Genomic DNA, 57,643 nt, shown 5'->3' with positions numbered 1-57,643 from the left:
CATAGGTTTGTTTGTGGACAAATGGACCTTGCGTAACCGCGCTCTCCGTTTGACCTTATTGTTTTAAGCCAACTTGACCCCTTTTCGTAAGTAAGAAGAATTGCGGCAGAGCCAGCGGCCTTTTGCGAATCGTTCGACGTTAAAAGGTTTGGCTGGCAAAACGAACAAAAATGCGACACAGTTTTAATAGTTTGAAATAACCCCTTAAATTAATTTTAAAACAAGGGCAGAAAGATCTCGTTCTTGTGATAATCGTTGCCCTTAGTATCGAAGATTGGAAAAAACTGCTTGTCATAGGTAAAAATGCTTTAAAAATATTTCAATATTGAGCCACATTGCTGTATGATAAGAACTGACTTCAGCAGTAACGAATATGGCTCGTCGATTTGGACAATAGTCCAGGGAACTCCGTGATTATTAAGACCACATTTTATTTATTTAAATAATCTTTAAAATCAAAGGGAAAAACCTTTCTTGTATCTCGCTTTATATTTTTGTGTTTATATCCCCATTTTTTAAAACTAATTGTTTAATTTATGGCGTTGCGAAAAAACGTTTGTATTCCTAAACTTAAAATCAATACAAAACCAATGTGTAATTTGACTGGTACAAAGGTATTCAAATATTTATTTTAAAATTTGGAAATCAATTCGAAAGAGTGTGTGTGTGTGGGGGGAGTTAACATTATGGTTTCACAACATACAGGAACGACTTTTCCAAGCTCGTCTGACAAAATCAGGAATACCGATATCTGAAATTCCTTTGCCGTTACCTTGTTATGACACTAGGAACTCGTCCTAAAGTGTCCGCTAAACTTCCGATCGCGTGTGCTACCGATACCGTGACGGATCGAACAAGTGGGTGGAAGTTTGCATCGTTGAGAGAAACGGGTCCGGGCTTGTTTGGGGTTGCGCTGGCGGAAGCCATTTTTCTGCAAGTGGCACACGGTGGGTATAGGCCACGACCAGGGAGAAACGCCAAAACGACTCTGCCGTGTGGCGTCGGTCGAAAGTGCAAACGCATCGAAAATAAAACACCTACAAATAACTTAAACGACGACTGCAGTGAAACTCGTTTGTCGTCCGAAAATCGTGACTGGCGGCAATTACCTCCTCCCAAACAAGATGCGTCGAGACCCTGCTATCAACAAGTATAATATTTTTGGCTGACGAACGTAAAGATTGCTTTCACCTTTGCAAAATGTTAACAGTCGTATCCATCGTTATCCTGCCAATGTATCACGAATTAAGGTAAAGGTCGGGCCCTCATCGTTGCAAAATGTGAGCTAAACTGCGTCATTGAGTTTAGCCCGGCATTTCACTAAGTGGTCAGGGCACCACAAGGGGCACGCGAATAAGAATTTGTAGTCCCCAACCTAATCAAATATAGGTCCTTAAAATAAAGCAATGTTGTGACGTTTGTACGTTGGGAACCGCGAATCGTTAAAAATAGCGAGGGTCCATCATATAGGAATCTTAAATAGTTCCATGCATTTAGCCGAATAGAAAAACAAACTTTTAGCATTTCAAGAAACCTTGCCGACTCTAGGTGAGTAATGATACCGTACCTATAACGTGCACCATTTTAGAAATAAATGTCAGTGAAAAGAAAATTGTAAAACTCGGAGGTTGGAACGCCAAACACAAAATGACAGCTTAACATTAAACACTGGGCTTATACCGACAACGTTATCGTGCATTAATTATTATCACTGTTTATCTGTTCTTAAACAAATCTGGTATTGCCTGAAATAAAAAATGTGCGCGAACTTTTCAAAGCTACGGCTTTAGGCAACTTGTCCGACTACATTTATTTCAATTTTGCATTTTCATGTTGCAACTTTTTGTGTCTTTAGTGAATTGACCGACAATAACCCAACAAATAACATTGATTTTGAATTGAACAATGTGATAAGCGTTAGGTTGGCCAGTTTACATACTTTAAAATAATGAGCTGGATATATTTTAATCAAAGCCTTGGCTGTGACCCAAAACGATGGGAAGAAAATATCGCAAACCAGTTCACAGTGAATGCGTAAAAATTGGGTAAGCGTTGCACACAATCGTATAGGTTATGTGGGGTCTTTATAAACTAGTAACGTCTGGCAAAAGCCGCTCCCGACAAGCTTATGTGCATTTGTATTCCACAATATATATGACCGCCAAATATTGATGACAAACGTTTTATTGCATAAAACCCAAACACTGAGCTCTCAATATGTATCAGTGCCGCAAAATCAATATGTTTACACAATCACTCTATTTCAGAGTTTCTTAATCAAGGGTGCTTTGTTCCAAGGGGTGTGGGGATTATTAACCAGCGGAGAACTGTCATAAAGGGGTGTGGGGATGCTGAATTAGACACAGAGATGTGTAACTGTAATTTATTTCTTTGCTTAATTAAATGTAAAATTACCTCACATCTTGGTAGTGTGTTCACAAAACTAAAATTACAATGGTTCTTTGATAGATATAGAGATCAGGCCTTGCGGTTGTTCTGATCCTGGAGCCAACGTGTGATGGTGATGCGAATCAACGAGGATGGTACGTTTGATGGATGGTGCCTTGCTCTGTGGAAACCGGTCAATCACGTTGACGCAGGTGCGCTTGTATTAGCTCGAAAACGAGTTTACAAGCAAGCGACAAAACATGGCACCGGGCGCCGATTTTGGAGACCGGCTAGAAGCTTTCTTCTTTCGTTTTGCTCTTGGCTATTCGCGCTCCTCGTGCCGTTATTCCATACTTTACGTTGTATCTACGTTTTGCGCAACCTAGATATAGTGCCCTTTCCAGCATTCAATCAGCTACGAAACACGTTCTGACTAATGGTTTACGCAAAACGAGAGGGGACTGATTTCAAAGGGGTCATACAACTATTCTTATTAGAAAGAAGATAGTTTATATTGCTTAATATTATTAATGTTATCCAATGGAAGACTAAAAATAAAGATTTTTTGTTAATTATGTTTTTGTGACTTTTAACACAACGAACATTTATTTATTTTAGGGAGCTTTATTGAAGCTGTGGGTTGTACATCGAAAGACATCCTAAGTGTATGATCGTTTAAGGCTGCTCTGACATTTTGAAAGTGGTATCATTTTGGCTATATCCTAATATTAAATAGGAAACAATCGTTTAGTGTTCCAATACAATTAACTATGTTGTTCTTGTTGCTATGTTAAGAATTCGCGGATTTACTTTTCGTATAGTTATTTTAATAAGACCTAATTCTCAAAATGTACTATTTATATCTCAAAAATCTACAACAGTATATGCATATTGCCTATATACATAATTTTTAATAAATGTATGTTTTATTCACCTATTTTATCTCTAATAACTTAAAGACCTATATACTATTTATGAAAGGCGTCAAACGCATATTTTACAAACAGCCGAAGAACAAAGCCAAGGTTTTCGTTGTGCATTGTCGTTTGGAGCGGTTTCGTATAGTCTCCGTAACTGATTTACGGGGTTTCGTGAGTCATAGAAATCGAGCAAACCTTGGCGATAAAAAAACAGGCGACCATAACCAATCGGCGACAGCATTCGAGCACGAACCAAAAGCAAAAGCTCGCCACAAGAACACTAAACTAGTCGGGCCGGCCTCTGATCGCGTGTAAGGAAGACTGAAATTTATCCAGCGCTACAAGCGTCGCCTGGTCATCGTAAGTCTTGCGCATGATGTCCGACACAAACACGCCGCGCGATCTGTCGTTGTCTTGTCAGCTTTAGCGCCGATCCGATTAAATAGTTTACCGTGCGTTGCCACGCGTCGCTCTAAAATACTTGGAAGCCCTGTGCAAGGTTGTTTTTTCGCCGCCGCAGTCTCATGCTGGTCGTGGGGCGTGGCCTATAGTTACGCTTTCATTTCGGCTGTAGGCCCGGGCCGCCACAGGGCACTGCGGCTCTGCGTTCGAGATGTCGGTGAAGGTTACGGAAGTTGTTGTTCTGCCGAATCATTCCATTTTTTTTGCAACAAAAACCAATCGGCCAAAAATGTAATTAATAGGATAAATTAAGACGTTATAAAGGTGCACATTATATTGAAAATTGTAAAGGAGAAAAAAAAGTGAGAAAACCCTACGATAATTGGGTTCTTATGCATTAAGTTTTAAAACAACCGAAATATTTTAGTCATAGCTTACGAGTTAACACGGCGAAGTATAGTTAACAGAGATGTTAACTTAACTTTGTTAAACTATTTTTGCCCAATATATGAACAGATACTGCTATATTTTTTTTTATCAGACATCTCTGTCAGTATTCTCTTTGGTAAAATTAAATACAAAAATAAAAAAAACAGTTTGCATTAACGCATTTTCATTCGCTCTAAAGTTTCTTATTACTTGATAAATGACACAAAGTATAGCGAAAGCCATCGCAGACTAACCGAATCTGTCGATCAATCACGCAAGCAAGGCAGGCTAAACAACAATTATAGCCTGCACTGAGGCAGTGTTATACCCACATGTGTGTGTAGCTTTTATTGGTAAACCCAATATTCAACCATCGTTAACTTATAGAAATAACCATATTCCACGAATACATAAAACTATTTACCGCCGGACAGTTACGCATCTAAGTTAAAATTGTGTTGCTTTGTTCCTTTTCCTTTCCATTACTTGCGCGTAACACATAGTTAATGCGATATACATACAAATAAGACTTACGGGCGATTTTTCAGGTAAACACAATTATCGTTAAAAAAGGCTGTTTAAATCACCTTTTTAGCGTAGGCATTCTAGAATGACGAAGCATTGTGAATTAATTATAACGGGCCATAGATACAATCTACATTTGCACACGATATTTTCTTTGACCACGATGTCGCTGGATGGACGCGACTTCTTATCTCATTACTTTACCAAGTCTAAGAAATCTCTAGTTATCATATTTCGAGCGTTGAGTTAAAAAGTTATCTCGCAAAAATCGCTACACATGCCATTCGCAGAAGATAAACATCTATTTAAATTAAAATTAAAGACGGCCTTGGCCTATCGCAGTTGACTGCCTGGTGACGGGTCTGTGACGTCATAGTAGAGCTTAATTATTTCCCGCTTGTCTATGTTTACGGAAAGGTTGATTGACGTGACCCTTAGCTAACTCCCAGCAAGCTTTAGGCTGGCATCCAAATCCCTCATTAATGAAGGGGCGATAACTAAAGGGTCCAAGTTGCATGCGACACAGATCGACATCGATGCACTTTTTTACATTTTATTTAATTGTGGCGCTTTAAAATATTAAAATATAAATAGGCCAACTCTTAATTGTTAATTTATAGTAATTGATTTATATTACGGCAAACTACACTCATATTACTACCTATCTATCACTCATTGAATACCAGTTATTAATAGGGTATTTTTCATGTAGTTTATATTTTTTGTCATTTTTACGCTTTTACACCCCTTGGCTCAGAACTAATACACGAACAGCCGTTAATTCGAGTTAATAAATTCCATCCAACAAGATGGTTACTATGTAAATATTAAATTTTTATTTGTGTGTAACAAAATGTGTGAAAAAATGTGTACATGTTCCTGTTTTGGTCTACGACAATTGGGATTTCAATGCGATGCGGTCATCCGCCCAAGTACTAACCGATCCGCACTAGGTTGAACACGACAATCGACAAGCGATAGTGCACCGTCATGTAGAAACGTTAATGTGCTGGAGTGTAAGTGCTGCCTGTTTGTGGTTGGGTCGCAGAGCGCAATCGAAACAGGATCTTGCTTCTGCACGGCAGTTTTTTTCTAAATGTCGGCAAGTTTTAAGGGATTCGGCGGTTTGCGATCGCAGGAATATCGAGGTAAAGAGGCGGCAATCTTCCGATGCAAGCTTACCAAATGCCTGGCCCCGAGGTCAGTCAACAAAATCCAGGTGCCCTTAAACCAAACGGAAGGAGGAGGTGACGTATACGTTTCAAGCATATGTCGTGTAAACCATTGCTATTGGCAATTACATGCGGCCATAACTTGTTTTCCGACTATACAAGTATTGCTTCAAGTAAATAACACGAACGACTGATTTAAGTTTAAATTATACACAATTAGAGATAACTGTGGCTGCACATGTCTACCAAAATGAGAAGCGGAATAAACACGTTGATTTGAAGTTGACACATTAAACAGGGCAATTTTTTAAACATTTTTATTACACCTATTGCGCCCGTTTAAACCACGAGTGCAATGAAACCAATAAAACTGCGGGAATTGGTGAGTCATGGCGACCCCATAAAAGGTTTAGGCGACCCCGCATTGGGTCGCGACGCATAGGTTCGAGACCACTGGCACTGGTGTACACCATTGGGCATTGGTTCTTAACTTACGAGCAATTAGTCAAAAAGAGTAAAGTTGACAATTTTATGAAGGAACCCCTGACAACAATATTATTCAATCTTCCACTGCTGAAAAGCCAGCTGTAGTATTTAGCCCTCCGATTGTTTAAATGTTAAAGGGTAATTTCAGAGCAATAATACTTTCATTCTAGTTTTGTCCATTCACTAATTGATAACTTCACAATTTTTTACTAAAAAATCATACAGTTGATTTTAAGGAAAGCAGAAAATGAGAGGCAACCATCTTACTATCGGATCACTTGAATTGCCTTGCCGCTCACATAACTAAAAACAAAAACTACGAACAATTCCGAATAACTGTTAATTATCATTCAGATTTTTTTAATAATATTTCTAACAACCATAAGTATATTTGACTTATCTAATTTATCAAGCGGATAGTATACATAGTTACTGTGAAACGTCGCACGCGACCAAAAAGGACAAGGACCTTGGCTTTATTATTGGGGATCGTACATTTTAACACAGATGCGAAATGTGGACAAATGCCTGTGAAATAAAAATTAAGCAATACGAAGGGTTGCGTTTCGTGCCAATATATATTTTGTTAAGTGAAGTCAGCGAGGAGGATCATTGTATCATTTTTCTGATGTTTAGGATGATTTGAAATCCTGCGTCACCAGTCCGCTATCGGTGTTCATTAAAGGTCCGTTTACACTACAGCTGCACTGAGCTGCACTGGGCGTGAAATTGTTTTCACTTCAGCTGCAGTGAGCTGCGCTGGGCGTAAAAATCGCTCCAAACGTAATGTGTTTCTATAGCTGCACTGGGCTTGAGTTTAGCAAAGCGTGAAAATCGCTCCAAAGCGTATTTTTAAGCTAGCTGCAGCTGCTGCACGGGGCTTGAGTTTAGCAAAGCTTGAAACTCTCGTCACAATAGAATTTAAATGCAAATTACGCTTTGCTCAGCTCAGTGCAGCTGTAGTGTAAACGGGCCTTAAGACCCCAAAACGCCCGAACTCATTAAGTTTTTGTGTAGGCTTTTTCGTCGTGCTGTTTATACCGCTAATCCCACCTTAATCCGTACAATTTCAACAGGCGTCGTACTAAATCAGGCGATCCTCGCGGCGACAGGTAGCGCCTTTTGAACCCCGATAAAACCGAAAGATCGGGGTAAACGCAACCGGTTGCGCAATCGAGGCGAAGAATCGAAGATGAAGACGATGTGAGGATTTCAAGCGGACGCCAGTCACGATGTGCCTTCCCGGGCTGGACAGACACAGGTTCAGCGAGGAACATGCTTTCAACGCTAAAGCTCAGCGCACGTGGAGCTATAAAGCCGGTCCGGATACCAGCGCGTCGCGATGGACAGATAACGGAAAGTTGCACGCAACGCGGGACTCTTGCGCGGTTTATTCTGTTTGGGCGACAAAATTTATGAAAAGTTCGATATGATCGGAGTAGTTTGGGGCATTTTATCGCAGTGGCACTGCGCCTGTGTCCTAATTTTTTTTGCCCTGCGTATAGACCACTTTTGTTAGAGCAGCAGACCTGATTGGCAGCCGTAACTTTTTGTAGTCATCAATACCAATCCATGTTGTTCTCGTCAGGCATGTTTTTTCAAAGGAGAATAATACCGAACATTATGGAACAGGTTAACATAAATATTACATACAGTGGCAAAAGGCACATTTTAAGAAAACTAACATGATTAATTGTTGGCATAACTACTCACTCATAGCAATTTTCCAGCCTAATAACTATAGGGCAGTGATTCTCAACCTTTTTTAGTGCAAGAGCCGCATTTCAAACCTAAGGTTTGCAAGGAGCCGCATAAAAAACAAAAGTAGGCATATAATTAAAAAACATTAAGAAAGCAACTAGAAAACAACAAATATACATTACGTTAGCCTAGCCTAACTAATTAACAGTGTTTGCCATAGCTTGTCGATCAGGACTAAATATATTGTGACGTAACAAACCACAAAATTATTTTAAAGAGCCGGACGGAAGTACCCGGTAACATTAGTACTTCGTACTCGGGATCCTTGCTGATACAATTCATTAATTCTTGATTTCTCTTACTTACTTTGTTGCAATTCTTCTACTTATAACTAATTTTTCACTCGGTTAGAGAGCCGCAAAATGTTCAGTTGAGAGCCGCATGCGGCTCTGAAAGCCGCGGTTGAGAATCACTGCTATAGGGGAAGCGCAAAAAGCCTAATAATGCAAAAGCAGGCTTAAAATAAAATGTCTTAGTTGATTTTGTTATTTTCACGATTCATGTTGTCCGATAACATATGCTGATACACGATACCAACTGGTACTATCGATACTCGTCCGATACTACGGTGGCTTCGGTGCCGATCCGATACTCAATTGATAAAGGATTCTTAACGCAAAGGCAAATTTGACTGTATAAGCACAGTCATAAGGTAATTTGCTATTGTATCGTATCATCGTTATAAAATGTTAACTATCGGACATCTCTTCTCACGAGGAGCACAATTGAACACGAGGATGATTAACAAATTTCAGAGGTCAAATCAAACAATACGATCACAATCCTATCCGTTAAGATTTTCAGCACAAGAAACACAATGAATGCAAACAATGATTTAACACCAAGTCTTTGAAAACGGCTGTAAAGTGTTCCAGATCATTAAAGATTGATTTGTTGGCAAGATTCGCCCTGCCAAGCCAAATTGGCGTTCTATCAAAAACTGCAAAGTTTTGTTTTGTGTCGTGAGGTCTATGCGCTACACATATTACTTTGAGTGTAAGAGGTCAAAATAATTGGGCAATTTTTTTTTTGGACAGTCAGAAAAAAAGTTGGCATTGGCAGCCAGAAATGTAAATATATAATTGAATTGCAGTTAAATTACAATGTTTAAAGCCTCATTCCACAGAGCGCTGCAAAACTTATTTGCAGTTATACCTCTATTATACAGAAAATCGATTCCACCCACGTATTTGGCAATTTTGCACGTTTCTCCCGCAATTTTATTGCTGCGGTTTATTTGTGCAAGGGTTAGCATTTAGGGTTTACATCCAAAAGGTTAACTGTCAGGCAATTCGTTAGCAAGTGGGGCTGCGCCGAGGACACGAATCGCAATCGCCTATTTTTACTGGCTTGCAAATTGCAAAATAATGGCGGTAAAGCATCATGTGTGTGTGTACGTGTTTACAAGGGTCTGAGACGTGGGCTCAAACTGCGGGGACTCCAGATCGAAGGCTGGTCGCGTTTTAGTCTCAGCAACAAACAGCGACGCCTGTTATAGAACGAGCGCGTAATTGGTAATGTTGCCCTGTAAGGTGAACAGAATTACTGTGGCTATAGACCCTCGGTGATTTTTATGTCTATTTTTTGCTATTCGACACTATTTCAACCAATTTTTAAGCGTCCGCTCCAGTGTATCTTTATAATCGTTTTTAGCAAAAGTATGAAATTGCTAGCCTCAAAGATAGGGTAGTTGTAGTGATGGCAAAACCGCAAAATAATTAGGGCATCGAAACATTACCCTCCCATGTAAAAATATATTGATTTCACTTTGAAAGAAACCTTTTTGTCGCACTGGTTTTCCCCGGCAGCCAAAATGTCGAATATGTTAGCTGACGCGCGAATACCCAAAGCGTGACGCATAATAAGCAAATGATGACAACCTGTAAGTGTACACGTCATCACGTAAAGGTTAAGGTTTGCTTTCACGACCGGGTTATAAGTTCAACGGCATGTGGGCAAAACAATTCGCTTGCAGACAACAACGAAAAACAGGTGCGTATCGAATTTGGACAGCTCAATGGATGACAAAGCTATTGTCTATCAAACAGCACAAGTTGTTCGTGGGACTCAACTGTAATATATAGGCACTATAGCTGTCTTGTCGATGAACTTTGAAAACTTAAAAAAAATGTTTATGTTTTGATGCACTTGTCGATATATTTTTTCCTGTAGTTAGATTTCCTCGAAAGTTTACATGGGGCTATCTATCCATTATGCCTGCCAACGTTTATCGAAGATGGTTATAATCAAAGTGAGAACAAACGTGCCGATGAGGCGCAACCGCGATATGTCCTGTCAAATCGGACAACAGCAAAAAAACAGCAGTTCTCAGAAATCAGCACGCCACAACACCCTTGACAGCCGCTTGTACCCTATTTTAGTGCCGATTTTCCACTATAGGCAGATTGGCTTGGGCGGCAGCAAACAGCCACCTAACTCGTAGTACCTAAGTTAGAAAAAACGGATCTTGGCCACTTTCGAGACTATTTAAAAACGGGCTTAAACGTGACGCTGCGAAGATCGGGCGAGATCAGCGAGTTTCGCGACAGCCCGGACACGATTTCACGTCACGCCCGAAACCGCCGTGATCTTCTTCCCGGAACAATTGAGTGCTCGACCGCTGGCTTCCAAGTACGTCCAGCCTTGTTATCGCTGCGTTAAAGCAACGTTGAACGAGTTTGATCAACACCGCTTCAGCGTGTTGACACGATAAGACGTAAAATGCTTTTGCCCTTGTTACGCATCAGTTAGAGATATGTGTAACGCATCACCAAATACTGCTCTTTTTTGATGGGGTTAGAAAAATTCTCATTGGTGGAGTAACAATTGGTTTCGTGTAGAGAAACTATAAAAAATGTCGTGTAGAGAACTATAATTACTGGTGTAATGTAATTTAGTAACATTTACGTTAAGCCAGCGTTTCTCAACCGTGGCCCTCGCCCCCCAGGGGGCCACGGAGCCAGTGGTTTTTTAAGGTGTTTTGGGGGACCGAAACAGTCCCCCAAATGTCTCCAGCGGTTTCCCAAATTTTGGACTTTCAACTTTTTGGTATTTAAATGAAACACTTGCGGTCTCTTAAAACTACTTAGCGGTCACCCAAACCAAACCTTAAAAAAACCCTGCACGGAGCGATGAGTGGGGGGGCACGGGCATAACTCGTAACCTAGGTCATGGTATTACAAAAGTTCTTCCGTTTATATCGGGTAATTGGAAACGATATAATTTATTTGTTTTATGGCGGAAAATTTGGATTAACGCCGCCTATCTCTGTGGCCAAACAATCACTGTTCTGCAGCTTTAAATGCAGCAATATATGTGGCGTTACCGTTTTTCCGGCGACCGATTACTGGCCGATAACCTTCGCCTAATTATTAGGTGTCCAAAAATGCAGTTGCAGTTGTGCGAGAAACGTCAAATGCAGTTGCAGTTGTGCGAGAAACTAACGGGTAATGCCAGGTACAGATATTTCCTTAAAGGGCGTTAAGTTGCCAAACAAGCATTCTATTGTAAAGCGAGAAGCAAAACAACTGAAAACACGTTAAATACAATGCTAGGCATTTTTGTAAACAAGGGTACCACGAGAGTTAAGAGTCTATCCAAGGGGGCCACGAAGCATAAAAGGTTGAGAACCACTGCGTTAAGCAAACTCTGTAGTTTTTTGTAGTATTCAATGACCAAAACAAATGTCGACTCTTCTCCTGTATAAACGTACGTTAAATAGGTGGCATGTATCTTATCACGGTTGTCGGTTATCTATATATTAATCCGAAATCTAAGAGTGGGACTTTATTTTCTAAGACCTGGACTGCGATTTGTACAATCCTATTTAGGCCAACTGGTTTCACCAGTAGCTTATATCCGAAGGCACCCGGTATAATAAACTCTTTGAAATAAGAGTTTTATTTTTGACTATTTTTTTGTTATAACTCAAAAGAAAAAAACATCATTTTGAAGGCGCTTAAAAGCTAACACTGTAGGGTGACTCAGTGTGAGGTGTTCGCTTTTGACTATACAACATTTGATTGCACCACAGCAAGTAAAGCAGACTTAGGAATCGTTGTAGCACGTTTATCCCAATTTGAATATTCCAGTGTAACCATTGTACTACAGACAGGATCAGCAAGTCTACGACAATAATCTATTTTACTCACACATAAGCCAAGCAATCTTTGCAAACCATACAAAATCAACAGAGAGTGCGTCGATTGTTTCTACCGAGCGTTGAAAAGCTCCCGGACCGCGGTGGCGCGACGCGCGGGTGACACTAATTACGTGAAAGCTGTGCAAATCTCGTCAAAGCTGTGTGCAGTGATAATCTAGCGACCAACTTAAGAATCTCTTATTAAACCTGCCACTTCCCATATGGACCCCGCCCATGCATATACGTCACACAGCGGATTATTATCGCATTTCGAGACGGCGCCAAACGTCGAGGGCTCCAGCAGAAATTTTTGCAATGGGTGGTAAACATTCAATACCATATTTTGGCTTATCCCCCCCACTCGGTTGGCATTTTAAGCTCCAAATCTAACCTTATTTGGAAAATGCGGCCACCCAAGTGATTAAAGCCAGCGTTGATATAATATTGGGACTTTGTTTTACCCCTTCAAGGTTGTAGTTTGCCAAATCTGTCTACACAACAACCAGTGTACAGCTTCAAGGCTTGGTTCTTGAAGTTTCAAAAGCTTTAGTTCACCAGAATCGGTTTTAATAACCAAAACACACAAATATGTTGGTGAAACCAGACAGATTCCCATGCATACGGCAAACGTGACGTAAAACGAAAAACGGTACGGCGCCATTTCATCAAGGTAAAGTGTACAGAATTGAAAAGGGCTAGGTGTATACTTTCTACGCAGTATGCAGCAGGGATGAAATTAGAATATTTTCTTACCGGGACGATGTAAATTTTCGTTCAAAACCACATAAAATTTTTTAAAGATGACGTCACAGGATGGTTACGCCGTAATGCAACGTCTAAAACAAGTAATCTTAGGAAACCTTAGACGGGTTATCGTTCGATGTTTCGATGTCGTGCTGAAAAACATTTCTGTTTATCGTTACGGCGTGCCTGCGAAAAAAATATTTTACATGGACGCGGTTCCTGACCGTTCCGGCTTACTTTAACCTATGTATGCATCCATTTCAAGGGCCAATCTGCCGCACAAGCTTATATAGGTCTCTTCAGTCAAGAATCCTCAAACGAGAGGTCCTCTGCGTCTGCAAGGTAGCGCGACGAGTTTTAGAGGCCGCGAGTAGGACTGGACACTAAAAATGACTTTGATTGCATATTGTTTTCGGTTTCGATATGCCAATGTCATAATTGCTGATAATTTGAGAATAATTTGTTAGTCACTAACAAATCACGAAATGGTATAATAATTTTAAAGAGATGGCAAGACTAAAAATCGTATTAGGTCTTTTCAGGTGCCCTCGGGTGCATTTCAAAAACTCAGCAACGGGCAAAACTTTTCAAAAGTCTTGCATCAGTCTGTTGCTGAGCGGAAACAAAATTTACCTCCAAACTGAGCGACGGTCTGTCTGAGCCGTAGACGGGCTCGCCGGCCGGGTAAATACCTTGAAATCATCCGTCATCTTTTTGACAGTCGGGCGCAAAAGGCAAGACAGGATTTTAACTAAATGCCGAACACAACATTACGGAGTCAGGAGGGCAGATAAGGAAGGAATGTTTCCATGTTGCGCCGTTCCGCGCTCGCGCTTATCTCACGAAATCCAGTTTTGATGACGTCTCTGTGACGTCACATCTCGTAATTAGTCCTGTATCCGCGCGGCCGGATTCTTGCGAACGCTTGCCAAGGCTAAACGGAATGAGGTTCTTGACGATGCCTTGGCGGGTTGTTAACCAAAATCCTGATTTTATAAAGATAATTTTACTTAGGTTTCAACTACAAACTAATCCCTTTATTTACCTTTTTGCTTGTTTGACGTCATTTAAGGACGACATGGCTCGGGTGGGTCAGCATGGATTGGAGCGCAAATGTAGGTCCTCACCACGTGTAGAACAATTATTTAAAAATGCGGTGATGTGTCACGAAAAACGCTCTTTATTCACATAATAGGTTTGTGATTTTATCGTATATGTTAAACAATAAGCATTTAATTCAATAAAACATAAAAAAGTCAGTTTATTATGGACAATTATACTGTTTTGTTTATATTGTTTACACCAGACGTTCAATAAAAGTAGCAAGATTATTATACACCAAACGTAGAGTGTTATTTTAAGCGTCGACAAAGCTAATTTATAAGATTTTACAACAACGTAAATAACACATCGTATGATTAACAGTATAATAGTTTCATTCAACTTTGTTGGTTGCGTATTAGGGCATATCACTCAAGTGTATTGCATTGCATATTTTAGCACGTTTACCGAAATTTGCGTTAGGTGGCGCCATTTGCTCACCACCAACAGTTTGGATTGGTCTTCTCTGGGTTAACTCTGAAAGTAACTGTAGCCTACATTTGATTGACGCGTCATTTTTGTCTGTGACACCAAATGCGGTTGCTGATCCAAGTAGGTATTTATGACTCGCTCTATTAACATAACCGAAGAATTTTACCGCGTAAAACCACCACGCGAATACATACTATTGTCTGTTTAATTACACATCGACTCACAAGGTGTGACTTAATGAAACATTGCAAAACTGTATTTTCTGTCGAGGCACTTTGTGACACCTTCTCGATAGGCGGGTTGCATATATCGCGGATTTAACGGCATTCGGTGACGAGAGAAGGGAGCATTACGCAACATGCATACAAAAGCTAGAGCAAAAGTGCACTTTAGTTTCGAACCTTAATTTTGCAGCAGAAAAAAGGGATATGTCGTGACATTTTGGGCGCGGGAGGCGCAAATCGAAAAAAGCGAACGCTATAAAAGCAAGGGCAGCACGATTGCCAACGGCAAAGGGAAGTGCATGCCGACAAAGACGTTTACGAAGATATACCAGCTTGCGTAGAACAGCCAGTTTTAAACTCGTCTTAAACGAGCATATTCACCGTATATTGTGTTTAGATTTCAAGTAAAAATTCGTAGTTTTTGATACTATTCATCGACGCCTTCCAATTCGTTTCAACATGCAATCCTGTACATCTCTCTGCCTCGTAATCTTTGCTGCGACGATAGGTGTGTCGTACTGCGGACTCCTGGGTAAGTTTAGTTTGTAATTCGGTAGAGGTTGCAGTCAAATTAGCACCAGTTTCCTATAAAACGTACATTTTTTTGAATGTTTCAAAAACACTTAACAGGAAAATACAAGCACTTATTTGGGGTAAACGAAAAACGTTAGACAGGAAGGAAACATACGGGACATATTAGCAACTAACGTTTCAGTGGGCTTCGTAGCCACATATTTACTCTGATGATCACTCATATACCCCAGGGTGTGATAAAAAGTCTAAAGGGGGAAAAATAATCGTATTTGGCGACAACGTGCAATGGCAGGAATTTTAAAAGATTTTTCACGGTAGTTCATGGCCCCTTTTTGTAAGCTACGTAGCTTAGGGGTTTCTGCGAAGATGAATAGCTCCGTCAAACGTGCGAGTGGTTGTGAACGTCAAACGCACTAAACGTTAAAACCAAACGCGGGTAACGCTTTAACCAGGGCATCTGATAAAAAATCTCACCATTAGTCTAATTTATAAGATTTCCGAAATACCCAATATTTATCACACCGCATAAAGTCCAAACGTCTAGTTATTGTTAACCCCCATCGAAACTTCAAAAAAATCAAAGATACAGAGTCCGGTTACTAAGCTTGTCCATTAGTTGTTGGATTTCGAAATTGGATGGACAATCTTTAGGTAAACGTTAAATAAAAATCAATTCTCGTATAGTACTTATTTAATCAAAACTTATGAGAGTAATTTAACCAAACGGTGTAATCTTCTTTCAAAATCACATAGATGAAATTTACTAATTGCTTCAAGGTTTCGTAAACCTGGTTATACACAAGATGCTCGGCGGCGAGAGTCCGCAATCGGATCGCGCGGCGCTCGGGCGGCAGAATTGCCCAACGCCTAAATAGGCTCAGTGCCGCGCGCGCCAAGGCCGTGCCTGTCGCGCCAGGGATTCCCGGTATCGTGGCTCGGCACCTTGCGGCACCGGTTGCCGATTTAGCCGATCGGATTTTGTATATACACACGACCAAGATGTCGCCTTAGAGCCGTGCGAGGTGACGGATTTCTTTTGCGTTTTATGTCATCTGCTTTCAACGCATATTTTAGTTTTTAACAAACGTTGCAAGATTTTCAGTTGGGAAACACAGCTAGTATCATGTAGAAATTCTTCATTGCAGTAACTCAGTTTTTCGCATTCCAGGCAACAATAGGATCCCGTTATTTTTGAAAGCGTTTCAGGGGGCTTAGTTAAGGTTGAATTCTTGCACAAGCGGGATACATTAATATTAGTAACGATAAGAACATATGGTAACTTTAGCGAAATCTTTAATTGGTTACGTTAAGTTGCTATATCTGACGGTTCATGCTCGTTTCACAAAAAAAATCTCAAACTGTATGCCGCGGCCACTAACCAATTTCTATTACAAATAGGTGTAAGCGTGCGAGACTTGAATGCACGCTTAGAAAACGTATAGTAATATAAAAGTATTTTTTAAGTTATTGCTTCATACGGAAAATCGTCAAATTATGGTATTATTGTTCTGTAGAACGATTTGTTTTTGGTTTAAAAAAATATGTAATTTAAAGATCGTTTAACCAAAACCATTTTTTAATTGCAAGAATTCTATCACACTTTCCGCACCCTGCAACAAGCTCTCCCGAATTTCGTGTTAAAATAGTTAAACTCTTTTCATTCAGATCCCAATGTCTTTCAATCGCTTTCAAAGATGCCGATGCCCAAGGTTGGAAACCACTTCGATTCCGAGTTCGTTTTCGATACTTCAAAGTAAGTACACACAGGCGGCCGTTTCCTCGTCATTTTTATTTCTTTTCCACAAATAAAAGTTAAAAATATTGGTAAACGAGGCATTTCTATTTTCGTTACCCTATTTTATTCTCTTATTTTAAAAACAGTTTTTTTAGCACAACTTGAAATCAACTATAAAATACGCGACACAATACTAAATGTCTACCAGCGGCGTTTCTCCCAGCGTAATACATTTTGACGTAAAAAGATAGCAACTGGCAAATTAAAACCGATTGCAAACAAGATACGCTCACAAGTGTTGACGTTTTTGCGCGTTGCTTAAACGAGCTGCTTTTAATTTATGTCCAGCTTATAACAATGAAACCCCTTAACCCAGGTAGTCATCTCAAAAGGTATTTTGTGAGCTGATATTCGCAGCGATTTTGCCTTAACCCTGTGGCGTCTCGCTTTCAGAAACACACTGGTGGAGGCGCTTTCGACCAACGCCACGTTCGACGACGCCATCTCCATGAAGCGTCTCAAGCTGCAAATTCCCATCGCGCAAGTCATAATGACCGGCAACTTCTTCAGCTCGCTTACGATGTAAGGCCTATTGCAAACAACGTGCGATTTTTTTTACTTTAATATGGGTCGATGCTAAGCTTACAGAACTTGTGTTTTGTACTGACCTACGCAACTGCAGACCCATGTAAATTGGTTTGTTTAGGGGCGAGAGTGTTTTAGTCGAAAACGCTTGTACTTTACTGGAGCAGTCTAAAGACAGCATACTAAGTTAAAAAGTACTATTTAATTTGTTAAAATTCTACGGAAAAATAGTGAACTAAATTTGCAGGACTTTGCACAAAATCGTCGCTTCTTTGCGGCTCTGTGGAATTTTAATCAAACCTATTTTCACGTTTGTACTGTTTTTGTTTTAGGAAGCGAAATGGTACAGTGGTTCTATCGCAAAACAACACCGGCACTTATCTTCTGCTTATGGACAACGTTGATCTATCTTTCGAAATCGAATTCGAATGTAAGTGACAATATGGCGACTTTTTCTTTTAAACTATCCTTTGTGTTTAATTATGTGAACCTAGTGTGATCATATATTTGCTTTAACGTGAGGAAGATTTAGTTACTTATACTTGTTTATCCTGTTTCTTTTTTCACAAATTTTTTTTTAAATACCGCGTTTGCGCTTACCGAAGCGCAACTTTAGATTACTTTTCTATAGTCTGTCTTAAAACTCTTAACATAAACTGAATCAATTTAGAAACTAAGGAATCTCCCGCAGACAATAAAATGTAACAGAAGATTCTTGATTTCGTATCCGATGATCTTATAAGACTGTTTAGTTATTAAAACAGATAAAACATAAAATCATTTCTTAACTTTCATTTTTGATGGTGTTATGAGACGCAAGACGCCTTTGGACTAAACCAAATTTATCTCAATAGGTTAAGACATCTTAAGACTGCAGACGATGTCGTCTTAAGATGTCTTAACCTATTAAGATAAATTTGGTTTAGTAGAAAGGCGTCTTGCGTCTCATAACACCATCAAAAATGAAAGTTTGGGCAACTTAAACGATACCAAGACGTTGATTCGGTTTGCGGAGTCGATAACATGTAAAAATGTGGCTTTTGTATTGAAAGTAACACTCTTTCAACCTAAAAGTTTATCTAATGAACGAACTGTGTTATGTTTTTAAAATTACTTTTTTATGGCGCCACGTTTAGATGAACTTTGTGAGGTCACGTTTGACGCCATTTTGTCATGCCACCCAAATAAAAACCCCTATAGATCCGCGCACGGTATGGAATGAGTACCGATACTACCACTTCGGGTATATCGGCACTGATCCGATAATATTGGATCCTTCCCACTAAAAGGTGACCATTGGCGTGATCGGGTTTATTTTGTCCAGTCACGAACAACGGGTTGGTGCTGAAGGTGGCACACTGTGATCCAGTCATCTCCGACGTACACATGATCGTGAAAGAGAACGCCGAAGAGGAGAGGTCTAACTCACTCAACATCCGCACGATCCGCGATCTCATCGAGGGAGTGGCCAAGCAGGAGTACATGGACATGTTCTGCATCGCAATGCATGGGTACGGTCACAGTTGGCGTTTAACCTTAATGTGTATAGCTGTGGTTTGCAACTCTTTTTGCCATCACGTATCCCTTTAAAAACATTGTTAAGTTTACGGACCCAGTTTAATGAGACATTCCCCGACTAATTTTCCGAAACTTTGTGCTTTTGTTTATTGATACTAGTCAATTTTAAATGCAATATTGTGGTCGCATTAGAAAAAAACGCGTAAACATTATAGTACAAAAATACTCATTCTCTAAGTCTAAAAAAATACCGATTTCCTTAAAATTAATGAAACTCCAGTCAATTGCACTAGTAAATTCCCTGCAACAAACAAATAGAACCATTTTCTCAGTATAACAAAAATACTCATTCCCTAAGCATTAAAAATACACATTTTTTGAATTAAAACACCCTTTTTTCCTGTTTAGGAAACACTGTTCTGTATTGTATGTCGCTGGTGTTTTTAAACTATTCGACTCTCCACTAGGCCTATAGCCTGTAGATGTAGAGGATGAAACGGTCACTTGGTTTTACGACGTGACTTAGAATGAACACGTTAAAAATATGCTTAATGGGACTATGGTGTTCAAATTCAGTCTGTTATAATTTTCTGTTGTTTTAAATAGAAATGGTGTTTCATATATGATTTTGCTTATAACGCGCAATTTTGACTCGAATCGACACTTTGCTACGATTTAACTGGCTTAAAAATTACTTTGGAAACATTAATTTAATATCTTGACTCGGGTTAGTTGTAAACAAAGCATAGATACAAAAATTCATATTGCAAAAAAACAAACAGCGTAAACCCGATTTATATATATTGAAAAAAAATGTAAAAAAAATTGGCAATACGTTTGTCAAGAGCCATGTGAAACTGGGTTAATGCTCAAGGCTCAAAATTCTGTTGTCATTTCTATTAATTTACTCTTTAATTTAAAACATTCTCAGGGTTGCCGCACGTGGATTGAGCACGCGATTGGGAGGAGTGATCTTTGACAGGCTTACAAGCATCACGGGATTGGACCTTTCAAAATAAGGTATGAGTTAATTTAAAATCATTTTTAAGTAAAATACAGGGTTGTCCCGTCGACCTATACAGACCATTCTATTTGAAACCGAATCGCAGTAAAAGCATCCTTAAACAATACGCCACTTGATAATTCCCGTTTTAGTGACTTGTTCATGATACGTGTTTCTGTTCGTTTCGCCCAAGAAAGATGTATCACCAGAGGGGAAACTTCTTTAAAAAGCCTTATCATTTAGCTGGCTGGAAATCACAGACAGCTTCATATAAGCGAAAAACTTGTACATATTTTACCAAACACAATGGTACCACAATCGCATTATATTGCCTTAAAAAGCATGTCTGTCAAGGATTACGCGCACGACCGCACGTCGACATTCAAAGTTGATAAGCGTGCAAGTTGCATTATATTGCCTTAAAAAGCATGTCTGTCAAGGATTACGCGCACGTCGACATTCAAAGCTTATACGCGTGCAAGTTGTTTAACTTTCTGATTTAAACTTTGTGGTATTTGGTAAAATGAAAGGCTTTCGAAGTGACCTAAAGTAGTTCAAAGTAAGTTAATGACAGTTTCTATGAAAGTCGTATCATAAATATTTAAAACGAAACGTATTCTTAAAATTAAAACTAGATAAGATCGACAAAATAACAAAAAATACGTAAATCTTGACGGCAATATGCTAATCTTTGTCTAACAAGAAAAATAAGTTTTGAGAAACGAAAAACTTTTCAAAAAAAATAAAAACATATGCCTTTGGCGTATAAACAAATAAATTCACGGCTGTTTATGGTTCGCCTTATCTATACACAACACACAAACTTCCCTAAGGAGAAGCAGCAACCGAAAGATAGCGACTAAACATCGAATTTAGGCCGAAAGATAGCGACTAAACATGGAAAACGCATGCATGCTTGCGGTCAATGGCCGCTAATCCACTGTGCGTTAAGCTACTAGCCTTACAAGGCAACGAAAACCTACAACAATCTTCTTTTGAAGCCGCCATTTAAAGTAGCCGAGCGGTGAACAAATAATGATAAAACGTTAGTATTTATAATTAAAGGAGTTCTTATATAACATTAAATAAAAACGCAGTGGGCAATTTTTAAGATAAAACTTACTGAATATAACTGGCAAATATACTACGTAATTTGTATGACAATAAACAACACTATTGCAGAAAAATCTAGGTTCTTGGATTTTTTAGTTGTAATTGTTATATACAAAAATGTAATATTTTTTCATTTTTTTTTATTTTTTGGGGGTAATATCTTGTCCACTAAAGAACGATTTATATACATTCCCATAAATGCATACAAATATATATATGTTCAATGTGTGCATAACGAATATTTTGTCGTTTCAGAATGCCGCTACGCGACAGCAAAAAAGGACGAAAAACGCGCGTGTAAATAAAATTTTATCCCCAGCGTCGAGCAACGGTTCGGGATGACAACAACTTCGGCCGCATTCCGAGATTCCGAGCTTCATTCATGCCAAAGCCAGTGCAAATTTTGTCAGCGTTATAACTTTCACCCTTAAAATCAAACACTCGCCAATTTGCCTGTGCTTTTTTTAACGCATTTTGGTTGTGAAATTCCCACCTTCGTTGCATTTCGTAAAACGACCGACCAGTTGCCCACAAAAGCTATAGAAAACAATGATCGACGCCGATGAGAATAACGATTAAGCCAAACTCTTTAGCGTGAACCTTTAACGCTTAACTTTTTCCATGTTTAAACAACATGCTCCACAGACAAAATGTCGGGTGTTTTTACCTATTTATTTTTTTAAATAGCAATGGAAATCTATTATAGCCGAGCATACTACCATCAAGTATTGCTTTAAGTGGATAAATATATTCGTGCAACATTTATAAAAGCCTAAGTGGGCCCTTGCTATTTAATGTGTCTTAACGTTACACCAGCAAAAACGTCTTTAAATAGCATAGGGGACGCACACGATAAACGTTTTGAGGCCGGTGCAGAAAGTATACTTAAATAAGCATGTTCCACGTCACTTTCTTACATTTTGTCAACAGCGGCCTTTCAGAAAACTATAATTCTGTGCTTTCAGAAACTACAATTGTGCGACGCGTGTAAATTTTCCGAACATTGTTTTTTACGGTGAGGCCACTACATGTTTGATGACCTGAAAGAAAATCATCTCGCTTTGTTTATCACTTTTGTACGTCAGTCTCTTTATTTGTGTATAACTTTATTGCGTACGTTCGTAACAGTTACGAAGTTATGTTCATTGTATGACCGCGTGTGCTCGTTTTTTGTCTACTTCACCTCCAAAATTTGCATACTTGTTTAAATAAAAGTGTCAAAATACACAATGTGTTGATTTTAAAAACAATATATAACATCTTACTGCTGTATACCTCAACAATTCTATGTGTAAAACACTAAATGAATTAAATAGGTGGCAAATAATTCAGCTGCATGAGTCTTTTTCGGTAGTTTATTTCTCTTGACTGTACTAAATTCTCAGTATTTTGCAAAAAAATCTAGCAGACAAAAAAATCCAGGGGTGTCTAACTTAAACATACCAGTGTGCCAATTTTATCCTATAACCTCTTCCCGTATCAAAGTTTAGTAACTAATTCTTTCTAATAATCAAAGCGTTATTTTACTAATAATGAAAACATGTAGTAGCAGTGCGCATTACTGCATCTAAGTGTCCGTCGGTGAGCTGACGTTTGCTTCTTGTTTCTTCAAACCAAACTTTATAGCTATGTGAATGCTAGCCTCCACTACAATATAATGTTATAGCACATTAGAAGTTTGTTAGGTTTCGTGATTGCCGCAATTCTTTTATATTGTGAATAAACAATGGCAATTTACTGTATTAAAAAATTAAGTTGGGTACACTATGCACGGATCTGTAATGTAGCTTAATAATAAATTTCAGAGCCAAAAATCTTCAGTTGGATGATACAAGTTCGTATCGAAACGTCTTAATCAAGATGCTGTCGATCTACTCGACCTTTTTGGCTTTGAAATTTATTATCAAAAAAATTAAGTATTTTGGACAATCGGCTGAAAAACAAATTGAGTATTTTAAGGGTGATTGCGTGCCATTTTTTTATTAGGTCGCGTACCACATGTGGTACGCCGCTAGTTTGACACCCGTGGTCTAACTCTAATCCAACTAATTACCAGTCAGACAGATACCAATAGCTTGCGAAAAGTATTGTTGTCCAGCCGGTGAAACGATCGTGCGACGTGCGTGTTTGACCAAAAAATTAGAGAAAATCCGGATACTCTACTTTTTGCAAATTTCGGAAGAGGCTTATCAGACACGTATTTTCGAAATCGGATTGTGGGAGTTTAATTTAGAAGGAGAAAGAAACGTTTTTGTTGCCTTTAATATCTGGTATCACACACACAAACGCTCACAAACACATCAACATATAAACAAAGTAAAAATATAATATGATAAATAAAGTTTACAAACACAATACACCCAAAAGGGCTTGGCTAAAGGTTTGATATACTTTGCTATTGTTAGACTTAGGCTATTTTGCCCACCAAAATAGGAAACCTGGCCCGAAAATATATCATTTTTGTTTAACTATAATTTTAAATATATTGTGTTTTAAATATATAGACCTGATAAAAATGCTAAAATGTTGTCGCTGTTTTTTTTGTATGTGTGTGATTTTTATCAGGTAACAGTTTAGTTCTGTATGTGATAGAATATCAAATTACATTGGTTATATTATAACATGCATATTTATAGTATGCTTTATTCTTGCTTAGGTTGAGCAACAAAAAGCAAACCTCAATAAAAAACAAGTGGCGCCTTTGATATGTAATCTATACCAAACGTTTCAATCAAATCAGGAACACAACTACAACAACGCAAGTCCGGTTTTGCATACAAAAGCTCGGGCCCAATCACGACCTGTCCAAAAGGAAAAGGTTGGACACTGGCCGCGTCCGCCGAACATACGGGTCAGCTCACGATTTCCCGAGGAGCAACAAAAAAACACACAACAACAGCCTTAATCCGCGAGGTGCGATCATCCTGCCTATAAATAGAAGCTAGCTGCAAATAGCGACTTTCGACGAGTCTTTACTGATAATATGCGCTGTAGGAGAAGCCTTAGTGGGTTTTGGCACGGGGTTGCTAACAAAAACAGGCGATAAAATGCCACCTGTCAAAAGGTTCTTCCGTCTAATTGCCTGCCGTCGAAAAAACGACAGGGCGATTTTGGCGGCTTGCGGTTAAACTGCCATTTGAGGCTACATTATGCTTTATCGACTGGTACGCTCTGCTTCAAAGATAATTTTAAAAGCCATCTGCCCTTGTTTTTGTTTTTTTATCTCGTTCTTTCATTTCGTTTTTTTATAGAATTTTTCTAAAAGTTTGCTTGAAAAATTAGCAGATCATTTCTTTTATTTTTGTTTCGTTTTATTAAATCCTTGAGGTGACAAGAGAAGGTTTTTTAAGAGGCCGTGTAAACTTGCCGGTTGTCAAGTGAGCCCTCTTTATAATCCAACTTGTCGTTTTAAAGCGTGTGTTGACGTGATAATCATATGTCATCAAGGCAGAGATTGCATTTCTTCGGACAGTGCAAATCTTCGCCGCTAAATATAGCATTCGTTGCCCTGTCGCCACTGGGAGACTGGAAAATGTGATGACGGGTGCAACAAAACACGGCTAATTACCAGGTCTTGCGACAGCATTACAACATGGTCATGCGCGGCTTTCGAAAAACAGCATTCCAATTATTGAAAGTGACTCGAGGTAATCTACAAATAATATGCTGGTAAAAAACGAATAGTATGCTCTGTACAAGCTGCATAAATCAGAAACCTTTCTTAAACAAGGCTCCCACTATTGGGTTAATTCTAACGAGAAAACAAAGTAAAAACAAGGCAGCTATAAAGGAATCGTTTTTTACGATAGCAATGCACCTTAGTTTTTACGATCTCGGGTACACCAATTTTACGACCTTATATATCGTAAATAAAAATTTAGCGTGAGTTCTGATTATTTATATCTTAGCGCTAATGTTCTGCCGCAGTAAGACTATTTGCCTGATTCTCAAAAATACCAAGAAACGTAAATACCATTATTAATTATTGACAACAAAAACGAGCTTAAGCATTACAGTAACTTACATACATTATCGACCAAACAATAAACAACTATAATCAAAGACTTTTACATAACATTTTCCCTTATCATAGAATATATCTTCAAAACGGCAGCAATACATAGCGACAAAACGCTAACAATCTATAACATTCTCGAACAAAAACTTATATCTACTGAAATAATAACGAAACATAATCAAACAATTTTTGCCTCAATTTCACAATAATCGCGTGACCTCACATGCTATAGTGATACACAAATTCGCGAGGTAAATAGCGTGGTAACCGGCGCCTATGAAATGCACGAATGTTTAAAACCCACTGGGTTACTGAGTCTGTTAATTTAGTATTCCTTAAGTAATTACTAACGGCTAAAGATGTTGCAAGACCGCAACATTAGTCTGCTGCATTTTTGCATAATAGTATAGCACATTTGGGGAGCCCAATTAAAATAGACACTTTTGCAGGCTTTAGTGAATTCTATTGAGTGCTCAGGCCACTGTATATTTTTTGAATATTATTTCATAGTTTCACCCAAGATGTCCACTTTTTTCGATTTTTATTTTGTATACAACTTATTATATGATGAAAAGGTCAACAAAAAACACAAACATATCTAATAGATAATGTTAATTTTAAAGGGAATTTATCTTGTTTTTTCTCATTTCTAGGACAATGCCTTCATAGACTAGACTAGAGAGAGTTTCCTTACCCAGTTAAACCGAAGGCGCAAGCATGTCCGGTAATCGCCCCGAAATCGAATCACAACATTTGCAAGCAGTTGGGGAGAAAGCGCTTCTTTCAACGCATTTCGTGTTCAAATATTCACCCCAAACAACTTAACGGCTTCGAAGTGTGTCAAACGGCGCGAAAGTGATGTTTTTTTCGGTTTGCGGAACAAATTGCGTTTGACGGTCGGGCTTTAACTAAAATTTTAGGAGATTTTGCCCGAGCCGCCAACAACTGGGACAAAATGCTATAGGCTGTTCGACTTGAGGTTTAGTGTAGAAAACAAGGCCTAACGAATTTAGGAAAGATCCGGATACGACAGTACCTAATATTTGTCAGGCCCGGTGATCAGACGCGGTCAAGTAAATATAGTTGCAAAACGTCTCGAATGAATAAAGCGAATTATTGTTCTGTTATAGTCAGCTCGTGGAATAATTTCCTTTTTGACACTTTACAGAAAATGTCACCTAATTTACCGTAATGAATTGCATCCTTTTTTTCTTTTAACTGACATTTGTTGAGGTCCGCTTTCACCCGAATACTGGTGTAAAACAACGTTAAAGTTAAATCAAATGAAAGTATAGCAATAAAGCTTCATAAATTGCAATATTTAAATAACATTAATCAAGAGAATTTTCCCCTAAATTAGACAACATTATGTTAAACAAAAAACAGCTCATCTGGTAGTTGCAATTCTTAACCAACGTTTGGGCTACCTATGCAAGTGGCCTTCGTCAGGGTAAATGACACCGAAATCTCTAGACAACATTGTTGTTTAAATTTACATTATTATTATTATTTACATTTCAACGATCAGCATCTTACGTCATTTAATTAGTATCGTGCTCTACATTCGGAAATTTGTTTTAATAATCGACATTTAGAACAAATTATCGATGTTGTTTCAAACAGCAATCGTTTGGGTTTAAAACATGTAAACTAAATTAAAAAAGTCGGATGCCAACATTAACAGCTTTTGTTGCCTTGTTGCATTTTTTGTTGCAGTAAGTTCTTAATCCCTTTTGGCTTTATTACCTTCAGTTGGTCTCCCCGCTAAACCATAAGTTTCTTGTCAGTTGTCAGATTTATCCCTTAATTAGTTCTACACTTTTGTTTTATAGAGTTTGCTTTTAGATAAAGAAACGTTCCACTGAGGATAAAATACGCCATATTGGGCAATACTGCCCTGAAACACACGAGAGTCCGATACTAACGGTAATAGAGAAACAATTTTATAAATGGTTAGTTGGTAGACAGATGACGAGTTTCGCGTGTTCACAATTAAAGAACCCTGGTGTTCAACATTGCAGTGTCCCATCAGCGGCCAATATTATACCAGAGGTGGGCAAACTTTTTGGCCCACGGATTGACTCACATTAGGTGAACTGTAAGTTTGTAAGCAACCACCAGGCCAAAATATTTGTAAGCAACCCACCAGGCGCGGAATCGTATAGGCTGTGGTGGTCAAAACACACACGGTTTTGTTGTTATAGGGTGTTACCGGGTCTTAACAAGGTGATTTTTTAATTGTTTTAACAACCAAATTTCGGACTTGCTTATTTACAGAAATCGGTGTGTAAAACCGATGAATACAGGGTTCACAATACTTATCTTCGGAATGAGCATCTTAAAAATAATTTGAATAACACTCTTCAGTTAAATGAGCGACAAAAACATGCTGGAGAGCCACTTGACCACCTTGACATATACTAATCACAAAATAATGCAAAAGCTACGTTTGAAATCTTTAATTGTAACATTATTGATGTAAAATAAGTACAGCGCGTGCAGTTTGTTTTCATGTTTATTGTTGGATTACATGGAGTCATATAGAATATAGATAAAAAGCTGAGTTGAAGAAGACTTAGCTTAAAGTCGACGGCACAAATTTTTAACGCCTTTAAACACGAAAATTTCTTCTTCAAATGCAATGATTAACATAAATTGAATCGCCCGAAGCGGCTCCGAAAACCGAGCAATAAACATTGCGCAGCAAAACCTACAAAGCAACAGGCGCTCTTTTTCGTTCGGCTTAATGATGATATCGGATCGCGTGTTTGTTTATTGTGGCTCAAAACAGCTCACAAACAATCCGGTTCGACGTCTTTTTGCCTTGTAAGGTTCGAACACGGAAAACATGGCTGTCTAAAAATACGCCCGCTGAAACGTAGTCAACTGAAATTTTGAAAAACAAAAGAGTCAAACTATATTTTGCCAATTTTAACTATACTAAACGCAAAAAATTTTCGCGCGATTAGCGCGTATATTTTTCATTTTATAGTACGCTAAGCGGTGTTTTCGCCATCAAGGCGCCTTGTATATTTCACCTATTCTTGGTGTCAACAGCCTAACGCTGTGTGAAGTTAGACTCCCTTCAAAATGGAATTTCTACCAAATCATATATTAGTTAAATATAATTTTAATTCGACTTTGCAATATAGCTATTGTATGATGAGTAACATTTATCCAAGTTTAAAAAAAGATTAACGTAATGGATTCTTTTTATGTGTTTCGTGCTAACGTTTCACATGATTGCGGGTGCCGCCATTCACCTGTGGAAATGATTCATTACGCTAAAACCAAAATATGCGTATTTATTTGCGCATTGCGCGATAAACTTGCTTTAGTTGCATAATACCACAACGGGTGGTTCGAGAACAACACGTTTCTTAAACTTTCTTGAACTAGGACGTGACGTCAAATGTATGGATTTTTATGTACTTTCATAAGTGTAATACTTAAATCTATTCAGCCCAAAAGCGATATTCTATATTTTCTTGCGTCGTGTGACTCATAACTGTACAGTCGAAATTCTGTTAAACTATTCTATAAATGCGGTTATTTCGAGCAATATTGGAATCCTTTTATGTACCATATGCGTCGCGTATCCTTTTACTGGAAGTTTTGGCCTTTTTAAATTAATTAACCCAATTTTTAAACTCGCAATTAAAGACGTCATTCGAATGCCGTAGTGGGCCTTCAATAGTTCCGAAAAGAGTACTTTGAGCCGCGACGAAAAAAGTTTGCCAACCACTGGTGTAGCGCTTCGGTACATTTGTCACTTGGAGGGGAGGCACTTTAAAAAGCGGTTGCGTAACATCTCGCTAAATCCGACAGACACCAGTCGGTTATTTGATTGCAAGACAAGATCGGGTGAAAAGGTAAATCGCAACACCGAACACAGCGCATGCTAAATTAGTCGACCTTGCGGCGCGGTAAGTACGGGGCCACAGGTAGGGATTGCTGCCACACGAGAAACTGAATATGATAAATTATGCTGCAGCGGGACTACAAAGGTGGAGGAATATTGTGTCCGTATCGCAAAACCAGGCAACAGAGGTATAGGTTTTGTGTGGGGATTCACGTCAATGCAAAAAACGCACTTGGTAACAACTGCAGACATAAGGCCTGACCCAAACTGGCCCAAGAACATGTGGCCCTGTTATACGCTGAAAACTTCACAATGTTTGGGTATCTACACGCCTCACACACGGGTATAAATATGTATGGGTTTGCAGCAACAAGACCGCAATTATACTTAAGTAAAAGTTCGAATAAAATAGAGTTCGATATAAGAACAAGAATTTAAATGAAATACTAATCGGATAATGACCTAAATGAAACATAAATAGGAGTAAGTCAAAAAAAAGACAAAAATACGACCTAAAAATTCTTACCTAACCTAAACTCTGAACCCTCACTTGACATTAATTTCTACGCTAACCCAAATTCTAACCCCACGCATTTCCCACCCCTAACCCCAAACACTGTCAACCAGCCTATAGAACCAAAAAAGCAGCGCCTGAATCGGGCGAAAGCCAGGACGACGAAGCCCAATCGTCACATAACCTTTTCAATGCGGTTTAAGAAACTATTTACGCCATGTGAACTTATTGCGATGGAATTGGGACTTTATCCGTTTCCGACGAGTTTACTAATTATTCTTGGTTGATATTACAGAGTATTTGATTGCATTATGGCGTGGGTCTTAATACTGTGGTTTGCTTTAGATATTTCTCCTTTGTTTTAGGTCTAATTGTATTTTCCGAAAAAAACAACTAAAAATATTGCGTAAAAACAAGATGCAGGATAAAACCGTTCTAAACAGTTTGCTAAACACATTTGACCCGGTTTACCTTGTAAGAGCACAGTTGAAGACGATCTATCTGTTAGGGGTCAAACTGGGGGATCCGGGTCACCAGGGCAGCGGCCTCATCCCACTTGTGAACGTCGATCGTTGTGAAGTTGGCCAGCTTCTCGCTGATTTGGAGCAACTGCTTAAAACGTCTGCGATAGCCGAATAAAAAGAAATCTTGTATAAGAATTTCGGGCTTTGATTTCTGATCTTGCAGACCCGTGGAATGTTTTAGCAACATAGAAAAAATCTGTTTAAGCAACATGAAAAAAAATCTGTCGCGTGCGATAGATAAACATGTACAATGATTTTATTGATATTTTTATAACTTGACACACTCAGTAATGGCTCGTACAGCATTAAAAGAGTTGATAAAACATCCGTTGATTTTTTTGTTTTGTGCGTTGTTCCTGTACATTTACCGCGATATATAGTGACATAAAATTTGGACAAGAAAGTATAGACATGTCTGCTTTAGCAGATAAGTTACAATTTAATACATTAGTGTTTTGAAAAGGGTATAAAAGATAAACGATTTGAAACTTTATTGGTAGAATATTCCAATTACATTTTTGCTATGCTATTTGGTTGCATAAAAACAAAAAATAAAACCTTTAATAAACTGCTTTGTTTTTTTATTTTTTATTAAAAACTGATTATTCGAAGTACCCTTATGATGAGAAGAAATCTAGTTTGACGAAGTGTCGAAATCAGCAGAAGACAAAATTGTTTTCGCAAACCATCCCTATTTCATAGTAAAACCGCTTCGATGATGTAACAGTTCGCTACACGCGCTCTTTTTTCTTTGTTTTCTGTGGCACACCTATTCGCAGATGCGTTTTGCAAAACAAAAATGAGAAATCGAAAACACTGAACACAGATTGCCACGCTACGCCTGCGCGATCACACCTTGATAAGGAAATTTACTGACAAGTTTCGTGATAGTCGATAGCGTCGGAAGCCTTCCGTCAAGCAACAACGCAACAGATTTAATAAACAACTGAAACGGTGTGTAGTCTTTACAAAACATCGCCCAACCAGTTTTGTGAAGCCTCTGATGCACTGCAGAATGATTAATCTTTCAAGGAAATTTGCATGCAGAAACAATTCAGAGGAGTTCTAATTTCAATTTCAACAATATTTAAATTATCGAAATGCCAAACCGGTTAAGCATGGGTCTACAGCAGGGATGTTCAAATGATTTCTGCCATGATCCACCATAGCCAAACCGGACAACATGATGATCCACCAAATACGAATAGTAAACATATTGAACACGCTTTAATTTTTATGGTGCTTTATTTATGTAAACGTACCCTACAACATATTGATAACTTTGTCAAAAGTGAAGTGTCCTACAGCACCAAGACTGTTTCAGTGAGAAAATTGATTAGTTGGTTTAGACCAGGGGTCGGCAACTTTTTTCTAGTCGCGGGCCAACACCAAACTCAGAAAGGTCTTTGTAAGCCGCACAAAATGTTAACTGAAAATATATGTGCAATATTTTTGAATACGTTTTCCGGTAACGAAGCGCTGATCTAGTTCAAAAGACCACATCAAAACGTTAACAAGCCGGACGTAGAAAGATGATTCGCGCTAAGTGGGAAAATTTTTCGCACTTACGTAGTTAAAATAGTCAACAAGTATTTGAAATGGGCTCGTAAGTTTGCCAAAGAGGCCCGCGGGCCGTAGGTTGCCGACCCCTGTTTTAGACTTTAGCATAATAGCATCGAATTGGGACTTTCTGCCGCTTACTGATATTCTCAAACGCTCACAAAGATTAGCATTTGGGAGTCTGGTTCTATGCTTGATTTTTTGCAAAGTTTATCAACATTTGACAAAAACTGTAGAAAGTTTATTTTTTCAAGACTACATTAGAAGATCCGCGCAAAACGATGAAAATATCCGAAACCGGATAGCGATCCGCCATTTAAACATGACCGGTCTACAGTATAAATTTATTCGACTTTGAGTTTAAGAACAAGAACGCTGTTGGTAGTTTCCTATCGTTTCTCTGCTAAAGGTGAAGTTGGCGTAAACGAACATAATGGGGGACGACATAATGGGGGACGTCAGTGGTGCCTTCGCCAGTAGAATATTTTCAATTTCGAAAATCAGCACACACCGTGGTATTACATTACGATGCCAGCAAGCGAACTTGGCAAGCGAAGGTCGCCTGTTACGGAACAAATAACGTGAAACAACGCGTACTCACCTCCGGTAAGTCTTGAAGCCCCGACCACTCCCGGGTCCGAATCGGTGATGAATGGAGACCAGGACAGCGATGGAGATGTGACGCACACCAGCCGCCACGACCGGGCAACTGTTCACAAGGCAATAAAGAATAGGATATAAGTTATTTTACGGGCACACAGAATCAAACGTTAAGCATGTTGCGGCATTCGGCGTAGACTGTATATGACTAAGTTTAAATTAATTTAGGGAACTTTATGTCATACATTTTCTAAATGAAAATCGGCCGAACATGTGCCAACGGCTGAGATGTACCCCTACTAAAACAATGGATTTACTCCTCCTAAAGAAAAAGCTAAGTTAAAACGCGAGCTTTGTCGTCTAAATTTAACAAAATTTGGTAAGACAAAAAATAGCAATAAAACATAAAGAAAACAGGGTAAACAAGAGGTTTTTCGGGTTGTTCGATAATATTGGATCTGATCCGAGACCCGATGTTCAGCGGCGAGAACTAGTGGTATTAGTGACGTTCCGATATCAAATTAGTTTGTATATCTCAGCCTTGATTTATGGCCCAACTCAAAGGGTTTTCTACATTAAATGGCAACATTCCAAGTGAATAGTAGATTAGTATCCAGGGTAACTAAATTATCAATCAAAGGCACCTAAGCGCTCCAACGCTATAGCAAATTCGACTGGATAAGCCGGCAAACATTCCGTTTGCATGTTCTGATCCATTAATTTGCTTCCTTGATGGTCATTCTGTTTCGCAAGGGAACGTTGTACATTTCGCGCAAAATTTCGCGTTTCGGTATCGGAATAAAATACGAAGCATTGGATATCTCAACACGCAAATTTGAAGTCCCCAGTACAAATGCGAACAGAAAATAAGCACGAGATCAATCAAGATGAAGACCTTAGTTAAAAATAGAACACGAGGTGGAATCTACAGAATAAACGCTTTAATGGCATTTCGGGCAACTTCAAAGTGTATCCTGGCCTTTTCAACCCGACTGCAGCTGCGCTTATGTGTTCCTATCCATCACTGCGGCCGCAAAACACGGTGAAGGCGTCCGGAAGAAACCTTGCAAACATCCCTTAAAACGCGAACGACTCACGAAGCTGGAAGTAGATTAGCACGAGCAGATTTCGGGTTGCATGTAAGGGGCTTATCGCGGTTTTACGCCATCTTTCGTTTGGGCCAAGCTGTGTCGACGTGTCTGGGATTTTTTTGCTTGTAGCATAGCGTTTAGGTAAAGCCACGAAGTCCGTAACACTTTCTTTACGATAAGCTTATAAAACACCGGTAAAGGCGAGGCGTGCTGGATTGTTGTACGGATTAAACTTTGGGACTGATACATTATTATAGTATAATTAAGTTCGATTCAAGGATTCATTTGGTTTGTTTAAAGTTTTTGCACCGCTATAGAAATAACACTATGTACGTTGTTTTCAAGGGAATAGCGTGGATTTTTACACAATTTGGCCCTCTCCGTTGATAACTCTGGACACATTTAACCAAATGCTTGATCTTTAAAAGATTTGAAAGAAAGTAAGCGATTCTCAAAAAAAAAGTGGCCGTTTATAGGTCGACCTCGAGTAATGCTTTCGCTGGCTCCCCAAAGGCCAAGACTTCGAAAACGCTAACATGCAAAGATCGGGCGCCGTCGAACGCAGTGTTACATGACAAAACATCGGTACGATAAACAGGGTTTTTTCTTTTTTTCGAGAATCGAGAAACGCGCAAAAAGCATGTCGGCGCTGGCTGTGGGGCAATCTCGGCGCCTGCATGTGTGATGAAAATATGCTGTTTTCGAGGTCAACAGGAGGTCTCTAGGCCACGTTGCCTTGCGCCGTATGTGCGCTCTTTTCGCATGTTCTGACATTTGCAAGTCCGAGGAACAAGAATGCAAGTCATTGAAAATAGTAAATGGCGAGTTTTCGTGAAAAGAATTTAGAAAGTTCACAGTGCTGTTTGACTGCTAAGTTGTCTGCGTTGAACTTTTATGGCGGTTAATGATCACAGTACCGCCTAAGTATAATTCCATAATAGTTTAAGAATGTTTGTTCGTAGCGCCATTCTGCGGTTAAGTTTAAGCATGGTGATTTTTATCAAGTTTGTGTCGACAGCGCCATCTGGCGATAGAGGATTTAGGACAATTAAAAAAAAAGTTTATGCTTACAGCGCCAACTGACGGTTATTGCCATCACGATTGGCAATAATCGCGCTCATAAGCTAATATTAGCTTTTTTTTACCAATTTCTTGTAAATTAACTGCACAAGAGAGAACCTTAAATAAGCGTAAGCGACTTACCAAAGCAACAGGCGTTGGTAGTTTTTACGCTGTCTTGATCGCAAGCGACGTTCAGCAAAGTCCTTGGTCCTCTCCGTGACACTTGCCAGTAGGTTGGTGGCAGTTTGTCGAGCGCCAGTGGCAATCTGGCGAAGGAGGTTGGCAGCTTCGGCGTTTTCAGCACCTGATCTGCACGGTAATTTTAGTTTAAACGGAAATGTTAACCCCTTTTTAATGGTAAGTTTATTTACCATGATAGTTATACAATTTTCTGACGTATACAAATTAGTACAAAGTTCGGACCACGTACGTTTGGTACTGGTTATATCCATACAAAATCAACACATCGTGTGATTATGTGGGAAATTAAGCTTAAAATTTGATATATTACGTCGTTGGTATAGCGCGAAAATGATGTCGATTTTATTTTGAGTTCCAGGGTCATACGTTAGGACTATACATGTGAAGATTAGAATTACCGAATTTGCTTTAACTAAAAATGCAACTAAATTTTAAACTGCTAATTAAATTATTATTTACAGTTAATTGGAATAAGATCGCAATTCTTTTCTTATAAGGGTATAAATGACAAAGATCAATTGGCGCTTTTTTGGTACAGTTTGTACAATTCTTCGCATGTTTCCATGATAAAGCAAAAAACTCCGTCAAACAAAGTTGCGTCAAAAACAAAAACTGGCTTAAGGTATAGTTTTTCAAGTGCGGGTCACACTATGCGCAATCCCCATATGTCTCGGGTCGGGACATAGAAAGCTGTTGCTATTCCGGCATAATCGGGTTAGTTGTTTCTCTTATTTGATAGTATATGCACGATGTATGACCATGTGCATTCAATGTACTGTTATTTATTTGGTAAAACATTTTCAGTTAATTAGGGAATTAGGATTGTCAACTGTACACAGAAAATATAAAGCGAGCTTTATAAAAAAATGTAGTGGAGTTTAAAATTTATCGAAGTTTACTTTGTATTAAACCATATGTAAAACTGTGTTTTACCGTAATTAGGGCAATATACAACAACCGTAGCTATGTACCCCGTGGACCACATCTGGCCTAATCTGGTGACAGTTGACCAAGTTAAACATATAAAAATACCTGCTGAGGGTCGCCAGAAACCTTGACATTAGGAAATCGACGAACTGCTCTTCACTTGACCCCGGAATGCCTGACGATCCGCCAACAACAGCGTAATCCGAATTCAGAAACTCGTCCAGGGCGAGTCGCACCGCCACTAGCGATTCGTCCGCTTCCGAATCAGTTGGTTTTATTAGTTCACCATTTTCCAATAGGGCTTCCAATTCAGCGCACTCGTCCAAGGCAGCGACACAGTCGCGCTTGGCGAAGGCGAGCGGGTGAAAAAGCGACTCGTAACTCGCGATCGACTCGCGTACTCGCCCCAAAAGTGCCTCGTTTGTGACACAGTCCTCTTCGAGTACAGGCGAGTCGGAGGCGTGATTTGTGGCGCCGATGATGGCAAGCAAGACCAGGTCGGCCACGTACCTGTCGACTTGCGAAATGGGCAGTTCCCCGTGTGAAAGTCTGTCGCGCAGTCGTGGACCGTCAGGCATGTTAAAGAGGTCGATCAGGAAAACCTACCCCGAAACGACTAAGGCTTATTTAAGGCTATAATATTGGATCGGAGCCCGATGCCAAGTGTTTGTATCAAACACGATTATACTCTGGTGTTATCAATGCCAATGCGATACAAATTATTGTGATCATTTCAACCATAATGTGCAATGCAGCGAAGTAAACATCCAAAATTATTTTTTTTAAATGACATTTTAATAGTTAATAGGAACTTAGTTCTTTTACCAGTAAATAAGATCTTGGTCTCACAACCTTAAAACATTACACTTAGTTTTGATTTTATCAATTTCGCCACTGTACTGACGCCGTAAGGCAGTGGTTCTCAACTGAGGTATTTTTCCAAGTGCTATTTCTAATTTTCAAGGGTGCCGAGAGATATTTGAGAATCTTTAAGAATCTGATTTTAGCTCAAATTTTTTGCTTACGAATTTTTGTGCAAGATTACAGTGGAATAAATCTAATTGTAACTTCCTACAATGTTTAGAGTTGATGTGTGTTGTTCCTTTTTGCGTTTATTGTGACATTATAGTGCATTACCAACGGAAACATCTTGTAGGGGTGCCGTAATCTATTTATTTTTTTCTGAGGGTTGCTACTAGCCATAAAGGGCTGAGAAACACTGTGGGTAAAGTAACGGTATTGACGTTTGAACGTGAGCACACGTATAGGAATCACATTTTTTGTAATTGACAAATGTTTTCTATTAGTTTACCTGGTAGCCAGTTCTGCACCTATTTGCACAACAAGTTAGCCCATATACAAAAAGATAAGGATTTTAGTGTAACAACGCTAAATATATGGTTTAGTAATACATTTATTGTGTATGGCGTATTGACTTTATTCTTGAATTATATACAGCATGGAAAGAATTTTTAGTGGGTACACAAAGACTACACTCAATGTTAAGTATCCCGCAATTTCTCACAGATAGAAATACAAACAATGTGGACCCAAACCTGGTAACTTTTCAATAGTCGTGTTGATTTTAAAATACTGAATATTACTAGGTGTTCAATGCCTAAACAAAAGCTGACCATAAAACTTTCGCCCAGGCTGTCCTTCATCTTGTTTGCTTTCCCATGCCCCAAATTCTCTGCTAGTATCTGTAAATAAATATTGTTTTAAAGTTAATGTTTATGTAAACATATATAGTTATTACGAACCATTCATTCCTAAATAATTAGATTGATAATTTTGCAGATCAATTACAACAATTATAAGTTATTTTTAGGTTGTAGCTCATAATGGCATAAATTTCCAGATTATTAAAAACAAAATGAATGCAGAATCACATTAAATGAAAATTTAACAAACAAGTTACTTCATCCAATGTAGTGTAGAATTCAGTGGAATGTGCAGTCATGACTCGTTCTGGACAGTCATTGCACAGTGAAAACCTTTTGCGCAAAATATGTTCCAGCTGAGGTAAAAGCACAACCAAAGCATCCGAATACCTACAATGATGAATGTACTAACATTTCCAATATTAGTTTGAAATTGGGGGTTTACCAACTAGCTTTAATTTAATATATGTAATTACTAGCGCGATTATTTTTTGACCTAAAAAATTAAAATTTTGACCTAAAAAATTAAAATTTTGACAAATTTTGTAATTTATTTTGACAAAATTTTGACCTGTTAGAAATACATTGATAAAACCTAGGCGTCGTTAATCACGCTTTTTTATACTGTAAATTGCTGTAATAAAGATATAATGCAGTTAAAATGACTTTAAACATATATTGACAAATATTGACCTAACGAGTAAATTTTGACAAAATTTTGACTTTTTTGACAAGGCAAAATTAATCGCCCTACTGATTGCTTTAGGATGAAACAACAAAATTTAGGTCTAAAAATACCGTTTCTCTGAATACTTATGAAGTCCAAATTCACAATAGGGAAGCATTGATTTAGAGATTAAACTGGAGGATCTCATCAATGATTCAATGCTTTCAATTTCTTCATACATGAATCTTACTGTTAAATATAAATTTCAAAAATAAGGTCGACTGCTTCTTAAATAATTTTTCAACAAACTAAACTGCCACATCACCTGGAAACTGATGTTTCAAAATGGACATTTGGAAAGCTATATCCGCTTGGGGTCTTGGAATCACATTTGGAATAAATTGTTGCCATTTTAAATGTAAAAATATATCATACAAAATATGAAACAAGGCATGGCAACACCTAAATATGTATAAATATATCTATATAAACTTTAATAAAACAAAAATTCACCAGTATTAGTAATAAAATAGCTACATACACTTCTGGAAGTTCATCTGGTGCAAGAAATCCATGCCACAAAAGATTCCTGAGGTTGAGACTAAAAGGCCCACCAAGAAACACCCTCAAAAGCTTCATTCTTGTCTTGGAACAAATTGTTTCAAGTTCATGACTTGCTAGTAGGTCACGAAGCAAAAAAGGACAAACTTTTCCTGTTGTCACATATACCTGAATGCATATGGAATATTTAACATTTTAAAATATTCCGATATTTAAAATTATGTTTTAAGTTTGGCAAATCATAGCAGTGCTGCAAGCCGGTCATTTCCAATTGAAGTCCAAGTCAAGTCTTTTTAAATAAATAAAAAAGTCAAGCCCAAGTCCAAGTTATCACTTGCCCAAATCAAGTCTTTGTAAAGTCATAATAAGGGCAAGGCAAGTCTTTGTCATAAACATAAATTAAACTATTCAAATTGGTAAACTCATTCAAATATAAGCAATAACTCAACTCAAAAATAACAAATATGTAACATCATTTGTCCGAAAGACCTAAGTAAAGTCAAGTCATTTAAAAAATGTGATTTAAGTGCACTTAACTCAAGGCATTGTCCTAAGTTATTGCAGTTCACCATTTCATAGTACAAATAATATGGATTAAATATAACTACAATGTCTGCAAAGTCTTGTTTGGACACAAAAGTTTAGACATTTTCTTGTAAAAAATCATTTGGCTTTAGTTTCAAGTTTTTTAAGTTTTAGTACTTCAAGTTCTTCAACATACATTGCCAAGTGCACGTTCAGCAAGGGCAGTCAAGTGCAGCAAGTAAAGAACATTTTCAACTTTACCATCATAACAAAATGATGGAATAAGCCGTTTTAAGCGTTCCGTGGTTTCTTGTGGTAACCATGCAGATGCAACACTTATCCACTCCTCTGACGAAGGTATTTGAAAACTATTGACCGATAAAAACAAAGGCTTAAGGTACGTTAAAGCTTTTGAATAGTCTTGGGGTGTAGCTAGTTCCAGAAATTCAAATTGCTGGCATGACGCTTTTACAAAAGAAGCTATGTCCTTTTCTGGTGAAATGTCGACTTCGAATCCATTAGTATCCGTAGCAAAGCGAAGCAATAGTTTTACATCTTCTGAAAGATACGACATTACCAAACAAACCCAAGAATTCTTTTTTTATGAAAAACGAAAAGTGTATAAATAGGGTATTACCCTCAATTACAACTACGTCACCCAGTGTGGCGACTGGTGTAACAGCTAACAGCTTTGGAAAATCGGGCCCAACCCTGGGATTCGTTTCGGACAGCCTGGCCGGTTGTGACTTCAATATACGCCTGCCTATCTATATTATTTAAATTGTCAGCATATTGCTAGTCGTACTTCGTCAATTGTCATCATTTTCTGTTTTGCGACACGTGAAATTAATTATTTTCGACAGCTGACAGTATAAAGCATTAAAGTGATTGCATTTTATGTCAAAACGAGCAGTTGTCACACACTGTTCAATCGTGAAGTTTGATCTCGCACGTTTCCGGAGGTGAAATTGTTGAATTTGTCGCAAGTAAAACTGTAATTAATCTACTGATTTACCGTTTTTTATTCGCAACGAATATCCTTTCATTGTGGTTTGCACTAACACTGAGAAGCTGGCCTAAACGTAATCCATTTTTGGTGAGAATTAAAAAACCATTAGAGCATTTCTTGAACCCTGTTTTGTATCGGATTTTACCACATATGTTAGATAAAACAGCAATATTATAGAAGTCATGGTTGAAAAGCATGACAAAAAAATGTTCTTTAACCTCATTTTTTTTCATCATAATAAAGGTAATATAAAATTTTTTTGATAACAATACATGATGTACCGGTCCGCCAGTGGTCGGCAAACTAAGTGCCGCGGGCCAAATGTGGGCCGCAAGCTATTTTACACAAGTTTCGTTTTCAAAACGCTTTGCGCGAACTTTTTTTATACGTTTTACTTAAATCTATTAAGCCCATACGCGCCAAGCATTCTGTGTTACCTTGCGTCGTGTGACTCACAAACTATACATTCCAATATCGGTTTGGTTATGCTATAAATGTCGTTATTTCGAGAAACATTCGAATATATTGAAGCGTGGAGGGGTTGTTGGGAGCTATAGGAAGGCTGCTGACCCTATAGACGAGGGCCGACGGCTGACTAAGTCTCTTACAAGTTCTTAATCCGACTCCAAAGAAGCAGGCCGCTAGAATACCTGTCCTTAACTTCTTGTACTCTAAGCAAAGACAATCCACTCAGTAGATAGTTGCTCTTAGAGTATATTCACAAATCTCAGAAATACAGCGATAAACAGAGCGGTGATTCAAGCCGCTAATCAGTAAGACGTATAAAGTAGAATGAATTGTCAAATGCGGAAAAGCAATTCGCTAGGCGCGGCGGTCACACGTCAGTGGACAATGGTCACGTGTATAGTGACGTAAAAGTAGGCTAAATGCTACAGAATCCCCCTTCCAATGAACAAGTCAGACGTAGGAAGGGTTGTTCATTAAAGAAAAAAAGAGATCTGAAAGATTGATATTAGGATTTGGTTTGGGTGCATGTCCGAAAGTTGTGGGACATGAAGAGAAATAGCATGCAAAAATGGCGAGCGAAAAACAAGCGTGGCGTTATAAGAAAACAATATATTTACAACTCAAGAGAGCAACGTTTTATGGGTGTTTTTATAATTTTTTTGGGGGGCGATTTTGTAAAAGATTTTTCTCCGTGATATATATGGGCACAAACGATTGAAAATGCAATACAGGAAGCAATAAATGTTTGGCCGGGCTCTTTTAAGCTGCGGCAACTTGAATGAACAGCTGAAGGCTGTCTGTTTTATAAACAAAGTTTGAACGATTATTTTTCTTGGTCGCTCGGACCCTTTGTGACACAACTAAATTTCAGGCGTACATTGATGAAATGCGATATATCGAATAATAGATACATTGCGATTTATTTCATGCACAATTCGGTAAGCTTAGAGACGTGGCATCACGTATTCCTGTGCTGTAAAGTTCAACAAAGTGTTTGATGAAGTGCGTTCAGAGTTGTCCTTAAGACTGAGATCACATTCGATCCCAATGAGCGGTCGGAAAGCTGTTTTCGTGACGAGCTGGTTCCGATGCGTAGTTGAGCTGTGAGGACGCCTGGAATCTTTTGAAGTTGAGGAGCATGTTGATGTAATGAAACCTTCGATATTGCAGAAGGACCTCCATACGTCTTGCCACCAAACAGCATGTTTGTATGGCAATGGTAGATGTGGGTTCACAAAGGGTAGGGTGAAAAGGTGAAGGGTAACGTTTGTACGGGGCGGCCGAGATTCGAACTCGGTTCGCGAACAATAAGTAAACTGTATAATTACAGCTCCAATATGGTCCCGGTCCAACAGCGCACAATGTTACAAAAGCGTGAGAACAGGAAATGGCTTAATGGCGCTGCGGACGACGTTTAAAAATGCACTGTGTGAAACAACGCAAAATCGGGACACGATATAAAAACTTTTTACAACACAGTTTATGTGCTTCGTAGCATTTTACACATAATTTATTAAATATTACATAATAAGAGCACAAAATTGTCCCATACTGGTATCAGAAAAGTATATACCGATATGTTGCATTGCTTTATAGCATTTGCCGTGAAATTTACACGGTTTAAACATTGTCTTTATAGCGTCAAACGACTTAAATGTCTTACTGGGGTGTTGGGTTGTAGTGAAGAAATCCTAGTCGGTTCGTTGCAAACGAAGTTAACTTGCGCTTTATTCCATGTAAGCGTTCGCTGCTGGGTCCCTCGTCGAGACCTCTGGAATGCGAGGACATCTTTGGTGCGAAATAATCCATCCAAATAATTTGAGTGCGTCGAACACTTTTGAGGTGCGAGATTGCTGAGGAACGCTGAAGGGGGCTGAGCATCTTCGGGGCTGTGCTAGCAAGATATTCAATCCTGTGGCTAATAGGAGAGCTATCTGTCGTCTTCGGAGAGAAACGATTGGCAGTCGATTCTCTAGTTTATAGTGGGGCAACTTGCCAATGGAACTTTCTTCTGTCATCCTAGAGATTGTTACATCGCAAATCTCACTACACACGCGATATAACGCGGAGCGGTGATTCAAGCCGCTAATCAGCAAGACGTATAAAGTAGAATGAATTGTCAAATGCGGAAAAGCAATTCGCTAGGCGCGGCGGTCACACGTCAGTGGACAATGGTCACGTGTATAGTGACGTAAAAGTAGGCTAAATGCTACAATATTTTTATGCATCAAATGTAAGCTAACGCTACACCAGATTAACCTTGTCTAAATAAAACTAACTACTTTTTAGCAAATGCTAATTCTTTGTTAGTTTGGCATATTTACGTTAATTTATTTCACATCTTTCTCCTTTAAATTGGCACGGCAATCCAATCATATATTGCACAAATAAAAAACAGTGAAAAAACTCTCGACAAGCTGGGTCGTAGTTAATATTGAAGACTGTTCGAAAAGAATAAACAATATAATTGAATATCGACAAAAATTGTAAAAAAGTTTTTTTTTAGGAATTGGCAAGATTATGACAACGTTGGAAAACTATTTAAAAAAAATGTTTTGCAAAATAGATTGGCGAGATAAGGTTATTTGCATTATAAATGAGGCCACCTGGATGATCACAATTAAGCATTATAGAAACCGCAAAACGGTTGGTGAGTCAGAAAAAGGGCAGTGTAATCTCATCGGCAGTAGAAACAGTATAATCTCGTATAGGCAGTAAAAACACTACAAAACTCTGCAAAATATTATCCGGTGGGACAAAAGCAAGCATAAATTGCAAAAAGGCTGCAATGAAAGCAAAAATCTGTACACTAGAGGGAGGAATGTTCGACTCTTAATACTTTATTCCGGTGCCAAATATTTTGGACAAATAGTATCGCTATATAAAACCGAATTTACGTCTTTACCATTTTCAAACAAGCAAAATAGATTAAAAAGTGTTTTTGCCAAGTTTTTAGGCCAATTTTTTAACGTTTGAGGCGTTTGATAACCTCAAGTTGTTAATCAGAATCAACGCGTTAGATTGCTTGGCATCAGATATTATTAGACATTTCTACCTGTGATCATAACAATTCATAATAAATGCAAGATACGGAACTATGAAAAATACTAACTGTTATCACAAATATAATGATCCAAAGTGAAGTTAGTTTTGTTCGTTTGCGAATTGCTACCCTAAAAAAACAGACGGTGCACAAAAGGTGACGCACTTTATCCATAAGGAGTCGCTTCTTTGGCCATTAAATACTGTACGCCTCTTGCAGCGCCTCCGTGTAGGAATCGCTCTTCGACTTGAGCGCCATCTTCTTGACTTTCACGAGAAGTTTTTGTAATATATCGTCACTGAGCGACGATTCGTTTGGGTCGTCATGTCGCCCCATTTGCAGCTGCCTGCAATTAAACGTGTACCTTGTTGGTCGGGCACTTTATCGTCGCGATAAGGGCGAGTTTATAAAAAAAACATCACAAAAAAATGGTAAATGCTTTTATATGAATCGTACGAGTAAAGGGATTCGATTAGAATTTTTATCCTTTGCTTCGCATGGACCAAACACTGGTCTCAAAAAGAGCGTAATTTACCAATATAGATTACAGAACTCGGCTACATCTTAAAACAGCTTTTACACTTTTAATTTTTCCACTAAGAATGGTCGCATATTTTAGAAGAAACATCCATTGTTTTTTTCCCTCGTTGTAAAAAACGCCATTTCTTTGGTTGAGAATGTGCACCCCTCCAAAAAACTATTTTTACTCTTATCGTTGCACTATACCTACATACCAATACCTATTTTATCAAAAAACAGAGGGAAGGTTTTTTAAACTTACCAGTTTACTCTGTTCAATACAGGCGTGACGTCGGACACCGCTTCCATGCTTTCGTAGATCCGCTTTATGTCAGAAAGACGCTTGGTGCGGCTGACTTTGACGGCGAACGTGTAGCGCCCGCCAAGGAACAGAGTGGAGGGTGTGTGCGCCGCGTGCTCGATGTTGTCTACAAGAAATAAAGCGAAAATTTGAAATATTCGATAAAACTTTTGACATATTCGATATGCTTTTTCTTTTTTCGTTTAACCCAGTGATTCGTTTGCCGCGAGAGTTTTTGTAGTTTTGGAAAAAAAAGTTATTTGTATTACCAATAGGCATACACGCAAGCATTTTAGCCTTAAATACGTACTATTCATAAAAAAATTAATAATTTTAAGACATTTACATATAGTCGTGTGTTAAGGGTGATTGTAAAACTACTCTATTGTTGTTCTGTCAACAGTGTGCATCGAAATAGTTACGATTTTTTAGTACGCTGCAAGCTAAAAAGTGTGGGAACCACTGGTTTAAACCGACACGACTCTGAAGGAGTTGCTGTGTTTTATTTGCAAATATTTGGTCGGGGATTTGCCACTCTTTAGTCGTTTGATATTCGGGCGAAAATTTTAGGTCAACCAATAAAAACACTTAAGCGCTTGCCTAGTTCAAGGGTTTAAACTTGCCCTGATTTAACCAAGATGAATGAGAGTGAATTTAAAAAACAAATCGTTCAATACGCTTATCAAACAGCAAATTATGTCGGTTAAAAAATGTGCATATGTGCATAGTCGGAAACTTTTGGCAAATTTCGAGTTCGGATTAAACTAAAGCTATCGTGTTACTTTTTACAAATCAAATTGGAGAGTTCATTGGCGTTATCACATAAATAAACGTGACGTTTGCATAACAAAAACCTTTGCTAAGCCTAAAAAGTTAGGTTAAAAGTAACATATGGTTTATTACAAGTTGTATTAAATTATACACCCTTAAGGAGTATTCGACGAGTAAAAAAACACATTTGCTAATTTTTTTATAGTCCAGAAATAAGCACATTAATTAATGTTAAAGATAACTAAATGATGTAATATAACCTTAAGGAGTATTAGAAGGGTAATACTAATAGTGCTGCATACTTAATGTCAAAAATAGTCGAAATAGTATATGTGCAGCGTTTCTTTGAGATAAGTCGGTAAAGCGCCCAGGGTTAAAAACAGAGTTCAAACCTCGTAAAGTTGTAATTCTTTTGTGGTAAAATACGTCCTCAAATGCGACTCAGTCTTAATCATGACTTTTCATCGCAGCATAACGAATGGGGCAACGACAGAGATAAAAACGGAGACGCTGTTTGTTACTTACTTCTGAAGATTGCCAGGCGCCCGAATTTCGGGGCAATGGCGCAAATGGTCGAGTAGACATCCCCGCCAGGGCCTAAGAACTCGTGAATGCCGTCGCCGGCAAAGTTTTTCTTCACAAAAACGGTTTCGCCGTAGTCGTTTGCCGTCAGTGCCTCGCTCAAGTATAGCAGAAGGGTGAATTCATGCTGGGAACAAGTACAGTCGCGATAAAGAAATGAGCTCTTAAAGCGCAAAACAGTGATGTTCTGGGATATATTTTGATCTGACACCCTGTAAGCCAGTGGTTGTTAAACTTTTTGAGACATGCACCCATTTTACAATTTTAACAAAACTCGCGCCCCACCTTGTTTCAACATACAAAAACATAAAGCAGAACTGCAATTTATTTCCAGGTCAGTTGCATTAATGCGAAGGATGTAACTGTTTTTTGGAGACCAAATGCTTAATTCGGGAGTTAGTAGCAGGGAAATATCACTTTGCCTTGTTGTTATTGTTTAGTCATAATCCAGGAGTCAATTTCACGCCCCCCTTGTGAACCTCTCACGCCCCCCTTGTGAACCTCACACGCCCCCTAGTTTAAGAACCACTGCTGTAAGCAATCTTTCCGGGAACAAATTACAGAAGTCCTATCGAATTTGGTTCTTTACATAAATAACTAAATGGTAATACGAATATAGAGCAATTTAGGTCACGTAAATGCGATTCAAACAATTTTAGTCGTTGTAAATCGTTGGAGGTAATAGATTAATTTACCTTAAGTTGCGAGGAGTAAATAACGGTGCGCTAGAGGTTCTAATATAAAACAAAATATATCAGCCTACTAGTGTTAGAAGAGTATCAATATTACGACAAATTCTTATTAGTTATAGGTATGACTGATATCGAATTAGGTTCGAAACCCGATTAATTGTTAATTGTGGCGAACATACCAATGTAATAAAAGTCGGTCGTTGTTGGCCTTAAAACGTTATTGTTAATCTATCATAAATACTAGAAAACTAGGGTTTGCGAAAGGTAAAAAATGAATGGTGCAGATATGATTGAAATCTGCTTAACTTGGACCGGTATAAGTGTATCATAGAATTTGTTTTCTATTTTTTTTATCATTTCACCCTAATATAGACTGAATTATTTTATCATAAGCAGTTTAGACCGTATTTAAATCAAGTTTGTTCATGTAATTGTTGAAACTACAAAATTTAGTAAACAAGTCATCCGAATAAACCGCAATTAAACCATTTTAATCTGTTTGCTAACAATCGACTATTTCACTAAAAACTATTATATTTCATAGTTTGTACATAAAACTCAAATTTGGGTCACGGTTTAGAAAGTTTGGGAACCACTGCTGTGATCAGCCGCAGCTCACCACGCCCATACCTGATGGGGCTCGGAGTCGGGGTGGATCCTGGTGTGGTCCCCAGCCCTGATGTAGTTGAGAGCGATGTCGTAGGGATACCACTCGGTCTCGTTGGATACGTACTCGAGCAGGGCTTGAAAGCGAGGCCACATAATTGAATTGGCGAAGTCTTCCACCTGCGCAAAACGCACACGACTGTCAAAACATCCAGGGCAACGACTTTTGTACGGGTTCTTAAACTGGTCTCCATAGACCCTTTTGGGGTACGAAAACTAGTTTTAAGGGGTCCACGAAGGTCTGATTGAAATTTTAGTGTATCTATGGAAAGTAATTAATTTTTCAAAGAAAAAAGTTAAATTAAAAAAAACGTTTCTGCACTTGAAGTGTTTAGACTCCATTTCTCTTTCACATTTTTTAAACCGGAAACTGAAATTATTTTTCTATTTGGCATTGTGACGTCAATTTTAACGTCATCGGTCAAAATATCTTGCCTAATCTAGTCCATGCAAAGCAAAAAAAGTTAGGGGTCCGCGGTAAAATAAAAATTAAGAAACCCTAGTATATAAGGATACCTTCACATAGCAGCAAAACCTGTAAGCCATAAACCCTTTGAAATACGCTCCAAATGGCGTAAACAGTATATAAACCGTGCCGATAGAGTTATGGGACGAATGGCCGTTTGGGCACCGACTGTCGGACATTGCCGGTTAAAATCGCTGTTTAGGAACAGGATTGTTTGGTTAGGGTACTGGGTGATGTTCGAAGTTGGGCTAGGAATAGAGTTATTGGTGCAGTTATAGTGATAAAGCTAAGGGAGGGGTTTTAGCTAAGTATGAGATTGTTTAAAACTCATACTTGTGTTCTAGGTCAGGGTTGTCCAAGGTTGACAGCATCGAGGGCCACAATATTTGTTGCATATTCTTGGCGGGCCACATAAAGCAGGCTACATTTTCGTTTGGTCGGGATATGAAAAGATTACCGATGATGCCGCAAAGCATCGTCAAAAAGTAAAGTCGAAGGACATATAAGGTCCACAAACTTGCTACTATCGTTGAACTTGTGCGCAAATGGAATCGAGTGACAATGAGACTGGCAAAAAGATGCGCGCGAAGCGCTAAAAAAATTGCGTATTTAACAAAATTTCAATATAGAAGAAGCTTACTGCATTTATAAGCATAGAAATTTTTTAACTAGATTAATTTGGCTAACATTGCATCACGGAGAGCGTCAGCCTTTAGTCATAGTGAAAACCTGTAAAACAGTGTTTCGCAACCTTTTTTGGCTTATGGCACACTACGGAAATATTAAATAGTGCGCGACACCCTTGCTCGTATTTTTGCTGAGTGGTCAATTGTAACGTTACAATAAACGAGATTGTAACAGCACCTTTGCAACAAGGTTGACAAAACCCATTTTAGGAATTTTTATCGTACACAAAAAATTGTTTTAAGTAGCTTACTAATAGAGCCAAAATTCAAATCCTAAAGAATTTGAAATATCTTTTGGCACCCTTGAGCGTCAAAAATGGCACCCTATAGAGTGCCAGGGCACCCCGGTTGAGAACCACTGCTGTAAAACAATACTTTCGAGAAGCGTGGCATGTTTTATCGTTCATTTACTTTGAAGGGGCAGAAATAGTATTTTATATTGGGCTGTATTTTTTCGAACAAAAAAAATTAGTAAAAATATTAAAACCATTTTTTTTATATTATAGTACAAAACTGCAAGAGAATTTAATGATTAAAAATTTAACGATTACTTTAGGGAAGAAAGCGCACTGATGTTATTTCTTTTTACGCAAACCTATAAAAGCACGAGGGTACGTACCCCATACGATGACATACACTGAACGTTGTCATGATCCTGAAGTGGTGCAGGGTCAAATGAGGTGATGTGAGGCTTGGAACGAAGTAAGAGCTCACGCCAAGCCCGAAGTTCCTCAGTAGTAAACAAGTCGTCAAACACGTGGATGGGCCTTTGTGGAAGGGTGCGTGAAATAAGTTTCAACAAGGACGTGTTCATTTTGCCCAAAAATTCATAAGAGTAATCCCACTTTCATAATCTTAAGTAGAGAAAGAGTGACCGAAATAAATTATAAAAGATTCATTCTTTTATTTGGGCCATTCTTTTGCTACTGAAGATTATGAACACATCCGTGTTTAGTGTTCCCCTTTTATACACTTGATACATTGGACAATGTACTAGACCAGGGTTTCTTAAACTGGGGGTACGTGAATTGGTGTAAGGGGGTCCTTGCTTTGTCACCTTCTCCTTGAAAATATTTAGACTTTATTTCAGTTTCATATTTGTTTAAGTGATAACAGCATGTTTTTAGGACTTCTTGTTTTAGGGCGTTATCTCTAAAAAAATGAATGCAACCTGGTTAAAATTAATGTAAGAACCCCTGTGTGGGTTGGCACCAATCAACACTAGCCTGGAGCAATTTGCACTCACATTGGTGAGCAGAAGTGCAAAAATTCGATCCTGTAAATACCCAAATTACATTGGGGAAAGTTAGGCTATTTCATCCAGTATTAAAGTTGTGAATTACACACCTTTTCCATTCACGAAACTCTGATTGCTTTTAAATTAAAGGTTCCGATATATAAAGAATGGCTTCAATTAGTAAAATAAAAAAAAAGTAACAAAAAAAACGGTGAATAAACAAAAAGAAGGAATTGTTTACCTGTTTTTTGTCTCATCATAAAACGTCCTTGTTAGATATTTGTCAAAATTAATCTCTTGAACGTTTTGGGGGTTTGGTAAGTTGAATTGAGCCAACAGTGATTCCATTGCTTTTGACGGAGCTTCATGTTTGTTGACTGTAATGGCTGCAAAATATTAATTAATTAATTAACCTGGGCAAGTGGTTCTCAACAGAGTTCCTAATTCGGATTTTATTGGCCAAAAAAAATCCAACTAGAAGTGTTAGTCATTTTTTTTTAATTTATATAAATTTGAGATTAAGTTGGCCTTATTGTTTATCCAATTTAATCAGTGTGGCAAATTTATTTCTGTTTCTGCTCTTTTAGCTATCAATTTTAAGGCTAACTTAATAAACATTAAAGCAAGATTGTTTAAAAACCAAAAATGAACACTGGAAATGACGTATTTTTCAGAGAGTTACACTAAAATAAATAAAATAAAAGCGACAATGACTAACTAATAAATTCCTATTAACATATATTAAAATTTACTGAATAGTTTATATAAAATTTGATATTTAGGAAAATAACTTTCTGAAAAGCCTATTTATGAAAACTCTTGAGTTAAAAAAATGTAACCAACCAATAAGATCTAGCAAAGTTCAATAAATTGCTTTGACATAGAAATAAGACGAACAGTAGAAAGAGAGTGGCCCAAATAATAGATAAAAGATTCATTCTTTTAATAGCAAACTTATTTGGGCCACTCTCTTTCTACTGAAGATAATCAACAGATCCGTGTTTAGTGTTCCTAAGACGAACAGATTGAAAAAAAGAATATGGCGTCTAAGCTTCCTGTCAGGCCAACAAACAGGAAAGTCTGTTGTAGAGCAGCACCATATGGTTGGAGTTATATCACGTAGACAGTTAAAATTGAATTCTTTAACAAGAATTTACTTTTAAGCATGGCGCAAGATGGGTTGGTTCAATTGGTACAAAATTACAGTGCATGCCTTTAACACATTGTTTCTTAATCAGGTGAATGGTTCACCCCAGGGTGAATGAAATTTCCGCAAGGGTGAACCAACCAAAAGGGGTGAATAAGGATGAACCGTCAGAAATGGATGATAGCTTGCGAAACAAATTAAGTCATTTTGTGCTGTTTACGAGATGGTTTTATCATATCATGAGAAGGGTGAATGAAATCTGGAGATAGATGCTAGGGATGAACAAAACTAAAACTGCTTTAACAGTTATTGCAATAAAAACACATCTTTTGTATTAATTAGCTACAAATATAAAAGCACATTTACCTGCATGCCTTTAACAGTTATTGCAATGTCAACACATCTTCTGTAATAATTAATTAGCTACAAATAAAAAAGCACATGTACCTTCGGCTGGCTTGTCACTAGCTGTAACATACAAGTTTGCGTATGTAAGATGCTGATAGTAGTTAACACACGGCGCTCTTAGCATGTGCACATGACAGGACGGCCACAAAACAGCCCGGTTTTCATGAGGGTGGACAGTTTCTGTGATTTCAAGGCGAAGTTCACTTGTTACATTTGGGTTTCGCATCATGCTGTAGAATGACATCTGCAAAAAAATGCAACTGATCAAGAATTAAACAAAAGAGGTATATATCAGAATTGATACATATAACAAAATGTTATAAGTTGTGAAAAATACAACAGGATACGCCTTAATAGAAAACTGAACATGTTACTAAAACTACCATAATTAAATATAAGCAACAAGCCATTTACATTTTGTTTAAAACACTAACATCAAAGAAAATCCCTTGCTGATAATGGTAGAGTTAGTCTAATTTAAGATGAAAATAAAATTGAAAATGTTTTTGGGAAAAGTTTCATTCTAAAAGAAACCTGTGCATAATTGTTTAGTCTCCACAGATCGTTGAAGAAAACAGTTAGGATGTAACGGTTAGGATGGCAGAAGCGATTGACGTTAGGAACAATAGCATCTAAAGCTCGAACATAATTTAACTCTCCATGTTGCAATTCAATCTAAAACACAAATAGGATTTTACTTGTACTATGTAGGTTAAGCCAAACAGAAAAAGGAAAAACTTAATGGAAAAGGTAGACTATTATAATAGCAGCAACAATATTTTTTTAACAAAAATAAATATACACAATAAAACAGATATATTTGGTACAACATATATAACATGAAATACACGAGTGACAAAACCAATTCTTTATGTTATTTGGTTAATAAGAACGAAACTGAACAAATCTGCGAAAGTCTATCTTTTCAAATCAATAAAAGTGAAAACTCATATATACCTTTTTTCCAAGTGAATTTTCAACCATTGGTTGTAAATCTTTCCAAAATGATGCAACCTTGGTTTGAGACATATTGAGACTTTTGCTCCATGGAGCTGCTCCCAAGTTCCATTCTACATTTGGGTCAGCTTTTGTATAATTCTGCAAGACATTCCATGCACATTTATTTCCATAACTAATTAGGGAAATTATGAAGTGTTTTGTTGATTAACGAAACAATGTTTTATATCTGTTTGTCTATTAAAAAATGGTTAGTTGGTTTATACGACCAATTGTCTATAATTTTAAAAATATAATTTTTAATAGAAATGAAAATATTCTAAAATAATAATTGCAGTAGGCATTGTTACAATTTTTCTTACCTCATGCATAAAAGTAAACTCAAGTGGGTTTCCTGGATTTGTATGGACATTTACAAATGAATATCTTTGTTGGATGGTAATAGCATCATCAATAACCCAAGCTTTATCGTCATCCCCAATATCAATTACCCTACTGACTCTAGGTAGACCAAGTTCAATGTCTTGATATTGATTTATTTTATCTTCATTTTCTTGATCCTAAAAAGACAGGCATATGTGAAATATGAACGGCAAATCGCAGTTGGGAGGTCTTTTTAAAACACTTCTTGGATGAAATTATATTTTTAAATACTGTGTAGTTTTCTTCTTGGTTCAGTTTTTTTAGAAAGACTGGAAAAACAAAGAATCCATTTTAAATTTGTGAAAAATGAACATTTTGTGTTTCTGCCGGGAAGATAGTTATATTAACTGAACATGAATTATATTATTGTCAATTACAGATGGTTAGCTCTATCTTGTCAGCACCTAGTAGTGTCCCAGGTTGGAAAGTAAGGCCTCGCAGGGTTTAGTTTTGCAAATAACATTATTACAGCCGTGCAAATTAGGGCGAAGAGTTATTACAGTTGAAGCGTTGTAGGGAGCTATAGGAAGGCTGCTGACCCTATAGACGAGGGCCGACGGCTGCCTAAGTCTCTTGCAAGTTCTTAATCCGACTCCAAAGGAGCAGGCCGCTAGAATACCTGTCCTTAACTTCTTGTACTCTAAGCAAAGACAATCCACTCAGTAGATAGTTGCTCTTAGAGTATATTCACAAATCTCAGAAATACAGCGATAAACAGAGCGGTGATTCAAGCCGCTAATCAGTAAGACGTATAAAGTAGAATGAATTGTCAAATGCGGAAAAGCAATTCGCTAGGTGCGGCGGTCACACGTCAGTGGACAATGGTCACGTGAATAGTGACGTAAAAGTAGGCTAAATGCTACACAGTCGCGCAATTTCAAGCTGCAAAATCGTTTTTAGCATGACAAATCACTGTTTACTATCGACAACAATCTTTATACCAGTATATATATTTTTAACAACAAATTAATTTATATTTTGACTTATTATATAACATGACCTAGTGGTACTTACCTTACAGTTTGAACAAGTTACATATGTGGCAAGAATAAGAATCCAAACTATTTTTTTAGTCATTATTTTATAAATAAATAAATATTAAACTCAATAAACTTATCCAGCCTAAAGAAAAAATACTTGTGTTAAAACTGAAGAACAAACACGCCCAACACTATTTTTGTACTTTTTTCGGTTATTTAACAAATAAATCAACCAACCTGAGCTGCTTCATTTAACATTCAACCATTTACTATTGCCTAATGTGACAATAGATATCGTTTCTAAGATGTAAACACTATAGCGATCTATTCTCGGCAACGGTCTGTCCAGCGTGCTTGCTATGCTAAATGACGAAGTGTTAAATCCTTTTTTTTCTAAGGCGGTCTGGCTTTTGTGGTCGGAAACGTGACAAGCCTATTCCAACAGTGGCCGTTGCTAGCACATTATTCTTTGATCGCAATACTAAAGCAGCATGCTTGTGTTGCGCGGTAGTAAATCCATATTCCTTAGAATTGTAGTACGGTGGTCAACAGTGTAGTATACCCCCTTGCATTTCCTATCATATTACATGCAAAATATATAGCCTAACATAACACTAACGAACACAAAAGTGCCTACGTGACAAGCCAAAACTTGTAATGCGAAGGAAGCAAAAACTAAAACTTTCTTAAAATACGTACTAAATAAAGTTTTCTCTAGTCGTTTTTATGCGGTTTTGCGCGAACGCACACCACGCCAACAGAAATTGTACGGCCAACCAGTCAAGCCGAAGTGCAATGGCTGCCTCCCTTGGGCCCCACGGCCAACGCCTCCGTGATCACTGTGAAAGACCTCTCAAGCTAAGTGTTAATTTTCTCGGAACCCACAAACGTAAAGTAAAATAGATAATGAATGGAATGCATTCTTCCAAGGCTTATATCATTGTATAGGTATTGGTTCTACTAAAATTTCCCGGAAAAAATAATACCGGTTATAGAAAATAAATCCTAACTGATAACGGTCCATGTACTTCGATGGTGAGAAGAATGCTGATTTTTATTGCCTTTAGGCATAGCAATTACCAAAGACACTTATGATTAGATCAGTGGTTCTCAACCTTTTTAGCTTACGGACCGTCAAATTGAAAAAAAAAAATTGCGGACCGGTGGACCTTCAAAAATCAAAATTAACTCAACATGTAATTACGACAAAAGTATGCAACTTAAAAGCATATAATGGAAACTTCGATTTAATGAGCAATATACTGCTTTCTTTTTGGTATCATACGTGGTTCTATTGAAGTTTTTCACAGACAACTGGTCTTAAGGTTTAAGACTTTTAAACAGTTAGGCACATGTGACATATGACAAAGACCCAAGTAGACCATTAACTCTATGTTACGTCACAATGCTGCAAATTACGGACCTGGCGAAGTTATTTAATGGTCAATCCTTTAACATCTTGCATTTGTAATTGAGATTTAAAATTGTAATAAGTTTGGCGGACTGGCAGAAAAGTTGACGCGGACCAACGTTTGAGAACCACTGGATTAGATGATTTAATATTCCCATATATGCGTATTACCATACAGCAGAGGCGGGCAAACTGCAGTTTGCGGCATGCGGCACTTTGATATGTTTTTGTGGCTTGTCTGTCTGAAAAGCAACCTCTCGCGTGGTTGCAGAAAAAGAAACTTCAATCTAATTTATGCTGCTTGCATACTGAAAACTAGGTCCCCTGCCATATAGCACCATGGATTAATAATTACCTTTAAATTTAGGCTGTAGGCCTACTGTAGGGGATACAGCTTACGCCAGGTTAACATCGGACAAAGGGTTTTCTTAAAAGGCTACAATAGCGCAACGTGATATCATTAAAAAATTGTCTTCCTTAAAGGTTTGTTAATTTTTAAAGCAAATTTTGTTCGATTGAAAAATTAAAGTTGAAATTGTAAGTGCAACAATAAAAGCTATAGCCCCCAAACCGATACCCGGTAATCCGGTATTTCGGACAAAAAGCATCGCGATCCTGACAGTCACCTCAAGTTAAACTTTTTTCAAGTCTTCAAGGACAAAGCAAGGTCGGCAAATTAGCCTACAAAGTTTAATGACGTCACAAAATGTTTGTGCAAAGCCGAGGAGCAGCGGAACAGGCAATAGAAATGCAACTCGTGCGTCGCAGCGAGGCGAAAAATAAAACCGAATAATAAAAGCAATGTTCGTAAAATAGCGGGCCAAGTTGAGTTGCTACGAAACGAGTGCGATTCCGTAATCACCTTTGAAGGCGTTTCTTGACGAACGAGTGGCAAAAGCATTTTTTTTTTTCAGTCAAAACTATTGCGTTTTTTTACAGTTAAAATATCCGCTTTAAAAGATTAGGAGTCGACATCGTTTTTGCTCATCCAAAGTAAACACTGGAGGTATCGGGCTTAGCTACACAGCAGCGCTAGATTTTCATCGCAAAACATATCTGGGACGCCGGGGCTGTGACTTCACCGACAACGAGAGTGACAGAAAAATTTCAAACTCTACAATCGCAGTACCTTACAACAGTGTTTCTTAATCAGGTGAATAGTTCACCCCAGGGTGAATAAAATTTCTGCAGGGGTGAACCAACAACCAAAAGGGGTGAATAAGGGTGAACCGTCAGAAATGGATGATAGCTTGCGAGCAGGGCGGATATTCTGGGTGTTTACCCTGTTCAGTGAAATATAGACGAGAAAGTTTTATCATATCATGAGTCAAGGGTGAATGGAATCTGGAGATATATGGTTGGGGTGAATATAACTAAAAAAAGGTTAAGAAGCACTGCCTTACAATACGACGGCCTAAACGAAATGTGGTTTCTCGCGAGAGTTGTTAGATACGTTAATAGTAAAAATCAATAACAGAAATTTTTAAACGGCGATAACGGCAATCAAAGTCCGACGCCTATAAATGGAATGGATACAATTGATTTACGCACAGAAAAAACAAAAAAAATTGTTATAGGAATATTTTTAAGGCTGGAAAAATTTAACCATGACAGAAATTTTTAATGAAGGCATTTAATTGTTGTTGAACAGCAATTCAGGTAATCAAATTCCGATAACTGTTAGAACTCAAACGAAACATTTGCAAAAACTAAAATTTCGTTTTCTTAAGTATCTAGCTTAAAACGGCCAGTCTAGTTCAACCATATTGTTCGTAAATATCACTTGAATTTAGATTTGGTCAGCGATTAAGCCACCCAATAACACAGTTAAAAGTTAAACAAGCAACCAGCAGGTTCCTAAATAGACAAAAAGCCACAAACAAAACCTAAAACACAACACGAATATTCCAACTAACCGAAGCTAAACGACACCGAACATAAGAACGCTACATATTTTTCAGCAGACGGTGACGGGCGTTTACACTCTTGGGGGTCCGTCACAGTGGGTAAAAAGGGGGTCGGGGAAGTACGAGGGTACGCAATTGCACTTCGGTTGGGGAGGGGGTGGGTAAAATAATGTGACGCGTAATAGGCGACGCACGGAAGAAACAAATTCGCGGCTAAAGTCGATAAACAACACGTTTGAGGAAGTAAAAAGTATCGTGGAAATATACAACAAACTTATATTCTATAACAAATATATATATAGATAGATAGATATTTATTTTTATATGGTAGAAAAAAATTGTAGGAATTACGCTTTTTCGGATTGTTTTCGATAGATAGGCGCAGCGTTGGAGAGACTAATTAAAAGTTGTCCCATGCTTCGCTAAGACTATTTCATCGAAACGAAACTCGCAGAGCCGAAGTCATTAAAGCGTCGTGCCATTACTCTAAAAAGCAATTCAAGACGACCGAGGCGGAATAGCAAACAAACCGACAATTCGATAAAACACAAACGCCAACATATTCGACTTTAGAATAACGTCAATGGAGTCACCTGCAATTTGGCTTTAGAGCTTGTTCAGTCGTACATAACCACACAAGAGATGCCAGAATCGACCAAACTAATAAAGCGCATCGCTTCGATATCGCCTTTAATCATAATTCGATTCACCAATGCAAAGCCATCGAAACGTAACCGTGTTGTTTTGGGCTTTCAATAATTGTACCGGCTGACTTTCGTTGCGATTTACATACTTATTCTACGTACAATCGGGATAGAAAAAACAACAGTCTCGGAAAATCGAAACGTTGATGTCTGAAAAAGCAACATTGCAATTCAATTCAATGTAAAGGAACCGAAAGCCTTAACCCAAGACATTTTCATGTTTTGCCTGCGATCTCTATAGGGTGGCCGCACATTGGTACTGAGCTTTTTAATTTTT

The 57,643-nt window shown here is 38.1% G+C and overlaps 3 protein-coding genes across 4 annotated transcripts; 1 reads left to right on the top strand and 2 right to left on the bottom strand.

Moving 5' to 3' along the window:
- Window positions 1-15,120: 15,120 nt before the first annotated feature.
- LOC146169626 (uncharacterized) lies at window positions 15,121-22,434 on the top strand. The gene is made up of 7 exons (XM_083382787.1): window positions 15,121-15,257; window positions 16,925-17,012; window positions 17,448-17,576; window positions 17,912-18,009; window positions 18,904-19,090; window positions 20,029-20,117; window positions 21,469-22,434. Exons 1-6 carry the CDS (start codon window positions 15,185-15,187, stop codon window positions 20,114-20,116), a joined length of 663 nt encoding a protein of 220 aa, XP_083238913.1. The 5' UTR covers window positions 15,121-15,184; the 3' UTR covers window position 20,117; window positions 21,469-22,434.
- LOC146169625 (endoplasmic reticulum membrane-associated RNA degradation protein-like) lies at window positions 15,217-39,563 on the bottom strand. Its single transcript, XM_083386613.1, has 11 exons — window positions 39,186-39,563; window positions 38,445-38,632; window positions 38,229-38,365; window positions 38,035-38,152; window positions 37,494-37,626; window positions 37,207-37,275; window positions 35,678-36,174; window positions 34,586-34,753; window positions 32,293-32,400; window positions 30,079-30,229; window positions 15,217-15,310 (listed from the first exon to the last, which is right to left on the bottom strand). Exons 1-10 carry the CDS (start codon window positions 39,561-39,563, stop codon window positions 30,112-30,114), a joined length of 1,914 nt encoding a protein of 637 aa, XP_083242739.1. The 3' UTR covers window positions 15,217-15,310; window positions 30,079-30,111.
- Window positions 39,564-40,754: 1,191 nt separating this feature from the next.
- On the bottom strand, window positions 40,755-53,754 carry LOC146169624 (uncharacterized). Of its 2 annotated transcripts, none has more exons than XM_083388786.1 (11): window positions 53,379-53,754; window positions 52,304-52,501; window positions 51,942-52,082; window positions 51,519-51,659; window positions 51,024-51,228; window positions 49,671-49,815; window positions 48,812-48,959; window positions 47,005-47,160; window positions 45,626-45,809; window positions 44,291-44,456; window positions 40,755-43,855 (listed from the first exon to the last, which is right to left on the bottom strand). In XM_083388786.1, exons 1-11 carry the CDS (start codon window positions 53,439-53,441, stop codon window positions 43,705-43,707), a joined length of 1,698 nt encoding a protein of 565 aa, XP_083244912.1. In that variant the 5' UTR covers window positions 53,442-53,754; the 3' UTR covers window positions 40,755-43,704. The 2 variants fall into 2 exon arrangements, with proteins under 2 accessions (XP_083244912.1, XP_083244913.1); XM_083388787.1 differs by lacking the exon at window positions 53,379-53,754 and adding an exon at window positions 52,769-52,835.
- Between the last annotated feature and the right edge of the window lie 3,889 nt (window positions 53,755-57,643).

This window comes from Ascidiella aspersa, chromosome 1, assembly GCF_963924565.1.
Source record: "Ascidiella aspersa chromosome 1, kaAscAspe10.2, whole genome shotgun sequence".
In the NCBI taxonomy this organism is placed as follows: domain Eukaryota; kingdom Metazoa; phylum Chordata; class Ascidiacea; order Phlebobranchia; family Ascidiidae; genus Ascidiella; species Ascidiella aspersa.
Note: the sequence above shows the minus strand (reverse complement) of the source record. Positions and strands in the feature narration are given on the sequence as shown.

Bases quoted from the DNA above. Each gene is read 5' to 3' on its own strand.
- LOC146169624 (XM_083388786.1), bottom strand. From the start codon at position 53,441: ATGACTAAAAAAATAGTTTGGATTCTTATTCTTGCCACATATGTAACT. The intron at 47,161-48,811 runs GTACGTACCCTC...CGTTTTGCGCAG, and splicing joins AGTGTATGTCATCGTATGGG to GTGGAAGACTTCGCCAATTC. The intron at 43,856-44,290 runs GTAAGTTTAAAA...GTTTAATTGCAG, and splicing joins GTATTGAACAGAGTAAACTG to GCAGCTGCAAATGGGGCGAC.
- LOC146169626 (XM_083382787.1), top strand. From the start codon at position 15,185: ATGCAATCCTGTACATCTCTCTGCCTCGTAATCTTTGCTGCGACGATA. The intron at 15,258-16,924 runs GTAAGTTTAGTT...CTTTTCATTCAG, and splicing joins GTCGTACTGCGGACTCCTGG to ATCCCAATGTCTTTCAATCG. The intron at 17,577-17,911 runs GTAAGGCCTATT...TTTTTGTTTTAG, and splicing joins TTCTTCAGCTCGCTTACGAT to GAAGCGAAATGGTACAGTGG.
- LOC146169625 (XM_083386613.1), bottom strand. From the start codon at position 39,563: ATGTCGTATCTTTCAGAAGATGTAAAACTATTGCTTCGCTTTGCTACG. The intron at 38,153-38,228 runs GTGATGTGGCAG...TATATTTAACAG, and splicing joins TTTGAAACATCAGTTTCCAG to TAAGATTCATGTATGAAGAA. The intron at 36,175-37,206 runs GTCAGCTTTTGT...GTTTCGGGGTAG, and splicing joins GCCTGGGCGAAAGTTTTATG to GTTTTCCTGATCGACCTCTT.